General features: G+C 36.0%; 3 protein-coding genes across 5 annotated transcripts in view; all 3 read right to left on the bottom strand.

The window, feature by feature from the left end:
* The window catches only part of LOC143273444 (prolactin-8A9-like), a 24,852-nt gene extending 8,062 nt beyond the window's left edge, over positions 1-16,790 (bottom strand). Inside the window, exons 1-6 of one of the 3 annotated variants that reach the window (XM_076573092.1) lie at positions 16,679-16,790; positions 14,407-14,585; positions 13,621-13,659; positions 12,676-12,783; positions 10,722-10,901; positions 9,428-9,769 (exon numbers count right to left, since the gene is read on the bottom strand). In XM_076573092.1, the coding sequence (XP_076429207.1) occupies positions 9,581-9,769; positions 10,722-10,901; positions 12,676-12,783; positions 13,621-13,659; positions 14,407-14,585; positions 16,679-16,709 (726 nt within the window). In that variant the 5' untranslated portion in view covers positions 16,710-16,790 and the 3' untranslated portion in view covers positions 9,428-9,580. Of the gene's footprint in view, positions 1-9,427; positions 9,770-10,721; positions 10,902-12,675; positions 12,784-13,620; positions 13,660-14,406; positions 14,586-16,678 lie in introns of those variants that run through there. The other 2 variants (XM_076573095.1, XM_076573094.1) reach the window with 2 other exon arrangements.
* Positions 16,791-25,854: 9,064 nt separating this feature from the next.
* Positions 25,855-33,264, bottom strand: LOC143273443 (prolactin-8A9-like). The gene is made up of 6 exons (XM_076573091.1): positions 33,159-33,264; positions 30,892-31,070; positions 30,053-30,091; positions 29,105-29,212; positions 27,151-27,330; positions 25,855-26,198 (listed from the first exon to the last, which is right to left on the bottom strand). Exons 1-6 carry the CDS (start codon positions 33,247-33,249, stop codon positions 26,010-26,012), a joined length of 786 nt encoding a protein of 261 aa, XP_076429206.1. The 5' UTR covers positions 33,250-33,264; the 3' UTR covers positions 25,855-26,009.
* Positions 33,265-45,025: 11,761 nt separating this feature from the next.
* LOC102910928 (prolactin-7B1-like) lies at positions 45,026-69,950 on the bottom strand. Its single transcript, XM_076573622.1, is given in 6 exon segments — positions 45,026-45,029; positions 45,921-46,126; positions 46,655-46,834; positions 49,302-49,409; positions 58,245-58,326; positions 69,847-69,950. Coding segments are annotated over 6 exon segments (684 nt in total).
* Positions 69,951-72,089: the final 2,139 nt, after the last annotated feature.

The raw sequence follows: 72,089 nt of genomic DNA, 5'->3' as shown, positions 1-72,089 counted from the left end.
CTCCTCTTGAGAGTCTTTGACATCTCAAAAAATTGAGTGTGCATTGGCTTGAAATACAAAATATGTTTGATTTCTTTGGAATTGGCCTTAATCATATCAGAAGTTTATTTATTTACCAAAAACATTTGTACCACTATTGCCTTAATGAGTATAGCTTTATATGCTTGCTGCTAGCATTAGTACTTGTACCACTGGTGATAATTCTCCAAAAAACAACTCCATAGTCGCTTCCAGACTCTGACAGCCAGTTGACATAGAGGGATCATCTATCCCAATGCCAACCAAATTTCCTCATATTGTTGAAACAGAGTATTTGCTGCCTAAAGAATTTATGCCAACCAATTAGGTATGGTACACATCCAAAAGGAGATACAGCTGCAACAATGGTGTGAGGGACCTCAGAAGCCCAACTGTCCCATATCTCTTGGGAAGGTAACTCAGCCTGTTCTCGGGTATTTAATTCAACAATCATATGGTGCTCAGGAATCCCTTTCTCTTCATGGATGTACACTCTCATAACAGCTCATTTAAAAAAGCTCATTAAAAACTGTGCTTGTGTCCTATCAGATTCCCTTCCAAATGAGTAAAATGTGTAGAGTTTGGATCTATGTAATGGGAGCTTTACAGAAACTCAACATTTCCATAGAGCTACTATTACCTGTTTCAAGAAACCATGAACTCACTTCCCAATTTTGTGTCTACATGGACACTAATCACATCTTAGCATTGGTGTTACACAGCATAAAGCCTCAAGCATATGTCAGTTGTTTCCTCCAAAGCACCTGACTATGTAGAGTAGCATGGATGGCATCATTACTTCTTTTCCAAGCCTATAATCTACAGGCAGCCCCATGAACTATATAGGGTGCTCCACCTGGGACTCTGACATACGATTAGGAAGAATTGGCATCTGGTTAAGGGCCAAAACAGATCAGAGCACATTCAGACCTGCCAAACCTACTGCCCCTCCAGATGTCTTGTACCTTTTAATAGTCTCTTGCTTGGTCAATGAAGATGTTCGCTGTTTTACATTTTACAACCTGTCCTGCTGCCTGCTCAAAGATTCCCACAGAATAAACAGTTTTCTCGAGGTCTTCAAGTACAAAGTCATCCATGAAAGCAACTGCTAAGAGCAAATTTATACCATCTATTTCTGAGATGCCCCTTGATAAGACAATAATGCAAAACTCCCTTTGAATTTTCCCCTCTCTTCTTTAAAAATAAAAACTACTTGAGTTCTAAAGTCTTTGTCAATTAGTATAAATTTCTTTCAGTGATTTCATACAAAATCAAAATATTTCAGGAACAACAGAAGTTAAGCACCTAATTAGTACATTATACAACTTACTTCATACTCCAAGAATATTGCTATATATGTAAAATTGTTAGAATCAAAAAATAATGTGACTGTTACACAGTCCCTAAAATCTATCAAAAAGCATAAATATGGCAGTTTCATTTTGAATGCCAAGCCATCTTTTTGGACTTTAAAAGTAAACTAACAGAATACAGGTAGTATGTATTTGCATTGTCTGTATGTATTGTGAAATTTTTCAGTAATCAGAAGTGTGTTAGAACACAAGCACGAAATGGCTTTCAATTTCTCTCCAACTGTCTTCAACCATTTTCCTCTGAATTTTTGTCTCTTAAGCATCATCTTAGACAAATTCCAGATGTTTGATTCATGCTGGGTAGAACAGGTTTTTTCCAGGCTTATATCAACCTTAGTTCACACTGACATTTTTTAGTACTTCTCCATCACCCTCAAGTGGTTGAAGGCAGAGGTGAACAGATCCTACAATGTTTCTTCCCCTTCCTGAACTGGATTTTGCATTCCTTTGAATTTTTTGACTTAGAAATTTGAAGACAGAAAAAAAAATATGCCATTAGTGACTTATGACACAATAGCAAAGACTTATTTCTAATTATGGCTCAGAATATATTATTTAGAAGTAGGAAATGCCTCTCTTGGGGTGCACTACTGGTTTCCTAAAACACACACTTAAACAACTCAGTATAATCAGTGTCTTTATGGGTAGAAGAGCTGTACCAAATGCGATGGTCCCTCCTGTCTCTGCTCTTTCTTCCTTCACTATGTGAGAAAACTGCCTTCATTTGTACTTCATGGTTTGGAGTATTTTTGTTCATTTTTGCAGCTAATTTATTCATTTGGTTGACCATGAGACATGATTTTGATGGTATGATAGAATACCTTTGGATGAAAAAGAAACACCAAATATGTTTCAATTAATCTATAATCTATAATGCATGTATATCCCAGATTATCAACAAAAGAAGCTACAATTTTTGTGACTATGTAACATCATAAGATATCAATAAGTAACTTATGCTATTTAAGCACATATTTGACATCACTTACTATCTTATGCTGCATAAATCACTACAAGATGACAATGGAGAAACACATAGTGAGGATAATCATTACATTGTAGAGCATGATGCACATGAATTATGAAACTTTGTATTTCTTCCATGAGACAGTGGTAAAGTAGCCCAATCTCTCCCAAAAATAGTCTATGTCTAAACTCATAAATAAAAACAAAATAATGATCTGGCTTGTTGGGTTGAGGGATTGGGGACTAGTAGAAAAAGAAAAAAACCCAGGAACATATGCAACTATCATCATACCACTCTAAAATCAAAGAAATGTAGATAGTTCAAAGGGCAAAAAAGCAAAGAAATGAAGGATATGGGAAACTCTGGGGCATTGGTGGGCCACTAGTTTGTGAAGGAATAAATCCAAGAGACTTCAGAACATAAGATTAGAACAAAGGACAGATAAATCAAAGAGGAAGTTTTTGCCCAAAGACAGCCCAACCTAGTAGATCTGCTCTTAATGGTTGCTCAAACAAGTAGTTTATACACACACACACACACACACACACACACACACACACACACACACACACAATCACGAGAGAGAGAGAGAGAGAGAGAGAGAGAGAGAGAGAGAGAGAGAGAGAGAGAGAGAGAGAGCTCGTAGTATATTACTGGATTCTAGCATATTGCTGAAGTCTACCAAATACTGAAGCAGAGGTAACACTAATGATCCTTTAACTCTTCCATAAAATTACAAAGTTGGGGAACACTATAAAACTCATTCTACCAAATCAACAAGTCCCTGATATCAAAAACAAAAAGGCTTATAGCCTGAAAATAAAATTCCTTCTGAAGTGAATGAAAGATCACAGTAAAATGATCATTGACTATGATCAAGTGATTGTCATTGTAAATACGCAATGATTGTTCAACAGAAGGGAACAAATAATATAATACAGTTAGCAAATAGATAAAAAGTCACAAATCACATGAACATCTCAAAAGAACATTATGGGCTTCAGGAAATGTTCAACAGATCTTCCTAATAAAAATCCAGGAACCTAGGTTAACAGTGAATATACTTATCATTTAAAAAAGGGATACAGGACAGCCAACAGCAAACATTAAAGTAAATAGGGAGAAAGTGATAACATTTCTTTTAAAACCAGGAAAAAGATAATACTCATTTCCTCACTCTTATTTAAGAAGAGCTCAAAGTTTCTGGTGAAGACAATTTGAGAAAAGTTAAAGTTTTGATATATATATATATATATATATATATATATATATATATGTGTGTGTGTGTGTGTGTGTGTTAGTATGAATATATCATCAAGTAACTGAGAACTAACCAGTACTCAATTAAAATATTTTATTACTTTTTTTGAAAATTTCATATATTTTGTTTTGATTATATTCAACACCATTTCCTCCCAGATACACTGCCATTCCATATATACTCAACTTTGTGTCCTCCTTTAAACAAACAAACAAACAAAAAACCTCAGAGTTCCACTAGTGTTGCCCATGTATTCAGTTTTATGGATCCTACTATTGCACATTAATCCTATCAAGAGCTACACATTGAAAGAATGTGTGCATGCCCACTTCACCTCTCCATACCATGATTTTTGCTTTGAAATTTTATTAGTATTTCTCATTCTGTCACAACCATTTTGAGTTTATTTCTGCAAGTGCACTATTGTGTGCTGTAAATACCATTTTCTTCCAGTAATCCAATGCCTTGGTTTTTTAGAGTCTTTCTACCCCACTTCCAAATTGACCACTGAGCCTTAGGAGATGGAGGTGTTATTACAGATGCACCATTTAGAGCTGAACACCCAAAAGTTACTTAATTTCTATACTTGCATCTGTAGGTCTCTCTGTTGATTGCCGTTTACTGTACACAAAATACTTCTCTAATGAGGGCTGAAATTAGCACAAATCTGAGAATGCAACAAGTTTAATCCTATGTTCCATTATCAAAACAAGACAAGCAAGTTCTTCCCTAGAACTATGTCCTGTCTAGCCACAAGTATGGGGCCTTGATAACTATTAAACTACCAGATACATGTTCTGTTTTGTGGAATAGTCTTTAAATCCAAGAAAAAAGGTGGTCAGTTACTTCATGACATTCATGCTATTCTTGTACCAATGGACAAATCCTCCCAGGCATTTTGTTATTACAGCTCACCAGCTTCATGCCTGACTATGCCTGATAACTGTTTTTCTTCTCTTGTAACATGCATAGCACTTTCCAGCACTATCAACACTAGCCAGTAGTGATGAAGTTTCCAGGCCAATATCATAGCTTGATTTCTCCTCTGTGACTCCAATATATGTTCTTCTCAGAAGTAGAATTTTACCATCAAGTTCTCAAGAATAAACAAGAACACTGGCAATAGCCTTTTCAGTTCACAATCTATGGGACCTCACTGGCTAACAACTCCAAAAGACACAATATGTTTTTGGTACTAGGCTTTTGATTTGTTGCCCTGTGATATCTAGTAAGAACATTGTCATCCCTTTCTAGGGTAACTCCATTCTAACCATTTTTATAAATGTATATATGGAAATTTTATATATATGTATATATATATATATATATATAATATATACACACACACACACATGTGAAAGTTTGCATAGTAGTAGGGTTCAATACGACTTTTTGAAATATCTTTGATGTTATTTGCCCCTCAACATATACCATATTCTATACTGGCCTCCCATCATTCACCCCAATTAAACCTTTCCTGTTCCATTATTCCACTTTAAATCATTATGCCACTGCATTCTATTTTCCTTCATTTCAAAACCCTCCCTACCCATGGCCCCTCACTAATTTCCTGACATATGTGGGTATTAAGAATCTTGCTATTTTGATGTTATTATAATTTAAATTGAAACTGGTTATGACATTCATATAGTATCGATCTGGTCTGTCAGGTTAACTTGGTCATCAAGATCCTGAATAATTCCATACAAATATTAAGATTGTATTTTCCAATAGTAGGGAAAATGTCACTGATATTTTGGAGGATATTATTTCAATCTATATTTTTTGGTAATATGTCCATGCTCACAATATTAATTCTGTCATTTACTCAGTGTATGAGTTCTATACATCTTGGAGGGTCTCCTTCAACATATTCCTTCATATTTGTAAAATTCTTAATATAGAAGAATTTGACCTGTCATGTTTATTTATAAGTATGTTGTTTCATCTTTGGAAGATAGTGTGAGTAGAGTTTTTTTTTCTGACATTTTCTGGTGAAAGTTATTTTTGGCACAAAGAAAACCTACTGAGTTTTTAATCCATGCATCTTTTTACTTTCTGAAACTGTTGTCTGAACTGTAATCATGTTCTGGTGGTATCTTTTGTGTTCTTGAATTATAGAATCATGGAATCTGCAATAGTGGTAACTAGAATGCTTTCTTCCTTTCTTACTCCCCCCTTACTGTAATCTCTTGTTTTACACTCCTAGTAAAGACTTCAAGCAAAACAGTGAATAAGAGTAGAAGCAGCAGGATGGATAACCTTGAAATTAAAAAAAAATCCCATCTAGAATAATGGTGGCTTCACATTTCTTATATTTAGCGTTAATTCTATTGAGTCTATTCATTTTTCCAAGTTTATGAGGGTGTTTATCCTGAAGGGATAGTGACATATAGAAGGGCTTCTGCACCTTTATTAAGATGGTAATGTCATTTCTGTCCCTTCGTCTTTACCTACTATCATACCTAATAGATTTAGATTCTATGCATGATCTTTATATCCCTAGCATGAAAATTCCTTAACCATGGTCAACAATCATTTTACTGTATGTTAAATTATGTGTACACATATTGTATTAAAATTATGTGCCCCTGTGCTCATCAGGAAAATTGGTTTATAATTTTGTGATTTTTTTCAGATATTTTCTGAGGTTGTAATATAATACATAATTTCTCTCCTTTTCTTTTTTCCCTACAGCCCCTCACTTGTATCTACCATTGCATATTTTCAAGTTCATGGCCTCTTTTTCTTTTTTTTGCCTCTAATTGTTTTTAGGATCCTGGCCATGTTGGCTCTAAAAATGTGTTTGGTAGTGTGCCCTTACCTTGTATGTTTTGAGTAGTTTGAAAATTATTGAAGTTAGTCATTATTTTAGGTTGAGCACAATTCATCAGTGTGCCTGTCTTTTCTCTTTGGAAGGCTTTTTATTATTACTTTTGCTTTCAACAATGTTTAGAAATAGATCTACTTGACTGTATTTCGATGTCTATGAAAGTGTAATACAACTCATCCTCTCTTACATTATTTTCCCTCTACACATATATTCATACACTTAATCACTCACTTGTTCATTCACTCATGTATCTAGTCTTGATTCCTGTGTCTCCTTTGTGTGTCTGTCCTTCATAGCAGCATGATTTGCAATAGTAGGAACCTGGAAGCAACACAGATGTCCCCCAATGGAAAAAATGGATAAAGAAAGTGTGGTGCATTTACACAATGGAGTATTACTCAGCTCTTAAAAACAACATAATCAGGAAATCTGAAGACAAATGGATGACACTAGTAAAATAAAAAATCTTGAGTGAGGTAGCTCAGACCCAGAAAGACAAACATGGTATGTTATGGTCATATATTGTGTACTCTAATAAAATTTATGTGAAGATCAGAGGACAGAACAAGCCACTAGATTAAACACAGATGCCAGGTGGTGGTGGCACATACCTTTAATCCTAGAATTTGGGTGGCAGAGATCTGTCTGGATCTCTGAGAGTTCAAAGCCACTCCAGACTCTGTAAGACTGACTTAGTCTAGGAGAGAAACAGAACCAGACACTGGTGGCACACACCTTTAATCTCAGTACTTGGGGAGCACACGCCTTTTATCTCAGTACTTGGGGGCCACACACGCCTTTAACGGCTCCTAGAAAAAGTTATATATAACATGAGGAGACAGGACTAGAAGCCTTCTTGGCTGAGGCAGCTCATTCAGCTAGAGGTCTATCCTCTGAGACTTTTTCAGGCTGAGGAGTTGGTAAGAAGTGGTGACTGTGGCTTGCACTGCTTCTTTGATCTTCAGGCAAATTTTATTAGGCTACACAATATATCAGCACAGTATATACTTACTTATAGGTGGATATTAGTGTAAGATGTAATGCCAAATGGTCTTATTAATAGAAAGCCCGGAGCCAGATATTGAAGTTTAGGCTGAAAGTTCAGAGAAATGGAACAAGCCACAGCCAACTTCACCTCACCAACACCTCAGCCAATCCTCACACTGAAAGCCTCTGAGTCCTCACCCCTGAGGGTCTCAGTTGAACTGCTACTAAAACGCCTCTAGTTCCTGGTCCTCACACCTTCTATATCTTTCTGCTTCCTGCCATCACTTCCCATAATTAAAGTCATGTGTCCTTTCCAAACAGAAACAGAGGAGGAGTAGATGGGGCAGGGTAGAGGGGAGGTGGTCAATGGGAATGGGAAGAATGGAGGGAGGGAAAACAGCAGTTGAGTTGTAAAATAAAGGAATAATTTTTATTTATAAAAAAATTTAAAAAGTTAGACAAGAAATAAACAGATCATATAGAAAAAAACAAAAGGTGTTTGTGGCTCAGGAAAGAACAAAGGAAAGACTACAAGAAAAAAGATGATCAAGGACAGATAATGAAGGAGAAGATACTGTTAGAATAATAAAAACTAAATCTATATTTGAGCATATTCAAAATCAATATCAGGTCTTTACCAAATCCAAAAGTATCAGAATAACCTCCTGTATCTTCTCAGATTATAGTACAATAAAATAAGAATTAATATCAAGAAAACTGCATAATCTATACAAATACATGGAGACTGAAGGATTTACTGTTTAGCATGTCACAGAAGAAATCAGAGAGGAAAAATTAAAAGTTCCTAGAGAAAAAAAATATCAAAGTTGGTGCAGAGACGACTGACCAAACTACTGGAAATGCATGAACTGTGGACCAATGGCTGAGGAGCCCCCTTGGTGTTGGACTAGGCCCTCTAGATAAGTGCGACAGTTGATTGAATTCTTTAAGGGCCCTCCAGACAGTGGGACCAGGACCTGTTCCTAGTGTATGAGCTGGCTTTTTGGAGCCTGGTACCTATAGTGAGACACTTTGGGAAACCTTGGTGCAGGGAGGAGGGGCTTGGACTTGCTTCAACTGAATGTACCAGGCTCTGCTGACTCCCCTTGCCTTGGAGGGAGTGTAAGGGGGGTTTGGATTGAGGGAAGGACTGGGAATGGGAGGAGGGAGGATGAGGGAATCTGTGGTTGATATGTAAAATGAATGGAAAATCTCTAAATAAAAAAAGGAAAAAAATCAAAGCCTTCCTTGTTGTAACATTTAAGGTATAGTTGAAACAGAGTAACAAATGGTGGTTGACAATAGAAAGTGGGAGGAAAGATGACTGATTACTTCATCAGAGTTCCATAGCAGGTATCCCTGGGGTATTTACACCTTAATGTGACAATGATTTTAATACACAAATTATACAAAGAGTGTATCCAGTTCAATTAAAATGATAATAAAGAATGACTTGTTCAACACAGAGAAATAGAAACATGCAGAACATATCTATGACCATGTAATGGAGAAGCAGATGTATAGTGGGGCTTACATCACAGTGAAGAGATATTGAACAACTGGCATTCTCATTCTAAAACAATTTTTAATTTTTAAAAATTGATTGTTTGGAAATTTCACACATTAATTTGGTGTATCTTTATCATATCCACTCCTTGATCCCCTTCCTCCCAAATCCTGTTTAGACTGTGGAGTCACACAAATACTGTATTGTCTTAGCTATGTATTCACTGTGAACATTATTTCCTAAGGACGGTGTTGATTTCATGAAGCACTATAATATTTGCATTTCTTGTTATGATACACAGATTAGTTCATTGAGAGTTTTACACTTAGATTATAATAACTTGACTTCCATTACTTTCCTGTGAAGTAAATTGGGGATTTGATTTTTTGCAAACTTAACAACTATTATTTGTGATGAATTTGATGGGGGCAACCTGACTTTAGTTATATATATTTTATACAATGAACACAAAACAAATAGGTTTTTAGATTTGAACATCTTTAATGAGAACATTTTTATTTTTACAAAGTGGCCCATTATACCTGCACATGCATTCACAGGTATAAAATTAAAAGAATTTTCTCAGCAATAGACTGTCACGAACCATCTCCAAAGCTGACAGGGTGATGAGCTCTTAGCAATCTTTCCCAGTTATTCGACACTTCAATGTTTTGAGATGACTTACAGTGTGGAATATATTATCGCGTAGGCAGAAGCAAAGGTTAAACATCGCCAAAAATTTATCATCATTGTTATTTGATTTGATGAATGGAAGATATTCCCAGGTGGGGAATTTTTCCTTGTTCTTTGCTGTAGGATAGGCCTAAAAATCAAAATGATACTCAGTTACTTGTTGATCATATTAGCAATGTTCCTTTCTCATTGTTTCTTATGTGTTCAATCACAGAAATGCATTCAGAAATTTTGTTTCCATCAAAGGTGTGGATTTTCATTTATGCAGGTCAGGAGACCTTCGGTAGTTAGTTTTTTAAAAACTATGATCAAGACTCATGTGCATCTGCCCTAATATGTAATTGATTGCAGATGAAGTATTCTCCTTTAGAAACAAACAGAGCAAAAGTAGGAAGTTTGTATCAGACTTTGAGACAGAGAATGGGGTGCTGTCAGTTTCTCACTTAGAAAACTTTTACATGTACTCTACATTTCATAGAAGCTGGTATGAACCACTATTCTTTTATGTTTCAATTAAATCTATTCTCCATACAGTTTGTGTATGAAAACTTAACATGTGATGGGGATCAGATAGTGACTTAATATGCAGAGCCAAGGGATGACTGTGAAAGAGCTGAGCTCCTTCACGCCACCTAGGAAAGGTGTCCTCTAAGTGTACATGAGGAAGTGATATGTTTCATTCTGATCCCTGGAGCAGGAGGTGAGGAGAACCATCTTAGGGAACGGTGGACCTGCCAGCAAGCTCTTAGGGCAGTGGTTCTCAACCTTCCTAATGCTGAGACCCTTTAATGCAATTTAAGTCATGGTGATCCACAACCATAAAATTATTTTCGTTGCTACATCAAACTGTATTTTTCTACTGTTATGAATCATAATGTAACAATCTGTATTTTCCAATGGTCATAAGCGACACCTTTGAAAATGTCATTGGATCCCCAAAGGGTTCACAATCTATATGACAAGAACCACTGCGTTAGGAGAAGATGATCCACAAAATGAGGAGTATTTCAGAATACTTTTTAAAAAAAATTACACAACCCACCTCTTTTATGAATGAAAACAATTAATAGGAAATTGCTTACCTCGGTGAGTATCCACCTAAGGTCATCCAGGAGTTCTTTGTTGTTCTTTTCAATCTCATTGGTTTTTGAAAGGAGAGTTTCAGGGACATCTGGCATGGCACTCAATTCAGTCGTTAGATGGAATAGAGGGCTGTTCCAGGCACCCACATAACTGATCAACATTTTTAAATATTTTTTGGTCTAAAAATACAAACACAACAGAACCATTGAATTAAAAATAATTTCAATACAGCAGGTTAGTTGCTTGTGATGTTTATGTGAAAAAGCTGAACTCAAACATGTTTTTGCTATGTATATATCACACATATTGTATAGATGTTACATAGTGTGGCAATGTAAAATTTAAACTATTAGTCTATTATCTACAAAATAAAACAAATTAGGATTCTTATAAATTAGCAATTTTGTGAGGTTATGTCACCATGTTAGCTTTCCCTATGAAATTCTAACATATGCCTTCCCATTGAAATCTTTATTATTTGGTTATTTTGCCTATCAATTGGCACACCAGGACTTGCTGTGGCTCAATAGAGGCCAATAAGATTGTACGCAGGAAAGACAGATGCCATCAGCTAGGCTAGGGACAAGTGGCTCAAATAATTTTCACTCAGGGATTAATACACATCAATAAATCGTGGCATTCATTACTGAACTCATTTATGGTTTCTAGGTGAATTTAAGGCATTAGAACAAGAATAAAATGAAGAGAGCATGGTACTCATTAATGTGCTTTCCCCTTGCCTCTAAGCGAGCAGGATATTTGTTGATATGTGTAGGTGAAACACTATGTAGATATAAACAACATTAGCCTTAATAAGAGAAACAATGGGAATCACAACAGAATTTTGCCCATCCAGTATTTAATGTTCATATCTGATTTAAATTATACCATCTGTTGATATTTGTTATTATCCTCAGTGAAAATGGGAGTATATTGGGGACTGTTAATTATAATAGAAAGATATAAAGGGTATTAAGGAAGGGTGGAGGCAAATGGTAAGGGCAATACATGGAAGAATGATGTCATGTGATTAAGATTGAGATCTGTGGTTGGATGACATGCACACTTGAATTCTTAATTTCTATACAAGTGTAAATACAACTTTTCAAAACCTCCATTTCCTTTTTTACTCAAATAATATCACCTACTGTTAAATTTTTGCACGTTTCAAATATAGCAATGCTAAAAGAGTGCTTTGTGACATGTTTAGCAATATTGTAGCTTTCAAGATACATTTCCTTTATATCTCTCTCCTCATTTTGCCTTGTTGTTGTCATATAATATTCAATTTAAATCATATTCAAATATGCTATTACAGAGAGATGAGGTGATGATTACAATCACAAAATATAACTGCTGTAATATCATTATCATTATGAATTGGAACATTGTTGCATCCTAAGGAAAATAATAATTGTATCTAACAGGACTATTCTGCTCATTTGCCTTGCAGTTAAGGCTTAGAGAATCATAGAGAGAGGAAGAGATAGGTATATATAGAAATAAAACCAAAGCAGATTTGAAAATCAAGAAGAGAAGATGTAGTGCACAGTAATGTAGGATGTCACCATGAAGAATCCATTAGCAATATATAATAAATACAGCTGCATTTTCATAACTTAAGTAGACATGAGTTTATAACCATAAATAGCCAATTTAGCTCAAAGTGTCCTATAAAATAGTGAGTGAAACTTCAGTGACAACATTGCTAAAGTGCCATCCTCTGAATGGACTATTTAAGAATCTGCTGAACTGTTATTAGGTATTTGATTTTATTTATAGTTTATTGACAAATTTTATTTATAGTTTATTGATTTTTTAATATACTTTACTTCCATTGTTTTCTGTATGCATGATTACCACATCTATCATAATGGCTGCAATAACTACGAGAACCACAAATCTAGTGTATGGCTTCTAGTGTTTTGTTAAAACCCCAAGATGGAAACTCACTCTTATATTTATGTGTTCAGTTCCATGAACTGGAAGGTTCATGATATTAGTGTGGCAGTGTGTTACTGCCCTGTAAACGGTAGGATTCCTCCTCATCAATTGTGCAAGCTGCAAATAAAAACAAAAAATTAGAGTTCAGAAATTATATAAATGATTTCATGAGCAGAATATTAATGCATTTAAATGATATGTAATTATTAACAAAGAATACTTCATAAAAACAGAAATTAAAGAATTAAGGAAGTGTCCATCATCTAATTCTGTGTCTTTTGGATCTGCAACATAATTTGACATTTCACTAAGTTTTGAGCCATTTAACTCCTCTTTTGTTCTCCTGTTTTCCCACTCTTCCAAAAAGCAACTATTTGAAAATCAAACAGAGAAAGGAGCAAATGTATCAAGAACCAAGTGCTTTAATTATCATCTTTCTCTAGTATTTCAGCACGATTCATAAACATATTTATTAATCTTCCTATTTTCTGTCAATAAATATTGAAATTTCCTTACCCAGACATAAGCATTTCAAATTTATTCAGTTAACACTGAATACATATAGCTATGTAATAAAAATTTATAATAGTTTTAGAATAAAATTGCGTTCATTGTAACAAAATTTTTCATAAAAAGTAGAGTATTTTGTAGAAAAATAAGCAATGAAGAATCAAAATATACAAAATTATTATTAATGTTTATGTGCCATATTATTCACTGTATGATTAATGAAATATTAAATTTACTTAAATATATAATTTAGGATATATTATTTATTTCTATTAATCAGCTAATTCAAGGAAGGTTAATGGACTCTTGTTAAGGTTAGGATGCAGCAAAACTGTCACTTAAAAACAGGAAATAAAAACTCAGTGTAATGCTTTATCATCTATGTAGAAGTCATTGACATGAGACTCCTTTGGGGAAGCAACTGGAAAGAAGCAGGGTACTCACCATAGTCACAAATGATTCGGAAGAGAATTCATTGGTGAACTGAGTCATGTTAAGAGGAAAAAAATAACATTGGGTCAATAAAAACCCAACATGTTTCAAACAGAGACACATTCTCTTGATATCTATCATATTGAAGGTTTGCCTATATTGTCTTTCTTTGTGTTTTCTGACCTTGAGAAATGACTTATAGCAATCAGCAAGAAAAAAATCAACGCACTTCTAATCTTTCCCTGATACTGAACAAACCCTCACACTGAAAATCTTTTAATCATAATTCCTAGTATTTAGGGGCTTCTTGAAAGACTAGATCTCTCTCTCTCTCTCTCTCTCTCTCTTTCTTCTTCTTCTTCTTCTTCTTCTTCTTCTTCTTCTTCTTCTTCTTCTTCTTCTTCTTCTTCTTCTTCTTCTTCTTCTCATGCATTAGGTTATCCCTGTTCCAAATATATAGTTCACTACAATGCACATCTTCTACAGTGCTAAATGAACATGAACAATGGAAAATTGTGATCCTGGATGCAATATTTGGAAATGAGTGTTCTTACTCTAGCCACATTTTAATGGTTTCTACCATAGTTATTTTTTAAGAAAAAATAAAATTAGAGAAAACATAGAAAAATCATTAGATCCTTTGAAATCTCATGAAACTATCCCATTGATCCCGTCCATGTTTCAGTAGTTGATGCTTCTTTTACCTATGAATGTGTATTTTCTGATATTTGGGTCATGACACTTAGTGTCTCATTTACTAGTGCAATTCAAACATTAGCATGAAGGTTAAATACATACAAACTCTTGATGGATTTTATCAACAAGATTACGGATGATTTGAGCTCGGTTGATGGCACTGTTAAAGGTCTCCACAAGGGGCTCCCAGCAGCCCCCAACTTCGGTGTGACACTCGGGAATTGATGCAGCTTTCTCCCACAGGAGCAGGTTCAACACCAGCAGCAGCATGAGTGTCCCTGCTAAATAAAACAAGAGCCACTTAGGGATGATGCATTAATCTGGGTTTTTCAAGGCTCATCCATTTCAGAAAAGTTTTATTGGGCCAAAGATTTCTTCACTGCATGATATTATATTGAGTATCTGGAATAGCAGATAAAATCACTGTGAGTACTTTGGCAATTGATTGCACTTTTCTGTATAATACTTTGAGAAACAGGTGATTTCCCATTTTTTTTATTGTTTGAGAAATGATTCTGAATTCTACAAATGTCTGGAAGTGAAAGGAACCCTCAACTGGTAGTTTTAAGTCATTCCCTTTCGATAGTTTAGTATCTTTGAGTTTAAGCTCATTTTCAGAAACCAAACTCTTGAAGAATTTGTAATTTTTAAACTTCAGGTCTGATATCAGGATTTTGGATATTGAGGTAACAGTGTTCGCACAGTTTATCTGTTTGCTTTTTCTGTGTGTTAGATCATAAACACAGGAAGATTACTAATCCAAAAGATGAGGCGAATGTTGTCTTAAGTGATATAAGTTTGGAATTGCTAATTTATGATAAAACGTCAATAGAGTAACAATATATCAAAAGCTTCAGATTATTTTCTTTAAAGTTAATCTTCATAATAATTCTCTGAGCAGATAAGTTTGTTGTGATTGTAATCTGAATATATTTATGAAGGAGAAGGCCTATGGGGCTAAATGATTTTCATATTGGCTGATTATTGGCTAACAGGGAAAATGGGACACCAACCATAAGGACTTTACCCTTCACATGTTCATAGAAAGATCACACGTGTTTTCACACTACCCGATTTTCTGACAGAGAACATAGTCACAATTCTGAGACTCAGTTTTATTCGAGATCATTGGCCTTCCTTGGAAATAATAAACTTTGTCACTAAGACATTATAAGAAAGCTCTAGAAGCTTGATTTGATCTGCTTCCTTTGCTCTTTAAAAATACTCACACTTAAAATTTTGACAATGATTACGATTGACTTCCATCTAAAAATTGTTACTCCTTAAGGAGTACAGCACAAGGCCAAAACTTAAGGCTGAAGGAACACAGTAGAGGAAAGAGAAGAATCAACATAAAAGGTAGAGGTCCAGAAGGTTTGTTGAGAGAAAGTGTCCTTTGATTATGTATTACCAAGTGGTCCAGGCTAAAATAATAGACATATGAGCAACACTAAATGGATCCAGCAGGTTGTTTATATATATGTATAAACATAAATATAATAATTAAAGAAAAAAAACAGCCCTGAACTTTAGAGGGACAATGGGAAAAGGTTTCTGAGGATGTGGAGGAGTGAAATAATATAATTTTCATCATGTGTGAAATTCTCAAAAAAATTTAGGAATGTAAAAATGTCTCCTATTGCATTTCAAACAGAATTTTTTTGTTATGATCTCCCTTTTTCTACCAAATGACATCTACAAAATATGACACTTGGTCAGCACTCCTTGCTCTTCTTTGTGTGATGTGATTTTGCTTGTGCTACACTGGAAAAGAGTACAAAACACAAGCTGCCATTTGTCTGTTTCAGGCTTTAGAACTTAAAGATTCTTCAGATTTATTTCGATGTGAAAACTCATATACTATACCTAGGAGCAAAATACTCTCTCTTCTGCCTCAAGATAAGCTGATTTGGACCCACTGACTTTACATCCTTGATAATTTCCAATTTTTCAAACTCTGAAACATTGTCCTTTTGAGCTGTATTATTTGCTCTAGATGTCCTGTGCATTAGGAGTTGTTTAATGGTCCCCATTGTTTCTACTCATTGGATACTAGTAACACTTCACTTCTTCTCTCCCTTCATTACAGATAACACAGGCTATCCCTGAATATTGCAAGCATGTCTCAAGCTAAAGGATGTTGAGAACAACTGATTCAATTGTCTCTTCTTCCCTTGATCAGTTGTTTTCAAGAAAAAAAACAATTTTAAAAGATTGTAGAAAGTCTATGCTGAATTCTTCTCCTGGAAAACTATGAACAAATATCTCTTCATACCAGATAGAACAATACAGATTCCAAAGAAAGAGTTCCAACAAAGCAAACTCAAGGACTGAATATTTTTACTTAGAGACACATAGGGGAGAGCGTACTTACAGCTGTGAAGTTGGCTCAAACGCAGCTCCATTGCTGAGAAGTTTCCAAAGAGGATGAGTGCTGTCTCTGGAGAACTGGCTCACTGGAGTCATACTTTCAGCTAGTTTCTTCCTCCTATATATTCTAGCAGAAGACTCCAAGGCATGCACAGCCACTGGACAGCAAGAAGTCACATGTGGAATCCGTCATTACTGAACTATGTCTGTTTATCTTCAGGGAATGTTAGCAGTTTTATTACCACATACTTATATGTGTCTGGATGGTTCTTTTCTTTTGTTTTGTTTTGTTTTTGTCACTTCTTTTCTATGTGTTGATTCTTGTCAAAATTATTTTAGATATCTCTGAAGTGATCTCAACTCTGTGATGACAGATGGTCATGACAGACCACAAAGAAATTGTTCATGACTACTGCCCCTTCCTTAGAGTTTTATATTCTTTCTATTATCTCTTTCAAATAGATTTTGGACAAGGAGGGATTCTTTATTCAATATTTGACCATCATGCCACAGCATTAGTAAATTATTAGTAGTGTTATTATGAATCTCTGCCAGTAATAACTGACTACTTTCTCTATAAACTACGCTGATAGCTATAGTAATCTTCATGCCTAAATTAGATGCTTAGAATTCATTTTAAAAGAAACCAAATATATTTAACAGAAGAACTCCTTTAACTCCTCTTGAGAGTCTTTGACATCTCAAATAATCGAGTGTGCATTGGCTTGAAACACAAAATATGTTTGATTTCTTTGGAATTGGCCTTAATCATATAAGAAGTTTATTTATTTACCAAAAACATTTGTACCATTATTACCTTAATGAGTATAGCTTTATATGCTTGTTGCTAGCATTAGTACTTGAGCCATAGTACCACTGGTTATAATTCTCCAAAAACAACTCCATAGTCGCTTCCAGACTCTGATAGCCAGTTGACATAGAGGGATCATCTATCCCAATGCCAACCAAATTTCCTCATATTGTTGAAACAGAGTATTTGCTGCCTAAAGAATTTATGCCAACCAATTAGGTATGGTACACATCCAAAAGGAGATACAGCTGCAACAATGGTGTGAGGGACCTCAGAAGCCCAACACTCCCATATCTCTTGGGAAGGTAACTCAGCCTGTTCTCGGGTATTTAATTCAACAATCATATGGTGCTCAGGAATCCCTTTCTCTTCATGGATGTACACTCTCATAACAGCTCATTTAAAAAAGCTCATTAAAAGCTGTGCTTGTGTCCTATCAGATTCCCTTCCAAATGAGTAAAATGTGTAGAGTTTGGATCTATGTAATGGGAGCTTTACAGAGACTCAACATTTCCATAGACCTACTATTACCTGTTTCAAGAAACCATGAACTCACTTCCCAATTTTGTGTCTACATGGACACTAATCACATCTTAGCATTGGTGTTACACAGCATAAAGCCTCAAGCATATGTCAGTTGTTTCCTCCAAAGCACCTGACTATGTAGAGTAGCATGGATGGCATCATTACTTCTTTTCCAAGCCTATAATCTACAGGAAGCCCCATGAACTATATAGGGTGCTCCACCTGGGACTCTGACATACGATTAGGAAGAATTGGCATCTGGTTAAGGGCCAAAACAGATCAGAGCACATTCAGACCTGCCAAACCTACTGCCCCTCCAGATGTCTTGTACCTTTTAATAGTCTCTTGCTTGGTCAATGAAGATGTTCGCTGTTTTACATTTTACAACCCGTCCTGCTGCCTGCTCAAAGATTCCCACAGAATAAACAGTTTTCTCGAGGTCTTCAAGTACAAAGTCATCCATGAAAGCAACTGCTAACAGCAAATTTATACCATCTATTTCTGAGATGCCCCTTGATAAGACAATAATGCAAAACTCCCTTTGAATTTTCCCCTCTCTTCTTTAAAAATAAAAACTACTTGAGTTCTAAAGTCTTTGTCAATTAGTATAAATTTCTTTCAGTGATTTCATACAAAATCAAAATATTTCAGGAACACAGAAGTTAAGCACCTAATTAGTACATTATACAACTTACTTCATACTCCAAGAATATTTCTATATATGTAAAATTGTTAGAATCAAAAAATAATGTGACTGTTACACAGTCCCTAAAATCTATCAAAAAGCATAAATATGGCAGTTTTATTTTGAATGCCAAGCCATCTTTATTGGACTTTTAGAAGTATACTAACAGAATACAGGTAGTATGTATTTGCATTGTCTGTATGTATTGTGAAATTTTTCAGTAATCAGAAGTGTGTTAGAACACAAGCACGAAATGTCTTTCAATTTCTCTCCAACTGTCTTCAACCATGTTCCTCTGAATTTTTGTCTCTTAAGCATCATCTTAGACAAATTCCAGATGTTTGATTCATGCTGGGTAGAACAGGTTTTTTCCAGGCTTATATCAACCTTAGTTCACACTGACATTTTTTAGTACTTCTCCATCACCCTCAAGTGGTTGAAGGCAGAGGTGAACAGATCCTACAATGTTTCTTCCCCTTCCTGAACTGGATTTTGCATTCCTTTGAATTTTTTGACTTATAAATTTGAAGACAGAAAAAAAAATGCCATTAGTGACTTATGTCACAATAGCAAAGACTTATTTCTAATTATGGCTCAGAATATATTATTTAGAAGTAGGAAATGCCTCTCTTGGGGTGCACTACTGGTTTCCTAAAACACACACTTAAACAACTCAGTATAATCAGTGTCTTTATGGGTAGAAGAGCTGTACCAAATGCGATGGTCCCTCCTGTCTCTGCTCTTTCTTTCTTCACTATGTGAGAAAACTGCCTTCATTTGTACTTCATGGTTTGGGGTATTTTTGTTCATTTTTGCAGCTAATTTATTCATTTGGTTGACCATGAGACATGATTTTGATGGTATGATAGAATACCTTTAGATGAAAAAGAAACACCAAATATGTTTCAATTAATCTATAATCTATAATGCATGTATATCCCAGATTATCAACAAAAGAAGCTACAATTTTTGTGACTATGTAACATCATAAGATATCAATAAGTAACTTATGCTATTTAAGCACATATTTGACATCACTTACTATTTTATGCTGCATAAATCACTACAAGATAACAATGGAGAAACACATAGTGAGGATAATCATTACATTGTAGAGCATGATGCACATGAATTATGAAACTTTGTATTTCTTCCATGAGACAGTGGTAAAGTAGCCCAATCTCTCCCAAAAATAGTCTATGTCTAAACTCATAAATAAAAACAAAATGATGATCTGGCTTGTTGGGTTGAGGGATTGGGGACTAGTAGAAAAAGAAAAAACCCAGGAACATATGCAACTATCATCATACCACTCTAAAATCAAAGAAATGTAGATAGTTCAAAGGGCAAAAAAGCAAAGAAATGAAGGATATGGGAAACTCTGGGGCATTGGTGGGCCACTAGTTTGTGAAGGAATAAATCCAAGAGACTTCAGAACATAAGATTAGAACAAAGGACAGATAAATCAAAGAGGAAGTTTTTGCCCAAAGACAGCCCAACCTAGTAGATCTGCTCTTAATGGTTGCTCAAACAAGTAGTTTATACACACACACACACACACACACACACACACACACACACACACACACACACACAATCACAAGAGAGAGAGAGAGAGAGAGTGAGAGAGAGAGAGAGAGAGAGAGAGAGAGAGAGAGAGAGAGAGAGAGAGAGAGAGAGAGAGAGAGAGAGAGCTCATAGTATATTACTGGATTCTAGCATATTGCTGGAGTCTACCAAATACTGAAGCAGAGGTAACACTAATGATCCTTTAACTCTTCCATAAAATTAAAAAGTTGGGGAACACTATAAAACTCATTCTACCAAATCAACAAGTCCCTGATATCAAAAACAAAAAGGCTTACAGCCTGAAAATAAAATTCCTTCTGAAGTGAATGAAAGAACACAGTAAAATGATCATTGACTATGATCAAGTGATTGTCATTGTAAATACGCAATGATTGTTCAACAGAAGGGAACAAATAATATAATACAGTTAGCAAATAGATAAAAAGTCACAAATCACATGAACATCTCAAAAGAACATTATGGGCTTCAGGAAATGTTCAACAGATCTTCCTAATAAAAATCCAGGAACCTAGGTTAACAGTGAATATACTTATCATTTAAAAAAGGGATACAGGACAGCCAACAGCAAACATTAAAGTAAATAGGGAGAAAGTGATAACATTTCTTTTAAAACCAGGAAAAAGATAATACTCATTTCCTCACTCTTATTTAAGAAGAGCTCAAAGTTTCTGGTGAAGACAATTTGAGAAAAGTTAAAGTTTATATATATATATATATATATATATATATATATATATATGTGTGTGTGTGTGTGTGTGTGTGTGTGTGTGTGTGTGTGTTAGTATGAATATATCATCAAGTAACTGAGAACTAACCAGTACTCAATTAAAATATTTTTATTACTTTTTTTGAAAATTTCATATATTTTGTTTTGATTATATTCAACACCATTTCCTCCCAGATACACTGCCATTCCATATATACCCAACTTTGTGTCCTCCTTTAAACAAACAAACAAACAAAAACCTCAGAGTTCCACTAGTGTTGCCCATGTATTCAGTTTTATGGATCCTACTATTGCACATTATTCCTATCAAGAGCTACACATTGAAAGAATGTGTGCATGCCCACTTCACCTCTCCATACCATGATTTTTGTTTTGAAATTTTATTAGTATTTCTCATTCTGTCACAACCATTTTGAGTTTATTTCTGCAAGTGCACTATTGTGTGCTGTAAATACCATTTTTCTTCCAGTAATCCAATGCCTTGGTTTTTTAGAGTCTTTCTACCCCACTTCCAAATTGACCACTGAGCCTTAGGAGATGGAGGTGTTATTACAGATGCACCATTTAGAGTTGAACACCCAAAAGTTACTTACTTTCTATACTTGCATCTGTAGGTCTCTCTGTTGATTGCCATTTACTGTACACAAAATAGACTTCTCTAATGAGGGCTGAAAGTAGCACAAATCTGAGAATGCAACAAGTTTAATCCTATGTTCCATTATCAAAACAACACAAGCAAGTTCTTCCCTAGAACTATGTCCTGTCTAGCCACAAGTATGGGGCCTTGATAACTATTAAACTACCAGATACATGTTCTGTTTTGTGGAATAGTCTTTAAATCCAAGAAAAAAGGTGGTCAGTTACTTCATGACATTCATGCTATTCTTGTACCAATGGACAAATCCTCCCAGGCATTTTGTTATTACAACTCACCAGCTTCATGCCTGACTATGCCTGATAACTGTTTTTCTTCTCTTGTAACATGCATAGCACTTTCCAGCACTATCAACACTAGCCAGTAGTGATGAAGTTTCCAGGCCAATATCATAGCTTGATTTCTCCTCTGTGACTCCACTATATGTTCTTCTCAGAAGTAGAATTTTACCATCAAGTTCTCAAGAATAAACAAGAACACTGGCAATAGCCTTTTCAGTTCACAATCTATGGGACCTCACTGGCTAACAACTCCAAAAGACACAATATATTTTTGGTACTAGGCTTTTGATTTGTTGCCCTGTGATATCTAGTAAGAACATTGTCATCCCTTTCTAGGGTAACTCCATTCTAACCATTTTTATAAATGTATATATGGAAATTTTATATATATGTATGTATGTATATATATATATATATGTATATATATATATACACACACATGTGAAAGTTTGCATAGTAGTAGGGTTCAATACGACATTTTGAAATATCTTTGATGTTATTTGCCCCTCAACATATACCATATTCTATATTGGCCTCCCATCATTCACCCCAATTAAACCTTTCCTGTTCCATTATTCCACTTTAAATCATTATGCCACTGCATTCTATTTTCCTTCATTTCAAAACCCTCCCTACCCATGGCCCCTCACTAATTTCCTGACATATGTGGGTATTAAGAATCTTGCTATTTTGATGTTATTATAATTTAAATTGAAACTGGGTATGACATTCATATAGTATTGATCTGGTCTGTCAGGTTAACTTGGTCATCAAAATCCTGAATATTTCCATACAAATATGAAGATTGTATTTTACAATAGTAGGGAAAATGTCACTGATATTTTGGAGGATATTATTTCAATCTATATTTTTGGTAATATATCCATGCTCACAATATTAATTCTGTCATTTACTCAGTGTATGAGTTCTATACATCTTGGAGGGTCTCCTTCAACATATTCCTTCATATTTGTAAAATTCTTAATATAGAAGAATTTGATCTGTCATGTTTATTTATAAGTATGTTGTTTCATCTTTGGAAGATAGTGTGAGTAGAGTTTTTTTTTCTGACATTTTCTGGTGAAAGTTATTTTTGGCACAAAGAAAACCTACTGAGTTTTTAATCCATGCATCTTTTTACTTTCTGAAACTGTTGTCTGAACTGTAATCATGTTCTGGTGGTATCTTTTGTGTTCTTGAATTATAGAATCATGGAATCTGCAATAGTGGTAACTAGAATGCTTTCTTCCTTTCTTACTCCCCCCTTACTGTAATCTCTTGTTTTACACTCCTAGTAAAGACTTCAAGCAAAACAGTGAATAAGAGTAGAAGCAGCAGGATGGATAACCTTGAAATTAAAAAAAAAAGTCCCATCTAGAATAATGGTGGCTTCACATTTCTTATATTTAGCCTTAATTCTATTGAGTCTATTCATTTTTCCAAGTTTTATGAGGGTGTTTATCCTGAAGGGATAGTGACATATAGAAGGGCTTCTGCACCTTTATTAAGATGGTAATGTCATTTCTGTCCCTTCGTCTTTACCTACTATCATACCTAATAGATTTAGATTCTATGCATGATCTTTATATCCCTAGCATGAAAATTCCTTAACCATGGTCAACAATCATTTTACTGTATGTTAAATTATGTGTACACATATTGTATTAAAATTATGTGCCCCTGTGCTCATCAGGAAAATTGGTTTATAATTTTGTGATTTTTTTCAGATATTTTCTGAGGTTGTAATATAATACATAATTTCTCTCCTTTTCTTTTTTCCCTACAGCCCCTCACTTGTATCTACCATTGCATATTTTCAAGTTCATGGCCTCTTTTTCTTTTTTTTGCCTCTAATTGTTTTTAGGATCCTGGCCATGTTGGCTCTAAAAATGTGTTTGGTAGTGTGCCCTTACCTTGTATGTTTTGAGTAGTTTGAAAATTATTGAAGTTAGTCATTATTTTAGGTTGAGCACAATTCATCAGTGTACCTGTCTTTTCTCTTTGGAAGGCTTTTTATTATTACTTTTGCTTTCAACAATGTTTAGAAATAGATCTACTTGACTGTATTTCGATGTCTATGAAAGTGTAATACAACTCATCCTCTCTTACATTATTTTCCCTCTACACATATATTCATACACTTAATCACTCACTTGTTCATTCACTCATGTATCTAGTCTTGATTCCTGTGTCTCCTTTGTGTGTCTGTCCTTCATAGCAGCATGATTTGCAATAGTAGGAACCTGGAAGCAACACAGATGTCCCCCAATGGAAAAAATGGATAAAGAAAGTGTGGTGCATTTACACAATGGAGTATTACTCAGCTCTTAAAAACAACATAATCAGGAAATCTGAAGACAAATGGATGACACTAGTAAAATAAAAAATCTTGAGTGAGGTAGCTCAGACCCAGAAAGACAAACATGGTATGTTATGGTCATATATTGTGTACTCTAATAAAATTTATGTGAAGATCAGAGGACAGAACAAGCCACTAGATTAAACACAGATGCCAGGTGGTGGTGGCACATACCTTTAATTCTAGAATTTGGGTTGCAGAGATCTGTCTGGATCTCTGAGATTTCAAAGCCACTCCAGACTCTGTAAGACTGACTTAGTCTAGGAGAGAAACAGAACCAGACACTGCTGGCACACACCTTTAATCTCAGTACTTGGGGAGCACATGCCTTTAATCTCAGTACTTGGGGGCCACACACGCCTTTAACGGCTCCTAGAAAAAGTTATATATAACATGAGGAGACAGGAACTAGAAGCCTTCTTGGCTGAGGCAGCTCATTCAGCTAGAGGTCTATCCTCTGAGACTTTTTCAGGCTGAGGAGTTGGTAAGAAGTGGTGACTGTGGCTTGCACTGCTTCTTTGATCTTCAGGTAAATTTTATTAGGGTACACAATATATCAGCACAGTATATACTTACTTATAGGTGGATATTAGTGTAAGATGTAATGCCAAATGGTCTTATTAATAGAAAGCCCGGAGCCAGATATTGAAGTTTAGGCTGAAAGTTCAGAGAAACGGAACAAGCCACAGCCAACTTCACCTCACCAACTCCTCAGCCAATCCTCACACTGAAAGCCTCTGAGTCCTCACCCCTGAGGGTCTCAGTTGAACTGCTACTAAAACGCCTCTAGTTCCTGGTCCTCACACCTTCTATATCTTTCTGCTTCCTGCCATCACTTCCCATAATTAAAGTCATGTGTCCTTTCCAAACAGAAACAGAGGAGGAGTAGATGGGGCAGGGTAGAGGGGAGGTGGTCAATGGGAATGGGAAGAATGGAGGAAGGGGAAACAGCAGTTGAGTTGTAAAATAAAGGAATAATTTTATTTTTATAAAAAAATTTAAAAAGATAGACAAGAAATAAACAGAGAAATAGAAACATGCAGAACATATCTATGACCATGTAATGGAGAAGCAGATGTATAGTGGGGCTTACATCACAGTGAAGAGATATTGAACAACTGGCATTCTCATTCTAAAACAATTTTTAATTTTTAAAAATTGATTGTTTGGAAATTTCACACATTAATTTGGTGTATCTTTATCATATCCACTCCTTGATCCCCTTCCTCCCAAATCCTGTTTAGACTGTGGAGTCACACAAATACTGTATTGTCTTAGCTATGTATTCACTGTGAACATTATTTCCTAAGGACGGTGTTGATTTCATGAAGCACTATAATATTTGCATTTCTTGTTATGATACACAGATTAGTTCATTGAGAGTTTTACACTTAGATTATAATAACTTGACTTCCATTACTTTCCTGTGAAGTAAATTGGGGATTTGATTTTTTGCAAACTTAACAACTATTATTTGTGATGAATTTGATGGGGGCAACCTGACTTTAGTTATATATATTTTATACAATGAACACAAAACACATAGGTTTTTAGATTTGAACATCTTTAATGAGAACATTTTTATTTTTTTACAAAGTGGCCCATTATACCTGCACATGCATTCACAGGTATAAAATTAAAAGAATTTTCTCAGCAATAGACTGTCACGAACCATCTCCAAAGCTGACAGGGTGATGAGCTCTTAGCAATCTTTCCCAGTTATTCGACACTTCAATGTTTTGAGATGACTTACAGTTTGGAATATATTATCGCGTAGGCAGAAGCAAAGGTTAAACATCGCCAAAAATTTATCATCATTGTTATTTGATTTGATGAATGGAAGATATTCCCAGGTGGGGAATTTTTCCTTGTTCTTTGCTGTAGGATAGGCCTAAAAATCAAAATGATACTCAGTTACTTGTTGATCATATTAGCAATGTTCCTTTCTCATTGTTTCTTATGTGTTCAATCACAGAAATGCATTCAGAAATTTTGTTTCCATCAAAGGTGTGGATTTTCATTTATGCAGGTCAGGAGACCTTCAGTAGTTAGTTTTTTAAAAACTATGATCAAGACTCATGTGCATCTGCCCTAATATGTAATTGATTGCAGATGAAGTATTCTCCTTTAGAAGCAAACAGAGCAAAAGTAGGAAGTTTGTATTAGACTTTGAGACAGAGAAGGGGGTGCTGTCAGTTTCTCACTTAGAAAACTTTTACATGTACTCTACATTTCACAGAAGCTGGTATGAACCACTATTCTTTTATGTTTCAATTAAATCTATTCTCCATACAGTTTGTGTATGAAAACTTAACATGTGATGGGGATCAGATAGTGACTTAATATGCAGAGCCAAGGGATGACTGTGAAAGAGCTGAGCTCCTTCACGCCACCTAGGAAAGGTGTCCTCTAAGTGTACATGAGGAAGTGATATGTTTCATTCTGATCCCTGGAGCAGGAGGTGAGGAGAACCATCTTAGGGAACGGTGGACCTGCCAGCAAGCTCTTAGGGCAGTGGTTCTCAACCTTCCTAATGCTGAGACCCTTTAATGCAATTTAAGTCATGGTGATCCACAACCATAAAATTATTTTCGTTGCTACATCAAACTGTATTTTTCTACTGTTATGAATCATAATGTAACAATCTGTATTTTCCAATTGTCATAAGCGACACCTTTGAAAATGTCATTGGATGCCCAAAGGGTTCACGATCTATATGACAAGAACCACTGCCTTAGGAGAAGATGATCTACAAAATGAGGAGTATTTCAGAATACTTTTTTAAAAAAATTACACAACCCATCTCTTTTATGAATGAAAACAATTAATAGGAAATTGCTTACCTTGGTGAGTATCCACCTAAGGTCATCCAGGAGTTCTTTGTTGTTCTTATCAATCTTATTGGCTTTTGAAAGGATAGTTTCAGGGACATCTGGCATGGCACTCAATTCAGTCGTTAGATGGAATAGAGGGCTGTTCCAGGCACCCACATAATTGATCAACATTTTTAAATATTTTTTGGTCTAAAAATACAAACACAACAGAACCATTGAATTAAAAATAATTTCAATACAGCAGGTTAGTTGCTTGTGATGTTTGTGTGAAAAAGCTGAACTCAAACATGTTTTTGCTATGTATATATCACACATATTGTATAGATGTTACATAGTGTGGCAATGTAAAATTTAAACAATTAGTCTATTATCTACAAAATAAAACAAATTAGGATTCTTATAAATTAGCAATTTTGTGAGGTTATGTCACCATGTTAGCTTTTCCTATGAAATTCTAACATATGCCTTCCCATTGAGATCTTTATTATTTGGTTATTTTGCCTATCAATTGGCACACCAGGACTTGCTGTGGCTCAATAGAGGCCAATAAGATTGTACGCAGGAAAGACAGATGCCATCAGCTAGGCTAGGGACAAGTGGCTCAAATAATTTTCACTCAGGGATTAATACACATCAATAAATCGTGACATTCATTACTGAACTCATTTATGGTTTCTAGGTAAATTTAAGACATTAGAACAAGAATAAAATGAAGAGAGCATGGTACTCATTAATGTGCTTTCCCCTTGCCTCTAAGAGAGCAGGATATTTGTTGATATGTGTAGGTGAAACACTATGTAGATATAAACAACATTAGCCTTAATAAGAGAAACAATGGGAATCACAACAGAATTTTGCCCATCCAGTATTTAATGTTCATATCTGATTTAAATTATACCATCTGTTGATATTTGTTATTATCCTCAGTGAAAATGGGAGTATATTGGGGACTGTTAATTATAATAGAAAGATATAAAGGGTATTAAGGAAGGGTGGAGGCAAATGGTAAGGGCAATACATGGAAGAATGATGTCATGTGATTAAGATTGAGATCTGTGGTTGGATGACATGCACACTTGAATTCTTAATTTCTATACAAGTATAAATACAACTTTTCAAAACCTCCATTTCCTTTTTTACTCAAATAATATCACCTACTGTTAAATTTTTGCACGTTTCAAATATAGCAATGGTAAAAGAGTGCTTTGTGACATGTTTAGCAATATTGTAGCTTTCAAGATACATTTTCTTTATATATCTGTCCTCATTTTGCCTTATTGTTGTCATATAATATTCAATTTAAATCATATTCAGATATGCTATTACAGAGAGATGAGGTGATGATTACAATCACAAAATACAACTGCTGTAATATCATTATCATTACGAATTGGAACATTGTTGCATCCTAAGGAAAATAATAATTGTATCTAACAGGACTATTCTGCTCATTTGCCTTGCAGTTAAGGCTTAGAGAATCATAGAGAGAGGAAGAGATAGGTATATATAGAAATAAAACCAAAGCAGATTTGAAAATCAAGAAGAGAAGATGTAGTGCACAGTAATGTAGGATGTCACCATGAAGAATCCATTAGCAATATATAATAAATATAGCTGCATTTTCATAACTTAAGTAGACATGAGTTTATAACCATAAATAGCCAATTTAGCTCAAAGTGTCCTATAAAATAGTGAGTGAAACTTTAGTGGCAACATTGCTAAAATGCCATCCTCTGAATGGACTATTTAAGAATCTGCTGAACTGTTATTAGGTATTTGATTTTATTTATAGTTTATTGACAAATTTTATTTATAGTTTACTGATTTTTTAATATACTTTACTTCCATTGTTTTCTGTATGCATGATTACCACATCTATCATAATGGCTGCAATAACTGCGAGAACCACAAATCTAGTGTATGGCTTCTGGTGTTTTGTTAAAACCCCAAGATGGAAACTCACTCTTATATTTATGTGTTCAGTTCCATGAACTGGAAGGTTCGTGATATTAGTGTGGCAGTGTATTACTGCCCTGTAAACGGTAGGATTCATCCTCTTCAATTGCGCAAGCTGCAAATAAAAACAAAAAATTAGTTAGAGTTCAGAAATTATATAAATGATTTCATGAGCAGAATATTAATGCATTTAAATGATATGTAATTATTAACAAAGAATAATTCATAAAAACAGAAATTAAAGAATTAAGGAAGTGCCCATCATCTAATTCTGTGTCTTTTGGATCCTCAACATAATTTGACATTTCACTAAGTTTTGAGCCATTTAACTCCTCTTTTGTTCTCCTGTTTTCCCACTCTTCCAAAAAGCTACTATTTGGAAATCAAACAGAGAAAGGAGCAAATGTATCAAGAACCAAGTGCTTTAATTATCATCTTTCTCTAGAATTTCAGCACGATTCATAAACATATTTATTAATCTTCCTATTTTCTGTCAATAAATATTGAAATTTCCTTACCCAGACATAAGCATTTCAAATTTATTCAGTTAACACTGAATACATATAGCTATGTAATAAAAATTTATAATAGTTTTAGAATAAAATTGCGTTCATTGTGACAAAATTATTCATAAAAAGTAGAGTATTTTGTAGAAAAATAAGCAATGAAGAATCAAAATATACAAAATTATTATTAATGTTTATGTGCCATATTATTCACTGTATGATTAATGAAATATTCAATTTACTTAAATATATAATTAGGATATCTTATTTATTTCTAATAATCAGCTAATTCAAGGAAGGTTAATGGACTCTTGTTAAGGTTAGGATGCAGCAAAACTGTCACTTAAAAACAGGAAATAAAAACTCAGTGTAATGCTTTATCATCTATGTTGAAGTCATTGACATGAGACTCCTTTGGGGAAGCAACTGGAAAGAAGCAGGGTACTCACCATAGTCACAAATGATCCGGAAGAGAATTCATTGTTGAACTGAGTCATGTTAAGAGGAAAAAAATAACATTGGGTCAATAAAAACCCAACATGTTTCAAACAGAGACACATTCTCTTGATATCTATCATATTGAAGGTTTGCCTATATTGTCTTTCTTTGTGTTTTCTGACCTTGAGAAATGACTTATAGCAATCAGCAAGAAAAAAATCAACGCACTTCTAATCTTTCCCTGATACTGAACAAATCCTTACACTGAAAATCTTTAAATCACAATTCCTAGTATTTAGGGGCTTCTTGAAAGACTAGATTTCTCTCTCTCTCTCTCTCTCTCTCTCTCTCTCTCTCTCTCTTTCTTCTTCTTTCTTCTTTTCTTTTCTTTTCTTCTTCTTCTTCTTCTTCTTCTTCTTCTTCTTCTTCTTCTTCTTCTTCTTCTTCTTCTTCTTCTTCTTCTTCTTCTTCTTCTTCTCATGCATTAGGTTATCCCTGTTCCAAATATATAGTTCACTACAATGCACATCTTCTACAGTGCTAAATGAACATGAACAATGGAAAATTGTGATCCTGGATGCAATATTTGGAAATGAGTGTTCTTACTCTAGCCACATTTTAATGGTTTCTACCATAGTTATTTTTTAAGAAAAAATAAAATTAGAGAAAACATAGAAAAATCATTAGATCCTTTGAAATCTCATGAAACTATCCCATTGACACCATCCATGTTTCAGTAGTTGGTGCTTCCTTTACCTATGAAAGTGTATTTTCTGATAGTTGGGTCATGACACTTAGTGTCTCATTTACTAGTGCAATTCAAACATTAGCATGAAGGTTAAATACATACAAACTCTTGACGGATTTTATCAACAAGATGACGGATTTTTCGAGCTCGGTTGATGGCACTGTTAAACGTTTCCACAAGGGGCTCCCAGCAGCCCCCAACTTCGGTGTGACACTCGGGAATTGATGCAGCTTTCTCCCACAGGAGCAGGTTCAACACCAGCAGCAGCATGAGTGTCCCTGCTAAATAAAACAAGAGCCACTTAGGGATGATGCATTAATCTGGGTTTTTCAAGGCTCAACCATTTCAGAAAAGTTTTATTGGGCCAAAGATTTCTTCACTGCATGATATTATATTGAGTATCTGGAATAGCAGATAAAATCACTGTGAGTACTTTGGCAATTGATTGCACTTTTCTGTATAATACTTTGAGAAACAGGTGATTTCCCATTTTTTTATTGTTTGAGAAATGATTCTGAATTCTACAAATGTCTGGAAGTGAAAGGAACCCTCAACTGGTAGTTTTAAGTCATTCCCTTTAGATAGATTAGTATCTTTGAGTTTAAGCTCATTTTCAGAAGCAAACTCTTGAAGAATTTGTAATTTTTAAACTTCAGGTCTGATATCAGGATTTTGGACATTGAGGTAACAGGGTTAGCACAGTTTATCTGTTTGCTTTTTCTGTGTGTTAGATCATAAACACAGGAAGATTACTAATCCAAAAGATGAGACGAATGTTGTCTTAAGTGATGTAAGTTTGGAATTGCTAATTTATGATAAAACATCAATAGAGTAACAATAAATCAAAAGCTTCAGATTATTTTCTTTAAAGTTAATCTTCATAATAATTCTCTGAGCAGATAAGTTTGTTGTGATTGTAATCTGAATATATTTATGAAGGAGAAGGCCTATGGGGTTAAATGATTTTCATATTGGCTGATTATTGGCTAACAGGGAAAATGGGACACCAACCATAAGGACTTTACCCTTCACATGTTCATAGAAAGATCACACGTGTTTTCACACTACCCGATTTTCTGACAGAGAACATAGTCACAATTCTGAGACTCAGTTTTATTCGAGATCATTGGCCTTCCTTGAAAATAATAAACTTTGTCACTAAGACATTATAAGAAAGCTCTAGAAGCTTGATTTGATCTGCTTCCTTTGCTCTTTAAAAATACTCACACTTAAAATTTTGACAATGATTAGGATTGACTTCCATTTAAAAATTGTTACTCCTTAAGCAGTAAAACACAAGGCCAAAACTTAAGGCTGAAGGAACACAGTAGAGGAAAGAGAAGAATCAACATAAAAGGTAGAGGTCCAGAAGGTTTGTTGAGAGAAAGTGTCCTTTGATTATGTAATACCAAGTGGTCCAGGCTAAAATAATAGACATATGAGCAACACTAAATGGATCCAGCAGGTTGTTTATATATATGTATAAACATAAATATAATAATTAAAGAAAAAAAACAGCCCTGAACTTTAGAGGGACCATGGGAAAAGGTTTCTGAGGATGTGGAGGAGTGAAATAATATAATTTTCATCATGTGTGAAATTCTCAAAAAAATTTAGGATGTAAAAATGTCTCCTATTGTATTTCAAACAGAATATTTTTTGTTATGATCTCCCTTTTTCTACCAAATGACATCTACAAAATATGACACTTGGTCAGCAATCCTTGCTCTTCTTTGTGTGATGTGATTTGGCTTGTGCTACACTGGAAAAGAGTACAAAACACAAGCTGCCATTTGTCTGTTTCAGGCTTTAGAACTTAAAGATTCTTCAGATTTATTCCAATATGAAAACTCATATACTATACCTAGGAGCAAAATACTCTCTCTTCTGCCTCGAGATAAGATGAGTTGGACCCACTAAGTTTACATCCTTGATAATTTCCAATTTTTCAAACTCTGAAACATTGTCCTTTTGAACTGTATTATTTATTCTAGATGTCCTGTGCACTAGGAGTTGTTTAATGTTCCCCATTGTTTCTACTCATTGGATACTAGTAACACTTCACTTCTTCTCTCCCTTCAATACAGATAACACAGGCTATCCCTGAATATTGCAAGCTTGTCTCAAGCAAAAGGATGTTGAGAACAACTGATTCAATTGTCTCTTCTTCCTTTGATCAGGTGTTTTCAAGAAAAACAATTTTAAAAGATTGTAGAAAGTCTATGCTGAATTCTTCTCCTGGAAAACTATGAACAAATATCTCTTCATACCAGATAGAACAATAAAGATTCCAAAGAAATAGTTCGAACAAAGCAAACTCAAGGACTGAATATTTTTACTTAGAGACACATGGGGGAGAGCATACTTACAGCTGTGAAGTTGGCTCAAACGCAGCTCCATTGCTGAGAAGTTTCCAAAGAGGATGAGTGCTGTCTCTGATAACTGGCTCACTGGAGTCATACATTCGGCTAGTTTCTTCCTCCTATATATTCTAGTAGATTGCCCCAAGGCATGCACAGCCACTGGACAGCAAAAAGTCACATGAGGAATCCCTCATTAGTGAACTATGTCTGTCTATCTCCAGAGAACGTTAGCAGTTTTATTACCACATACTTATCTGTGTCTGAATGGTTCTTTTGTCTTGTTTTGTTTAGCTTGTTTTTGTCACTTCTTTTCTACATGTTGATTCTTGTCAAAATTATTTTTGATATCTCTGAAGTGATCTCAACTGTGTGATGACAGATGGTCATGACAGACCACAAAGAAATTGTTCATGACTACTGCCCCTTCCTTAGAGTTTTATATTCTTTCTATTATCTCTTTCAAATAGATTTTGGAGAAAGAGGGATTCTTTATTCAATATTTGACCATCATGCCACAGCATTAGTAAATTATTAGTGGTGTTATTATGAATCTCTGCCAGTAATCACTGACTACTTTCTCTATAAACTACGCTAATAGCTATAGTAATCTTCATGCCTAAATTAGATGCTTAGAATTCATTTTTAAAGAAACCAAATATATTTAACAGAAGAACTCCTTTAACTCCTCTTGAGAGTTTATGACATCTCAATAAACAATTGTGCATTGGCTTGAAATACAAAATATGTTTGATTTCTTTGGAATTGGCCTTAATCATATCAGAAGTTTATTTATTTACCAAAAACATTTGTACCACTATTGCCTTAATGAGTATAGCTTTATATGCTTGCTTCTAGCATTAGTACTTGAGCCATAGTACCACTGGTGATAATTCTCCAAAAAAACAACTCCATAGTCGCTTCCAGACTCTGACAGCCAGTTGACATAGAGGGATCATCTATCCCAATGCCAACCAAATTTCCTCATATTGTTGAAACAGAGTATTTGCTGCCTAAAGAATTTATGCCAGCCAATTAGGTATGGTACACATCCAAAAGGAGATACAGCTGCAACAATGGTGTGAGGGGCCTCAGAAGCCCTACTGTCCCATATCTCTTGGGAAGGTAACTCAGTCTGCTCTTGGGGATTTAATTCAACAATCATATGGTGCTCAGGAATCCCTTTCTCTTCATGGATGTACACTCTCATAACAGCTCATCTAAAAAAGCTCATTAAAAGCTGTGCTTGTGTCCTATCAGATTCCCTTCCAAATGAGTAAAATGTGTAGAGTTTGGATCTATGTAATGGGAGCTTTACAGAGACTCAACATTTCCATAGACCTACTATTACCTGTTTCAAGAAACCATGAACTCACTTCCCAATTTTGTGTCTACATGGACACTAATCACACCTTAGTATTGGTGTTACACAGCATAAAGCCTCAAGCATATATCAGTTGTTTTTTCCAAAGCACCTGACTATGTAGAGTAGTATGGATGGCATCATTACTTCTTTTCCAAGCCTATAATCTACAGGCAGCCCCATGAACTGTTTAGGGTGCTCCACCTGGGACTCTGACATACGATTAGGAAGAGTTGGCATCTGGCTAAGGGCCAAAACAGAGCAGAGCACATTCAGACCTGCCAAACCTAATGCCCCTCCAGATGTTTTCCACCTTTTAAGAGTTTCTTGCTTGGTCCTATGCCCTGGAGCTGTCTGTCTGTCAACAGTATTTTGGGGAAGGGCTCTGATCTGGATGAGTAACCTCCTCCCTACAAACTCCCCCTTTCTCAACCACACAAAGTCAATATAAATTTCAGAGTCTCAAGAAAACATTCTAAACCTCATGAGTAGCTTGTGTGCCTGTGCAATTCACTTCCAGCATTCCTACCTCCATGAGAGAATTGCGTACAGAGTCGTCTCTGGGACAGAGCTAATTTCCTACCCCTACGGCAAGCTGATCATGTTTATGTTCACCAATCTATTTCTTCATTCTTCCAGTGTTGCTTTACTCCATGATGATTTTAGTGAGCCATGAATTCTGGTCTACTTGGCAAATTGATAAGAAACAACGTGTTTTTCCTTTAAGTTTTGTGTGAGATGTTCTCAGATTCTCTGTAATGTCCTTGCTTGAAGGCAGTATTAGTCAACCTGCTGATTTTATGTCATGTGCTGTCCCTCTAAGTCATCTGTTTCTTGCTGCCATGAGTTCAGTGAAAAGTCCTTTCTCAGCTTCAACCCCATGGAGGACTATTACTCGGTTTACAGCCATTCATTTGCTCATAACCACCGCATCTTTCATGTGGTCAGCATTTCCACTGCAAATCCAAGATTGGTCACAGTGCAATTTTGCCACATTTGGCTTCCCTTGAGTCCTGTTGTCAGCTTTTTGTCCTTTCTTGTCTCAATTACATTAGCACTTTATAAATGATATTTAAATCATGTTCCAGGTACTTATATCCTACCCCTTCTACTGAAAGTGTCATCTTATGCTCAATCATGATTTGAGAAGAGATAATATACAAACTCTTAGGTCACAGTTTTGGAAACCAGATTTTCATCTCTTCTCACAAAGTGAATATAGTTTTCAAAGATGCAGAATGAGATCTAAAACTGCCTGATACAAGTCAAGGGGCTTATTATTGCCATGCCTAAACACATGTCTTCTACTTGATTCTTAATCTGTCAAAATGAAGATTTTTTTTGTCAGTTACCTGACTATAATGCTCAGTGGAAAGTTTTATTCTTTTCTCATCTATTTTGACTTTTAGAATCCTATTGAATGTTTGGATTCTTGTTGCTTTCCCTGGATTTGGGAATTTTCTTATACACTTTCCTATTCTAGCTTTTGTAAAGTTTACAGCAGTCACTATCACAAACATCTGTGCATGTTTTCTCTCTCTCTCTCCCTCCCTCTCTCTCTCTCTCTCTCAAATATATATATATATATATATATATTTGTGTGTGTGTATATGTGTATATATATGTATGTATAGTGTACATATATTCATACAAACATACATACATACACAAATATACACATTTACACTCAAAGAGAAGTATTAATCATCTCTAAATATAGCCCATGTTCACACTGAAAAGAGAAAATTACTCTAAGATTAAACAAAGAAAACCTTGCAGACAATCACAAATAACTCTCATATCCACATTTACAGGTCAGCAAGGCTGCTATTAATGCTACTCTACTAATATGGATTTTCTTGTCTCTATATTGGCACTTTTGCAGTTGTTGGGTACATATCAATAAAGAAAGAAGACCCTACTTCAAGAACCTTAGATGCTTTTTAGGAAAGAAAAGACAACAAATATAAAAGTAGTGCACTGAGGTATGTACACAGGCTATTTGTCATCTAGAAAATATAAATAGCAACACAGTAGAAGAAGTTTTGGAGGTACAAATGATGAGAAAGAAACATGCCATGAGTGGGAATGCATTCAGAAACACAAGTACTCCTGATCCTCAGATGTTCGCCTAGAAGTGAGCTAGGAAAAAACTTTCTTCCTTAAACAGCTTTTGTCAGAATATTTTATCACTGAAACATGACAAGTGAGTCAGTGTTTGTCTCTCTGTAAATGTGTGTGTATTTGTGTCTATGTGTTTCTGAATGTGTATGTATGTATATATGTGTATATGCTGTGTGTACCTAGATGTGCAATTGTACAAGTATCTATACATGTATATAAAAGCCTATACTATACTTCCTCAATCACTCTGTACCCTGTTTTTAATATAGGTTAGCTCACTGAACATAGAGTTCATTGATTAAATAGATTGGTCAATTACAAGCCCGAGGAATCCCTGTATCTCCACCTTCCCAGAAGTGGATTGCAGTCATAGGCAACTTGATCCTGCTATTTCATATGGATTCTGTGTTATTGGGTCAGGTCCTAGAGCAAGTATACAATCTCTACAAACAAAACACCCTCCAATGATGTGGGTCTTAAGTTTTGAAAACTTGTGATAGACAAAATGAACTTCTAACAGGTCTGAAATATTTATTTGTTTTAATATAAACTTTTCAAGCTTTATTTGCCATAGTAAAATTGACAGACATAGGTAGTTCTTAGCCTTAGATTGCAGAACTGTTTTTTAAGTCTGTTAAGTTGAATAAGCTTCTCAACACAGTTCTCAGACAGATCTCACTGCAGATGTCACTCAGATTAGGCTCCCTTTGAATATCTAGTGGTGATGTAAACTCTACTGGGAACATGCTTGTGAAATATATACTACTTTTCCTTTTACTTGTGAATTATTAATTTTTACTCCTGTAGTAATTGCTTAAGAAAAAAGTTGAAGAAATGAAATATGGTAAAGAAACAGAGTTTTGAAGTGTATCAATATTTTAAGAACTACATGAAGATATTTTGTATCTTGAAAATAGATTTAGATAATTTCACCACTTTGGAAATCAATATGGTGCTTTCTTAGAAAATTGAGAATCAATCTCCCCCAAGATCCAGCTATACCACTCTTGGGCATATACCCAAGAAATGCTCAATCATAACACAAGAGTACTTGCTCAGCTATGTTCATATCAGCATTGTTTGCAATAGTCAAACCTGGAAACAACCTAGATGCCCTTCAACTGAAGAATGGATAAATAAATTGTGGCACATATACACAATGGAATACTACTCAGCAGAGAAAAACAATGACATCATGAGGTTTGCAGGCAAATGGATGGATCTAGAAAAAAATCATCCTGAGTGAGGTAACCCAGACTCAGAAAGACAAATATGGTATGTACTCACTCATAGGAAGATGCTAGATGTGGAACAAGGATGACTGGACTGCTACTCATATCACCAGTGAGGCTACCTGGAAAACAGGACCCCAAGAAAGACACGGGGATCGCCCAATGACGGAGAAATGGCTGAGATTTACATGAACAACCTGGACATGAGTGGGAGTAATGAAGGGCGAGGATCAAGGGAAAGAGAGACTGTGGAGCAGGAGATCCCAGCTGGATCAAGAACAGAGAGGGAGAACAGGAATAGGAGACCATGATAAATGAAGACCACATGAGAAAAGGAAGAAACAAAGAGGTAGAGAGGCCCACAGAAATCCATAAAGATACCCCCACGATAGACTGCTGGCAATGGTTGAGAGACAGCCGGAACTGACCTACTCTGGTGATGGGATGGCCAAACACCCTAATAATCATGCCAGAAACCTCATCCAACAACTGAGGGATCTGGATGCAGAGATCCACGGCTAGCCCCTGGGTGGAGCTCCAAGAGTCTAATTAATGAGAAAGAGAAGGGTTTATATGAGCGATAATTGTTGAATCCAAGGTTGGATAAAGCACAGGGACAAATAGCCAAACAAATGGGAACACATGAACTATGAACCAAAGGCTGAGGGGCCCCCAACTGGATCAAGCCCTCTGAATAGGTGAGACAGTTGATTGGCTTGATCTGTTTGGGAGGCATCTAGGCAATGGTACTGGTTCCTGTGCTTACTGCATGAGTTGGCTGTTTGAAACCTGGGTCTTATGCAGGGATGCTTGGCTCAGTCTGGGAGGAGGAGACTGGACCTGCCTGGACTGAGTCTACCAGGTTGATCTCAGTCCTTGGGGGAGGCTTTGCCCTGGAGGAGGTGGGAATGGAGGGTGGGCTGGGTGGAATGGGAGGGGGCAGGAGTGGGGAGACAAAGGGAATCCGTGGCTGATATGTAGAACTGAATAGTATTGTAAAATAAAATAAAAGGAAAAAAAAAACCTTAATACAAAAAAAATGAAAATAGTTTTAGAGAAGATAACATTGTATTTTACCTTAAAATGTAAATGGTTTAATTATATTAATTGTGAAATGTGACATAAATGTGGACAGGAGGAAAACCCAGGAGTCCTTGACCTTATACAAAGATCTATAGGCTATTAGGGAATCTTGAGAAAGGAGAAATACTTTTCTCAATGGAAGAGCACATAAATTGAATACCCAACACCAAATGAAACATTCATATAAGTGGTATTATACAGATTGAACAGTTTGTATTTATTTACTTAGGAATATGTATGTATATTCATATACATATGCATATACATATATAACAACAATTGATGAAAAAGAGGCCATGAATTTGAAATAGAGCAAAGAGGGATATATGAGATGTAATGGAGAGGGGAAAGGGATGAGGAAATGATGTAATCATATAATCTCAAACAAAATAAATGAATTAAAATTATATGAAATTTTTTTTTGTTTTCAAATGTTTTGCTTTTTTGAAAATGTCCATTTCAAGGTTGGTGTATCCTTGATGATTTGGACCACAAATAATAGAAATCTGGGGTCTTAACAATGGTTCCCAATGTTTCCTTTTCTTTTCCTGTCTCTATTATACAAATAAGTTGTAATTATGACAGATGATTTTCATACAGAAGAGGCTATTTTTCTGCTTATAGGGTATTCTTGAAAATTGCTAAGGAAATAAATTCTGCTACTGAGCTTTCCTTACCAGTATATTAGAATGTATGCAGTCAGCAATAATTAAATATGAATACCATTTTAGTGATAGATGTGTATAATTATCTGGTATTCACTTATCATTTGATAATAACATATGAAGAGATGATCCAATCAGTGATGAATTCTGAAAATATTTTGTTGGTAAGTTTTCATTGTTATGACAAAATACACAAGGAATACATCTTAAATGGTGTAAAGGTTTATTTTAGTTCATAGTTTCCAAGGGTTTAGTTAATTGTCACTTAGTACTGTGACAGTACTGTATATTATGGGCAGATGTAGCCTATTTAAATATTCATGTTCATGAAGGAGGGAAAGAGAGAGGGGGAGAGAAAGATTTCTTTATCGTTTTCAAAGTATATACTCAGTGATACACCTTCTACCAGGTTCTATTTCCTAAATTTTAAAATTTTTACCAGTGCTCTGTAGTTCCACAGGGTGAAGATTCAAGCTTCAAAACAGAAGCTTTTGTAAACTACTGCAGATACAAAGTGTTACACAATGTATTGTAAACTTTTAGAAAGCTGGACACGAGTTCAAAGAGAATAGGCAGTCCTTGTGTGGTATTCAGGTCCAGTGAGGAATAGGGAAGACAGTGACTTCTGTCTTGTTATTGTTTAATGATGGTAACTGTTCTCTTCTGGTACAGTACATACTTAAAAGCACCATTTGATTAGACTCAGCTTAATGATGTTTTTACGTTACAATATGTTGGTAAATGTGGTTTAGTCAGTGATATATAGGAAAATAAAGTTCATGAGCAATTGGCCATAAAGTTAACTGGCCTCATCTCAGTCTCTTGGATTTTACCCTCATTTTCCATCTATTCTCATTCTCTGAAGATCCCTTGTTGTTTCTGTGTGCTACCTTCCTCTGTTGAGCCCTGAGTTGCTGATGGCTGCTTTGATTTCTTCTGCATTGGAGAGTCCTTGAGGAGTTTCTTTTAGATTGTCTGCAGTGAACATAGACTCACTTGCCCCTTTTCTTCTATCAATTATGCATTCCAGTAGCACAGCCCATTATCATCTATATTCTAGTTACATCATCAAATTCTAGCTATCTCTATTTCTTGTAGTACTATGTGCTGCTGTCCCATTACTCATACAATGATTTCAGACTCAACACTGATAGATATCACTCTCTATGATGGAAAGGCTTTTAGCATCATGGGTTACCATTTCTTACTCCATAGTAATATCTACAGAAAAATCTTAAACATTGATTGTTTACTAATGTCTTATTATAAAACTCATCTCCTTTTACTAAAAGTCAGTATATGCAAATGATATAGGAATACTGAAAATTAACTGATGAATATATTTTTTTTCCTTTTTTGATCAATCAGCATTTCATCAAACCATCAAAGCCACGAGGCCTTGAAAGAAAAGATTTAATCATTCGGTAATTTCTTTGCTGTTTGTTTTTGTTCATATTTCCTTTATTTATCAGTATCCACCACTCTGACATTAGTGCAGTGATCTGCATATTTGTCTAACCCTTCCCCCCAAGTTCAGCTCAAACTACTGGCAGCCAGATTTTTTAAAACTTTCTTTTGGTATTTGTAGTGACCATAACACTAGGTTTCAAAACATCAGATGAATATTTGTGGTGCTAATTTCTTTCTGTTTTGATATCATGGCTCTTATTCCTACAATAAAATGATTGTTTCCTCTAATGTCACTTTATGTTGAAATCCATAGATACAAGCACACATAACCTCATTAGAGAGGACTGACTCCTATGTTCGTCTTAAATATTTATTCTTCTTTTTTCTGTGTAACATTTATAGCTATAATAACTTTTCTCTGAAAAGTTTCATTTCAGTTATAAGCTACTTTTGCACAGAGGTCTTTCTCCATCATATACAAATGAATAATTGGCAGTATAAAGACCGTGCTTTATGTAATACTGTGAAATTTACATTCCTTAGAATTGTCAGTCATTGCCCAGTTTCCTCCCTGTTTAGTTATCATCATACATTCATAAACTGACTATTGAGATATCAAAACTAACATATATAAAGTATCCTTGTGTGGCGATGTAGTGTGTCCCCCAATAAAATTTATCTGAGGATTAGAGGAAAAAGCCAGCCACTATAGTAAACATAGAAGTCAGGTAATGGTAGCATATGCCTCTAATCCTATCATTTGGGAGGCAGGGATCTGTGATCTCTGTGAGTTCAAATCCACACTAGGAATAGAGCCAATCTTGGTGACACATGCCTTTAATCCCAGCACTAGCCTCCAGAGGTCTGGAGGTCTGTACAGACAGATAGGAAGTGACAGAGCTGAGCAGAAAGAGGAAGTGATGTAGTTGGGTGGAGAGAGGAAATGAGATAGCAGAACAGAAAGGCATAAAGGCATGGGTATACAGGAAGTAGGTCTCTTTGGAGACTGAGGTGTTGGTGAGGTTAGCTTGCAGCTTTTCCTATTCCTCTGATCTCTCAATTTTTCACCCCTATATCTGGCTCCAGGTTTTTATTTAATAATAAAACTGTCATGTTTTGAATAATGAGCCAGTGTTATAGAAATGACATGTTTACTGGGATTTGTTTTAAAATATTCAATATATATTATCCATTAAAATATACAATGTGAAGTTTATGTATGGAGTTTTCTAATGAGATCTTGTCTCAAACAATGAAGCAAATTATATTCAACTATATATATATAAAAAAGACCATTTAGAAATTCATCTACATCCCTGGATCTCATGATATATATCCACGTTTTGAAGAAAAAAGTTTGAAATATGTCAGAGCAATAATAATTTTGAATGTATTCAAGAGAAAATAGAAGAACTGATATATTTTGAAGCATGGTGTTCAGTTGTTTTTGAGAAAAAAATAGTGATCATCACCATTAGGGAGAAGGCAGATTCAGTGTAAATAAACCTGGCTGTGAGGCAAACAATAAGTTTACCTGAACTATTGTCTTATAATCACCAGGAAATTTCATTACACAGCAAGACTTATTCTTGAATTTTGTCACGGAGAGTGGTCTAGTTTTGATTGTCACCTAGAGCTCTAACAATTCAATGAATGAAGGAAAAGGTACTTTTGATGCAATGAAACTTTAAAGAAAGTAGGTAAGATGAGAAAAGGCACGTGGAAGGAGAAGGTGGAATAAAAGTTTTATATGTGGTTCTAAAATTTAAGGTACTTCTAGGTGATCATAAAGTTTAGTATCCTAACACTACAGATTCATTGATAGTAACAAAATATACCTATATCATCATAGTATCAAAGCACACCATGCCTTTTGAAGGTTTTCCTTTATTTAGGTTTTCTTTTCTTTACTCCTTCCCCCAACATTCAATTTTGTCAATTTCATCCATTGTTTTCATTTATATTTATTAGAATTCTGTCTGGATGGTCTCTCGGTATCTGGAAATCCTTGTAAATCTCTGATCCTTGGAAACAGAACCCGGCAATCCACTTCCTCTAGGAGCATCTGACAGTGTGATGGGTCCATATCTTAGGTGCTTAGACACATATGACAAACTGAGCTCCCATCAATTAATCATAACTATGAAGACTGAAGAAGTCAAATATCAGGTGTTTTGACTAATTGTATTGGATGACTATTAGGATTAGTGTGCTACTCAGGAACAACTGAGTGAATGAATCTAAAGGTGTTATTCCTAGACAAAAGTACATATGGGATTCAAAAGAAAGGAAGAATAGCATCTTATTCTTCAGGTGATGAGTTGCTAAGCTAGCTTGTATCCATATGAACAGGAGGAGAACAACGTTGGTAGAGACCCCAATGGGGAGTCAGCAGTGATATAATGCTATTGCTTCTTGACTATTCTAGTAATCCTGATGCAGAAAATTGCTACATCCACTCATCAGAAAGATCACTTTGACCACTATTCTCTAGTACTATGAATTTATCATAAAGGAAGGAATGCCAAAGGACATAAAGGACAATGCTAATGTCAGAACTGTAGGTAGGAAAATTCAGCAAGGTCATTAATACACTGTATCTTGTGGTAATCTCCCAGTAGGTGTCCTTGGAAAGCACCAAAGTGACCCATGGGAGAGTCAGTTGCCACTGAGAGGAAATCAAATTGTGATCTTATCTAAAATAGGTCTTTCATATCGCTATGTAAGTTGGAGATAAGAGAAATTTTCATTTCCCTTAATCCTCCACCCTATTCTATACAAATCAAAGGACTGTATATGGAGCAGGAGGAAGGAAAGGGAAATTGTTGGACTGACCTTCTCTGAGTTTAATGGTGTGTGACTTGATTCACAAGAGTACAATGTTAATGTCTTAAGTAATTGGAATTTGAGCTGACACTAAACCAAAGAAGGCTTGTTAGACTCAGGAGTAAAGAACACATGAAATATGTCTCAGAAGATGCTGAGGAGAAGTAAGAAATGTGGAGGTTTTGTTGTTGTTTTGGTTTTTTGTTTGTTTGTTTGGTTGGTTGGTTCCCAGTTTGACAGTACATCATGAGGCAGATATTTCATTGAAATTGAAATCAAGAAGAAAGATGAGTGCTCATCTCTTAGGGCACATTCGATTTTCCTATCTTACAAAAATCACTTATCAGTTACTTTTCTCCACCTAACAATGGAGCCTTGTTAGATTTCCCTGATTCTATGTCAGAAAATTGCAGTAAAATTTTTTCCTTTTGGTTTCATGGCCTCATTAGCCATTGGTAGTTGTCTAGTTCAAGGTGTTAGCCCACCAGGAGGTAATGCCCTGATGGGTGAATCTCCATTAAACAAGGCCCCTAGACCTCACACCCCAGGATGTCTTTTGCTTTTGCTGCGCCTTTACTTTTGTTGCTGCTATGGCCTGCCAACAAAAGAGTTGGCTATGAAAAAATACTTTCTGCTTGTTCATGTTCTGTTAATATGTAGCAAGTTACTTAAATATAAATGTATATGGCTTATTGGAGTGACTTTGTTTTTAATCATGTAAGGGAGATTTAAAAAAAAATGGGTTTTTACCTGCACTCTGTAGGAATTTAGCAGAATCCCTGTATGGCGTAGATGTTAGAATGCACAGCTATTTTTTAGAAGTACCTTGACCTTGAAGAATTCCTGTGTAAGACAGTGATTGTTTTGCTGAAGGGGCTTTGCAGTCATCCCATGACTTTGGTCACAAGACACCTCAGGTACACCTGAGGCTCTTGTATTACTGTGTATGGCACACAATGCATAATAAAGAACAAGACTCATGAAAGCATGTGATGCTCTCCTTCAGTAAGACATGTAAATTAAGATTAGAGACCTTGGTATGAGGAAATACTTTGTGTAACAATCAATAAATACACCTTGGTATGGCTGTTCAGGGTTCAAGCCATCAGAAGGGGTTAGACCTTCCTGCTGCCACATGGGTCTTAAAATTTCATCTTAGAGTACCTTTTTTCTTCAACTAACAATGGAAGAACACAGAAAGAACACAAAAGAATAGAGAATAAAGAAAGAAATCATCAAGAGAGAGTTTGAGTGTCTTTTTCCCTAACCCCCTCAGATTAAAAAAAAAAAGCCTAATACATGATGATGCTGTGGATTTCCATTTGAGCCCCATGCTGCTGAAGGCTCTCCCCCCCCCCCCCCCCGGCACTGATACCTCTTAATGCCATGTTACTAATATCAATACAAACTCAAATTCTATTACATATACAATTTCATGGTAGAGACTTGGAATTCATGAACTTACCACGCTATTTTTGGTATGTAAAAGAGATAGGTGGTGGGAGAGGGTGGGGATGAACTGTTATCAGTAAAACACTGGATACTGACTTTGTACAGTCAATCTTCCATGTGTTGCTAGTGTTTGGAAATTTGATTTACACAGGGGCTGCCTGCTTTCCCTTGTCAAGATGGATCCTGACTATATACCAAATAATGTTTAGGGACTATGAAAATCACTAAGATTATTACCTCTGAGATGATTTTAGGAAAAAAAATATTGCTGTCAAATAAAATCTGTCTTGCTTTTTTATATGATTTGCTAAGTCATCAATGTAAATTTTTGAGGATTGACTGAGTGAAAGTAGGAAGAAGCCAATTTCATCATTTCCCAATGAAACATCTATTTTTTTTCTGTTAGGAGGGGGTCCATGCTACTGATGTGTTTAGTACTAAATGAATGAAAGATATTAATAATTGTCGCATTATACATTGACATATTTAAAGCACTATTTTGTTTTTGTGGAGGCATGTTACACTCAAGCACACATGCAAAAATCATTAAAAATGGATCATTATAGAGTATCAGTCCTCTAAGTTGTAGCAGATGTCTCAATGAATATGAACATACCTCGGGAGTCTGAGATAAATATTAACCTTATCTGTGCCAACACAAAGGCAGTAGGATAATTTATAAAGAGCAAAAAAAAAAACAAAAAAAAAAAACCAAACAAACAAACAAACAAAAAAAAAACGTGATTTTTCCTCCACTGATTGTAAGGATGCAAGCTCTGACCAGACAGGGTACTCTTAATTTCCTTCCATTCCAGGATGAACCTAATGACAAAATTAATAGTCACATTATTACTGTTTGTGTTGGGTTGTCCTTTTCCCTTTTAAGTATTGTCATCAACACAAATCCAGAGTCAGAAGTGTGAATTTTCATGTGTCAAAGCCTGGATACCATGCATCCTTCTGGTCATCTGAAAACTAGAAGTAAGACTCAAGTATATATTTTCTCAGATAAAACTGATTCTAGACAATGCATATTCTTTTGTGAAAAGCTATATAGAGGACCAAAAAATTTACACTTATGTTTGTGCAAGGCACAACTGAAGGACTGGTTGTATCATCTTTCTCACTTTAGATGCACAGAGGCCAGGAATGGTAGATAGTTGAGAACAACTCACTTTGCCAGGAAAGGTACTGCCCTGGTGACTGTGAGGAAGAGCTCTATCAACTAGTGGCCAGGGAATAGAAAGACTTTGTGCATAAACTGTGTTCTTGCAGAGTGGAGTGTTTCAAATGTTATTGTTCTCCACGTACGTCACATCATTCAAGGAGAAAAGTAAGAAGACTGCTCACCCTGCTGACTATCCTCATGATGCTCTCCTGAAGCTCTTTGTGTTTTACCTCAATATCTTCAACTCTTGATAGAATATCATCACGGGCTCCTGGCATAGCACTGAGTTCCTCCAGTAAGTGGTGTAGAGGGTTGTTCCAGGCATGCAATATGCTGAGTATCAGTTTCAGAAAGTCTTCAAGCTATGCAACAGTAAGTAAGCAATCATATTGACATAAATGAAGTTGATCGTGATGCATTGCATTTTATTTTAATCAGAAAATCATAACTAAAATGTACGTTTGTAATTTTATGGATATATAGAATACATTTTATAGATGAAAATTATGTAGAACTGTCAATTTCAACAAATTCATCTATATTTTGCTAAATAATATATTATCTTAAATAGTAACTTTTTCTAATAAAATATCATGTTGTTTTTATTTTATTTTCCTACTGAAATTGTACCATTTGAACCCCCTTTAGGTCTTGCCTATAGTATTGTGTCCAGAAGAAACCAAAGCTTTGTTGGGATTTGGTAGGTGCCCAAAAGACCTGACTCAGAAAGATAACTGTCACTAATGTCAGTGGCATATGGCTCAAATCATTTTCAGTCAGATTTGTCATAATAAGGAGATGGTTCACAATTACACTCATCTAAGATGGCGAGGTTTTAGGGGATATAAAAACAAAGATTTAATAAAGAAATCATGTTGTTCATGAATATGCTTTCTACAGTCTACTTCACTCTCTGTCCTTGCCTCTAGCAGAGCAGTCTGTCAGCATCAGCAGATGAAGATCAATGGCACAGTGTTGCCTTCATTACTAGCATCAGTGGAAATCTCAATGGAGTTTGATTTCCCAGTGTGTGCCCTCTGCCAGGATTATACATGAAGCCCAAATGTGATTTCAAATACTTGTTGTGTTGATATCTGTAAGCAATTCTATGGTAATAAATATAAAGTCTAGAAAGGTATGACACAAACTTTGTGAAGGAAAACATATAAAGACATGAAAGAAAAGACCATACCAAATGGTGACAGATCCTGGGAGCAGTGAATGCTTGACTTAGAGGAACTACAGACTCCCAATGTTTTTTTTTTTTTTTTTTACTTATTAATCACCTTTTTTTTAAATTTATTTTACAATACTATTCAGTTCTACATAATAGCCACAGATTCCCTTGTTCTCTCCCTTCCTGCTCCCCTCCTTTTCCCCCCAGCCCACCCCTGATTCCTACCTCCTCCAGATCAATGCCTCCCCCAAGGACTGGGATCTACCTGATAGACTCAGTCCAGGCAGGTCCAGTCCCCTCCTCCCAGACTGAGCCAAGCGTCCCTGCATAAGTCCCAGGTTTCAAACAGCTAACTCATGCAACGAGCCCAGGACCTGGTACCACTGCCTAGATGCCTCCCAAACAGATCAAGCCAATCGACTGTCTCACCTATTCAGAGGGCCTGATCCAGTTGGGGAAACCCCAGCCTTTGGTTCATAGTTCATGTGTTTCCATTCATTTGGTTATTTGTCCCTGTGCTTTATCCAACCTTGGTTTCAACAATTCTCGCTCATATAAACCTTCCTCTTATTCACTAATTAGACTCCCAGCGCTCCACCAGGAGCCTAGCCATGGATGTCTGCATCCAGATTCCTCGGTCCTTGGATGGGGTTTATGGCACAACTATTAGGGTGTTTGGCCATCCCATCACCAGAGTAGGTCAGTTCCTGCTGTCTCTCGGCCATTGCCAGCACAGACTCCCAATGTTACTGGGCATGCTGGTGGTTAAAATTCTGTGTTAACCTCCCAAATCTTCACTTTTTATTTCTCAGCTAGTGTGATAATATTCCATTTGTAAGGACACTGGAGTGAAGTCAATATAGTAATTTATGAAGTGTCTACCAATGCCAGTGAAGAACGGCATTAAAATATTACTCCTTCACTTCTCATTATTACTTCCATATAATGTTCAAACCAAATCAGTTCATGATAAGTTATGATAAAGGTCATACAGGAATGATCATATCAATTAGAAGTTATAGCTGCCATAATAAGATGATCTTTCCAACATTTTTGAGGACATAGTTTCATTTGGAGAAACATTAAATAGTACTTGTGTGATCCTCATGTTTGAGTCCTTTCAGTAATGCCATAGGAAAAGTCCATAAAACAGAGAGTAATAACACATCCGTAAGATGCAAACATGGAATCAGGAGATTCTTGAGAATTAAGAGGTGCTGATTTAATGGTCGTAGTATAAAAGATTGCCAATAAGGTACCATTAGTAATACGCAATAAATATAACTACAATTTCATTCTTATGGATATACATTTTCATTCTTATGGATATACATGTATATTTAAACACGGATGCCCAATTCAGGTCAGTCTCCTACAGAATAGTAAATAAAATTGGTAGCCAGATATTGCTAAGCTAGGGTTATATAAACGGATAATTTATAACTTAGCCACAAAATTGTTTTATTATTAAAACTTTATTTACTTGTAATTCATCAACGATGTAATATGATTTTGTATCATTGCTTACTCTTTCAGCATTTTCTTGTAGGGGTGATTATAACACATATATAGTGCTCATAATGACCTACAGAACAGCTGATCCAATATACTACTTGAGCTCCTTAGGATAAAACCATGGACTGAGGATTCACTGAGAGCTTTTTGGCTTCCTCTTTTGTTTCTGGGGTGTTGAGTGAAAAAGTATGGCAGCTGTTCAATGTCTTGAGCATGAGCTCTTGGTCTCTGAGTAATTCTAGTGTCTGTAAATGTTAAAATAGAAACTGAGTTAGTTGTAGTTCAGTCAATGATCTATGATCAGAATATAAATGCATTTAATAAATGTGTAATTTTAAATGTGAGTGTTAAATAAACCTGAAATTAAGGAAGAAAATGGCTATTTTACCTACTCTTTTCTCTTTAGATACAAAATTTCAGTTTCTTTTCATCTAAGTGTCTAGCCTCTGAATCACTTCCTTTCTCATGGTTCCTGTGTATCCCCATGCTTCTCAATATTTATGTTTAGAAGTGAGGTCCTTCAAATAACAAAATAATTAATATTTTAAAGCTCATTTTACTCTGGGATTTGAATTAAAACTCATTACTCTCCTGTTTTTTTGTTGCTCAAAACAGATGTTTTCTTTAACAAGATATTGTTAAATTAGACAATTCTTTCTATTGATGCTGAATATATTCAATTATATCTTGCAAAGTTAATCATAAGTACTGAGTGGAATTGTGTTACTGTTGATATAATTAGTTATCAGGTCTAGTATTTTTAAAAATGACTAAACAAGAATAAATTAAAATACAAAAATATGATTTAGTATGTATATATCAACCAATATATAAGTATTAAAACATTTACTTAACTATATTATTTTCAATATGTTATTTAAAATAATAATCAGATATTTTGTGAAAGTTTAATGGATCACTAGGAAGTATAGGCAGTTAATGGCTGTAATATCTAGAAACACAAACTGAAAGAAAAACATGTGAGTAAAAATAAAGTGTGAGTAACTTTTATTACAAATGCTGAGATATATTTTCTGCTTGCCATTTGTTGAATTGAGGTCTAATTTATTTTCTCTTCATTGAACTAAATAACTAAATGTCCTTGTATACATAAAATATAACCATCAAGCAGAGATAAACTACTTACTTCTTTTTCCCCTTTTATTACTAACTTTTTTCATACAACATAATTTGATCGTATTCTTTACCCACTCTCAAATAGTTATAAATCCTCACTACCTCCATACTCACTTAGCTCTGGTTTGCTCTTTTATTTTATTTTTTGTCTCTTTGAAACAAAAGCAAAAGGAAAACAAACAAAAGTAAGATGAAAAATATCAAAACAGAATTCCTCCCAAACTCCCCAGACTCAACGACACAGAGTCAGTTTTGTGTTGGTTTGAGGCCTCTCCTGCAGTGTGGTTGATTTACCCCATTACACTCCATCAGGGAAATCAGATTCTTTATTTCCCATCAGGCACCAATTGCAAATAGTTTTTTGGTTAGGAGGGGGACTTTGTGGCCCTCTCCTGAAGACTAAGTGATTATTGAAAAGGAAAAAGAAAGATCATGAGTTAGAGGTGTAGGGCCACTCTAAGAAACAGTTTCTGCTAGGTACAGCAAGGAAATACACATAGTAACTCACAAAAACTATGCCTACTTCTAAACCAGTTCTCCTGTTGAATAAACTCTATTAAAAGAAATTTATATATATATATATATATATATATATATATATATATATATATATATATTCTCCTAGCATTAGGGGTCTTCTAAAAAAGCTAATCTATCAATACCTGATATGGTTTCAGTTTATGCTAGCTCTTTCAATCCATGGAATGTAATATATAACAATGAAATTCTCATCCCATGGAATATTTGCAGTGTACTCAATAAAAATGGCAGAGGATACTACCTCCCTACAAGCACAATCAGAACAGCAGAGTTCTTCACCTTGGAGACTTTCATTTTCCATGAATATTTTGGTTTCAGATATTATTTTATAAAATTATGTGTATTTCATATATAATTTCAAACATAATTCAATATATAAATTCAATAGTTATCTATCTCTCTATAGATACATGCATATGTATATATGTATAAGTGTACTATCCAATTTCACCTGAAGCATTTCCATAATCTAATATAAAGTGACGTAGAAAAATGTTTTTGTTCTCTATTTCATAAAATACGTTTCATAAAATTCTGTTTTGCTGTGCTTGTCACCTACAGAACTTTAATACCACCAACTGTTAATAAATACATTGGTGTCATTCAAATAACTTCATAACTCCCAATTGATTAGTCAAGAAATGTAAGAAATGCATCTGCTATCATCATTCTAGGCCTCAGCAGTGAAAGTTTTAAAGGTTAATTCAAGAGGTCAAACTATTGTTTAAAATGCAAGAAACAAGAAAACCTTTCCTTCTTTCTGAGTTGTGACTATTTGAACACACTGACTCTTGTGTTCCCAATAAATTACCATTTCTGAATCTCAGCCAAATCAACCTTTGAACTATAGTTTTTTTTTTCTTCTCCAGAAACTGTCATGGCAATTGAAAGTTTTTAAGCATCATCCATGCGTTCTAACCATTAAGATGCCTTTCTCTAACCATTAGAATGCTTTAGAGTATATGGGTATTTATGTGTGCATTCACATGAGTACAAGTATGTATATAAGGCAGAGAACAACTTCAGGGGTTATTTTTAAACACTAGCCACACTTTTATTTTATAATTGCTGAGATGAAATCTCACTCTCCTGGAACTCCCTAAGTAGACTATGCTGGCTGGTTAGCCAGACTTGAGACCGATCTGCCTCTGCTATCCTAGCACAGAAGTACATCTGGCTTTACCCATCTCATCCCATTTCCTCTATCACTTCAAGTAAGATAAGGAAAACAAATTAATTATTGCCCTTGACATAAAGAAAAGGTTCCCATGTTGTGAACCTCTGTAAACAGTGAAGATTCCTCCTAGACTGTAAAATTTCTCCTAAACTTGGTCCTGTGTTACTTGAACAAATATGCATGTCTGTTAACACAAGATGACTGAGACAGGACTCTACCAAGAGGATTCCATCTCATAACCTCAGAGAACTCACAGACTAATCAGATATACTCAGAGCATGAGTGAGAGCTTACTTACAGAAGCATGGTTGACTCAATGACAGCTGCATCTCAGAGAAGTTCTACCACAGTATGTGGGCCACTGGAGAAGGCTGCTGCACTGGAGTTCTAATCTCTGTTTGCTTTCTACCTCCTATATACTCTAGCAGATTGCTGCAAGGCCACCTACAGCTGTAACAGGAAGGAAATAAGTTTTTAATGCTGGGTATGTTTCCAATGACTCTCCTGCTTCTGGAAATGTTAGTAGTGTTATCACCGTCATCACAGAATTGTTGTTTCTGTGTGTGTCTGCTGTTTGTAGCTAGTGTCCAACTCAATGTAGAGCTCTCCAAAGCCAAGTTGACTACATGATCATTAGTGACATATCAGTCCAGGTATAATTTTTTGTATGCTATCACATCTTCTCCTTCCTCATACACTTGCATTCTTTCAGTAAAAGTTTATAAATTTCAAGCCTCTTTGAGAGGGTGATATATGTATGTGCTTTTTTTTACTCAATATTGAGCCAGTATGTCACAGCACCCATCATTTTTTTTTTTGTAGCAGTGTAACTAGCCATTACTTCTGTAATCAGTACTGCTGTGTCACAGTGGTTTTGGTGGACATGCATTTCTGTGCTCTCCCCTGGCATTAGCATGTAATTGAATTCTCTCCCTGGTGTCAGTTCTGCCCAGGCAGATCCCTTAGTGCCTTTGGAACTGAGAAACAAGTAGCATGGAGGAAGATTCCAGTTCAACCCCAGTCTGATTTTTCCACATCATGAAATAAGACCATGAAATGTCTTTCAGCAACTGGGTCCAACCAGTTCCTTCCCACAAGTGACTACCTGTAGTGTCAACAGCCTAAATGGTGTAAAAAGATCTAGAAACCTTGCTTGTCCACTAAGTCCTAGTGAGGGAACATATGGCAGGCAGTGGCATTTCATTCAATAAACTTATAACTGTTAGAAATGCTTTTCCCCATGCCTGTGTAAAACATCTTACTCATTCTTGTCACAGCTGTCTTTAGCTGGGAAGCTGTCAGTTTTCTCCGAATACATTGCTAAGTTATTAAGACCCTTAGAAGTTAGCTTTAGATAATGGCAGCTTTAGAGAGGGTCAGCGTGCTATTTTATTGCCTACTTCATTAAAGTGTAGAACTGCATCTGAAATTTTCATCTACGTGGATGCTAAATAAAATCCTAACTGTTCAGTACATCATGAACATGTCTCATTCTCATTTCAATGTTTTCCTTTAGAGCAGTGATTCTCAATCTTCCTAATGCTATGACATTTTAATACAGTTCCCCATGCTGTGGTGACCACCTCAACCATAACATTATTTTCATTGATACTTCATAACTATAATTGTGCTACTATTATGAATCTTAATGTGAATATCTATATTTTCCAATGGTCTTAGGCAAACCAGTGAAAGGATCATTCAATACCTCCAAAAAGGGTCATGACCCATAGGTTGAGAACCACGGTTCTAAAACAAAATCTCAGTTATAATAGATGGTTATTAATATCTACTTTTCATAACATATAATCTATTTTTTCACTAGCTGTTTACTTTAGCTGATGCTTTGCCATGGCTTTACCAACCTTGCTACATGTTGGTCAACTATGCCACAGTGAGTTATCTACTTTTGGCTTTTGGTTAGTGCTTTGTAAAGGAGCAGGGTAACTTTAATGAATGCTTTCTGAAAGGGCCTGGAGTTGGGTGAGCAACTTCTTCCCCACTGATATATTTCTGGGAAAGCAAATGATTGCCTAATATTTCAGTCCTCAGGGAAAAGTTTACAAAAGGTTATACAGCAGATGTTCCACTGAACACCCTGATGTAGCATTCCTCTGCTTAGGACAGAACTGAACACAATGTACTCTTTGAGGAGGGGATCATTGTCCACACTTAAGTTCAAGCTTATTCATATTTATGTCTCTGTAATTATCCATCAACAGTTGTCTGTAGTCTAAACAATTTAGGTATCAAGATGTAGTCATGAATTAAGGTATACTTAGAGCAATTTATGTTTTTCCTGAATCTACCCCTTTAAAATTTTTATTAGCATATACCAATGATGATAATAATAAGTTTCATTTCAACATTTTGTATTTTGATCACAATGACTCTGTTAATCTCTTTTGTCCCCCTCCCAATACTAGTGATCTCCTGCTTCTTTGTTAATATCCCTCTTTTACTTAAAAAATATTTTATTTGTTATTTGAGAAGTTTGTACGTGTTTTGATTAATTCCTCTATCTCCCCAATTCTTCCGAGATCTACCCTCCATCATGCTCATCCAACCTTGCCCCATTTGTTTCCTTTTGTGGCTGTTGTTAAATGTATCAAGACCAGTTTGTGTTGCAAAATATTCTTGGTTGTATGGATTTTTATTGGAGTGTGATCATCTTCCTATGATCTGAACTTTTAAAGAAAATTGACTCTGTCACTCTGTCTCTCTCTGTCTCTATGTCTCTGTCTCTGTCTATCTCTGTCTCTCTGTCTTTCTCTTTGTCTTTGCCCCTCTGTCTGTCCCTGTCTCTGTTTCTGTCTCCCTGTCTGTCATCTCTCAGCAGCTATCAGTGAAAATGGTCTTTGGATAGGGGTGCAACTTCCTGTCAAAGTCTCCTTTCCAGATTAGGGTTTTGTCTGGCTTGGGCAAATACAAGTCTTATGCATACTGTCACAAATATTACTTTCATTATATACATTCCTGTCCTGTGGCTCTTACATTCTTTCCACAACCACTTCATTAGTGATCCTTGAGTCTAGGAAGAAAAGGGGTATATATGTCCAATTCGTGCTAAGCGTTCTGCAGTCTCTTATATTGTTTAACTTTGTCAATTGTAGGTCTATTTATTAATCAATATCTGCTACAAAATGAAGTTTCTCAGATGATAGCTGAGCAATGTACTTATCTAGGAATATAATGTAAGTTACTAGGTGTCTTTTTTTAATACTTTGTCCATTTAGGAGAAAAATAAGAATAGGTACTCAATGAACTATCTAGCTATATATTCCTAGTCCAATAATGGTGCCAGGTACAGGCTTCCTCTTGAAGAGAGGACTTTAAAGCTACCCAGAAAGTAGCTGATTACTCCCATGATGTTCTTGCCACTATTATACCATTGGTAATGTCTTAGCTAGTCATTGTTGCTTGCATGTTTCACGACTGGGTCAAATTGATGGCTATTTTTCTTCTTTGGCACTGCTCATGGCATGATCTAGCACTATGGAGTGTATAAATTAGTAGTAAATAAATCAGTAGTAATAAAGCTTTCAGGTCTGTTCCACTTTAATTTCTCCATGTTACATGACTTAAGTATCAGTGTCTTCATGAATATAGTCTTGCCATTATCAAGAATATTGCCAATAGCCTTTTAGTGTTGTATATCTATGGTACTTCACTAAACAACAACTACTAAAGTATTACCATTTCTGTCACTGGACTTTTTACTTCATAGCCTATGGTATCAGGAAAGACATATCGCCCCTTCACATGCAAACTCCATTATAACTCAGGGCCATGTGGCGTCATCTTGAGTATCTTAATGGTGTTGTTAGGTTGTCTTACTCATAATGTCTAGTGATAGAGACACACTAGAAGAATTCATGGTTCATGTGACTATAGCAACTCATCTTCAAACACAAATAAAGCTTTGCTATGTACACCCTCACATTAGAAGGCACCCTCAATTTCAGAAGTAAATATCTTATCCTTGGATGAAACTTTGGTAAGAAATCTCCATTAAGCAGCACATATTACTGAATTGCCAACATTGACTCTTCTTTACACACCAGGATGAGCTTCATGCAATGGCAACAGAAAACTCAACCTCCCCCTAGAATCTTTAACAATGTCAGACTCACACTCCTCTATCCATTTCATAAGACAATTATTGGATGCACAAATTTAGTTTAATATACAGTCAGTTACTGGATTTTTCTTCTTCTCCCATTACCTCCCCTCCCCCTCCCCTCTTGCTTGTCTACTCTCCCCTCCTCTTCAATTTTCCTGTTTTCCTTTGCATTTTTTGTCTATTTCATGGACTTTTTCTCTCTCTACCTCTCTCTTCTTCCTCCTTTTCTTGTTGTCCCTTTGTATTGTTTCTGCCCTTAGTTACTTAGTTGTTCAAAGTCTTTATCCCAGAGAGAGCTAATGGAAATTAAGATTTAAAAATCTTGGTGAAGATTTTGAAGCTCTTCCATCTCTTATAGTTCTGTAACCTAAAAGAAAGCATGATACATTTAGGCACACGAGACTATGAAGAAAAATTTTCCCTAATTAATAATGGAATCATGCCTATTTCCATTCTTTTCCTATCCATGCATGTATATCTTTTTATTGATTTTAAAATTATTTCATTTGATAATATGCTTCATTACAATATTTCTGTAAATATTTATTTTTAAATAAAGAACTTATTCACTCTCCTACTGTGCACTCCAGTTCCATCTCTCTGTTTTTCACGCCCTCTTTCCTTTTTCATATGGTTCTACTTCTTCTTTATTTCTTAAGAACATAACTGGAATTTTGCAGAGAATAGCACTGAATATTCAAGTTAGGTTCTTTTTTTTTTTTGCCCTGTAGCCATTTTCACAAGACCAATCTGTCAATCATGATAAAATTTCTTCTTTAGTTTTGTCTCCAGTGCTTTAAAACTTTTATGGTACAGTTCTAGATCTTTCACTTTCTTTGTTAGGCTTACTTCCAGGTATAATTTAGATGGTGCTCCACTGTTGTTCTGGTCCTTGGATAATAAAAATATTAATATCTTCACATGATTAATCAAATCTCTTGGTTTCCTTTTGCATCTTTCCTGGGAAGAATGATACCAAACAAGTCTAAGATTTCTTGTGTAAAGATATGAGTAGGGTTTGTCTCAACTAAAGGAATATGTGTAGTCAAAGGAAAAAACTCTGAGCAGACAGAAGGAAGTTGACACTCTAGAACTATTCTTGGTCTGTAAAGCCTTGGGGTGCTTAAAAAATTCTGTAACACATGAATATTTATCCCTCTCTAAATAGCTGGGTATTTTTGTTGCTCTGATATTTGAGTACTTATTGTTTCTTCATATTCATCTATACAAACGAGGATGCAAAATGATACCCACAGTGAGTTTAGTTCATTGTTTACATAATTAGTTTGCTTTCAGAGTGTCTTGGGATTTACATTCTTCCAGAAAGAATTCTAATGGGAAATTTCAATTAGAAAGTGTATTATTTGACAAATCGACAATCAGATAATAAAAAGTCTAATGGTGATTAGTCACTGATCTCATTAACTCTTATGCATGTATATATATATATATATATATATGTATCTATATATATGTGTATCTATATGTATATGTATATATATAATTTTATTCTTAGCTGCTTCTGAAATTATAAAAGCTTAGATTTAAATTACACATAAAATGTTATTTTGTTTGATGACTATGTAAAAGTTCATATATTTACTTATGTATATAGAGCATATGAAATACTAAACTTTAAAAATGAGTGTCCTTACCAAAATAGCTATTTCTATTTTCAATGTATCTTGTCCTTCATTCACTTAAACTTTCTATGAATTATAAGATATAATGCAATAATAGCAATAGGTATGTTACAATTTAAATTTCATAATGCTAAGTACTGGTAAGATTTGGTGAGTAAAGTGAGACTTAGTTTCTAAAATCTGGAAACAGCTTTAAACATTATATTCAATATGTATTAAATTTTCAGGAGTTTGCTGAACAATTATTCATTAAAAATTTCAGTTTAACTGGAAAGTTTGCATAGTTGTAGCCTTCTTGTTCATATCAACTTGAAGTACATGCCTAGTCTTAGCTTGTGCTAGAAAGAGACATTTTGAAATCATGTAGGAAAGACTTAAATCCTGAAGAACAGAGCAAAAGCTTGATCTATGATCCATGTGAACATGCATCATCTCAAGTAACACAGGAAATGAGCTTTACCTTGGAGTTCACACTTCTCCAGAAGTTTTTCATCAGCTTCACAGTGTTCTTGTGTCCTGTTTGTGTCAGGTACCTCTCCCAGCTAGAATTTACATTTAGTTCAGTTGCATGTGCTTAACATGTTTGCTCATGAGTGTGAACCCAACACTTGCCAAAGTGAATGAGTAAGTAGACAAGGAAATATATATAAGCTAAGTGGCCAGTAACAGCTTTCTGGAGTGACATATAAATTTGGGCAATCAGTAGTTACTATTGACCTTTGAAAATATATTAATATATTAATCTGACTGGGTTAAGATATTTTTTATTCTCAGCATGACCATGAACTGTATTTGAAAATAACTGTTAAACCAGTTGTGTTAACCAGAATTGAGATTTATGAAGAGTCCTAGAAGTTTTGCTTCATTTAATTTGATCTTTATGATTTTTATTTTTCTTTATGTCATTAAGTGAAGTGAGTGGTTCTTAGTAGTAATTTTAGAAAACCATTTTAAACACTGGAGTAGATAAGCTTCTCAATGGAATACTGACATGGCTGTCTTGGCTGAAGTACCTCCAGTTTGACTTACTCATCTTTCTTTATGGTGTGTAGGCACACAGTGGTATATAGTAAAATAAGTTATCACAGCAGTCTGTGGTGAAGTGATTTCCATGTTTTTTATGGTTGGATTTTTTGTCTTATCTTTCATGCATATTGGTCATTATTGTGGTAAAGGATTTTCATATAGAAGGAATATATCTGACTGCCTGCTGGATGGGTAAGGTGCTAGGGTAGAAGCATTATGCTGATAATACACCTTTTACAAGATATTAGAATGGTTCCTTGGCCATCAATCAAAGGAGGGATATTTTTAAAGTAGCTTTAGAACATAATTATTTTCATTAGTGGTTAGTTGACCATCTCTTGCGATTAAGACATGGATAGAAAATAACAGGTAGATTTGAGGGAAAAACAAACAAAGCATTATTAGTCAGCTTCCCAGTGCTGTGACACAATACACAAGGAGATCACATTAAGAGGTGAAATTATAGAATTGATTAACAGTTTAAAGTGGTTTTAGGTCATGATACCTTTAAGGTGTTGCATTGGTCCTATGACAGTATAGGACCAGTATAGTTGTGACCATGAGGGAGAGTGTGTGTGGTGGAGAGAGGGTGAATTAGCATTCTAGTGTCTCAAGAATTCCAGGCACACCCTAGTAACATGGATGCCAGCCACCATGTCTTCCTTGTAGAGTTATAGAGTTTTTACCAACTAATCACAGTGTCAAAAACTTTCAAAATATAATCATCTGGCAATATTCCAGTTCTAAACAAGAACAATGAGGAATGCTTAGGAAAATGGAGAAAACTTTAAAGGGATCAGGGTTTAATGTCTACTTGTAGCTGGCATAGGCATAGTCTGATTCATGTTCATTCTTTCAGTCTTAATTATAGTGTGTTGTTGCACATATCATATTCTACTTTCTGATCCATTATGAATCTCTGTGAACAGGAAGGGAATGGAAGAGGTTGAGATTCCAGGAAGGGTTCAGTAGTGATTGAGTGCTATTCATTTTACTGCTTAAATAGTTCCAATTCAGGTTGAGATCTTGTCAATAATATGTGTTCAAGTTCACTAAGAAAATCAGTAATGGGACTTTATTTCCCATTTCTACTAATCTACTATATTATTTTAAGAACATTAAATGAATGTACGTTCAGTGGCAGAAAGGTGAAAAGAAATGTTTTAGGGACTGATCGTCGCTCTCTTCTTTGACATGTGACTTGAGCCATAAGAATACAAGAGGGATGCATTATGTAATTTGAATGAGATTAATATGAAACTAGACCAAATAAGTCCTGTTAGAAAAGAGTGAGAGAACACATGGGTGATGCCCAAGATGAATTTTTTCTTCTTCTTTTTTGTTTCTCTTTTTTTTTATTAAGGAACTTTTTTATTCATTTTATATACCAATCACAGAACTCCCTCTCCTACTTCCTCCTGGGCCTACTGCTGCCCACAAATCCTACCTCCCATTCTCTCTTCCAACAAGGCAAGGTCTATCATGGGAGTCTGCAAAGCCTGCTTTGCTATATTCAGAAGAGGCAAGTCCAAGCCCCCCACCCCCACATCAAAGCTGTGAATGGCATCCCACCATAGGTAGTGGGCTCCAAAAAGCCAGGTCATACACCTGGGATGGATCCTGATCCTACTGCCAGTGGGCCCCTTAAGCACATCAATCTATACAATAGTCTCATTTGTGCAGAAGGCCTAGTCCAGTCCTGTGGAGGTTCCACAGCTGTTGTTGGCCTAAAGTTCATGAGTTCCCACTGATTTGGTTTGGTTGTCTCTGTGGGCTTCCCCACCATGATCTTGATGCCTCTTGCTCATAGAATCCTGGAGCTTAGCCTGGTCTTTGGCTGTGGATCTCTGCATCTGCTTCCATCTGTTACTGAACGAAGGCTCTATGATAAAATTAAGGTATTCACTGATCTGATTACTGGGGTAAGCCAGTTCAGGCACTCTCTCTACTATAGATAGTAGTCTAAGCTAGGGTCATCCTTGTGTATTCTTGGGAACCTCCCCAGCACCGGCCTCTTCCCATCCTCCACCAAGGTATCTCCCTCACTGTTCCTCAACTCAGTCCCTGCTCTAGATCAACCATCCAGTTCCCTCATATTTTTATCCTCCATCTCCCATACTCCATTTCTTCTCCTCATCCCCAGTTTACTCATGGAGCTCTACTCTATTTCCCCTTGCCAGGGTGATCCATGCATTCCTCTTAGGGTCCTCTTTGTTAGCTAGCTTCTCTGGAGCTCTGAGTTTAGTCTGGTTATCCTTTGCTTTACATCTAGTATACACTTAAGAGTGAGTACATACCATGTTTGTCCTTCTGAGTCTGGGTTACCTCACTCAGGATGTTATTTACTACTTCTATCCATTTGGCTGCAAATTTCATGATATCATTGCTTTTTTACTGCAGAGTAGTACTACATTGTGTATGTGTACTACGTTTTCTTTAGCCATTCTTCAGTTGAGGGGCATCTAGGTTGTTAACAGGTTCTGGCTATTATGAATAATGCTACTATGAACATAGTTGAGCATGTGACCTTGTGGTATGATTGAACATTCCTTGGGTATATGACCAAGAGTGGTATAGCTGGGTCTTGAGGAAGATTGATTCCAAATTTTCTGAGAAACCATCATACTGATTTCCAAAGTGACTGTACAAGTTTGCACTCCCACCAACAGTGGACAAGTGTTCCGCTTGCTCTGCATCCTCTCCAATATTAGCTGTTATCAGTGTTTTTGATCTTAGCCATCTTAGTTGTAAGATGGTATCTCAGAGTTGTTTTGATTTGCATTTCCTTGATGACTAAGGATGTTGAACAATTCTTTAAATGTCTTTCGGCCATTTGAGATTCTTCTATTGAGAATTCTCTGTTAAGCTCTGTAGCCCATTTTTTTAATTGGGTTGTTCAGTATTTTGGTATAGAGTTTCTTGAATTCCTTATATATTTTGGAGATCAGCCCTCTTGGATGTTGGGTTGGCGAAGATTTTTTCCCATTCTGTAGGCTGTCATTTTGTCTTATTTACCGTGTCCTTTGCCTTACAGAAGCTTCCCACATTCAGGAGGTCCCATTTATTAGTTGTTGTTCTCAGTGTCTGTGCTACTGGTGTTATATTTAGGAAGTGGTCTCCTGTGCCAATGCATTCAAAATTACTTCCTACTTTCTCTTCCATCAGGTTCAGAGTAACTGGATTTATGTTGAGGTCTGTGATCCACTTGGACTTGTGTTTTGTACATAGTGATAGATATGGATCTATTTGCAGTCTTCTACATGTTGATATCCAGTTATGCCAGCACCATTTGTTAAAGATGACTTCTTTTGTTCATTGTACAATTTTGGCTTCCTTGTCAAAAATCAGGTGTTCATAGATGTGTGGATTATTGTCAGTGTCTTCAATTCAATTTCATTGGTTTACATGTTGGTTTTGATGCCAATATCAAGCTGTTTTTATTACTATAGTTCTATAGTAGAGCTTGAGATCAGGGCTGGTAATACCTCCACAGGTTACTTCATTGTACAGTATTGATTTAGGTATCCTGGGTTTTTGTTTTTCCATATGAAGTTGAGTGTTTATTGTTCTTTACAGGCCAAGATGAATTTCAGCAGAAAATTTAAGGGAACATGGACAGGAGATAGCTGTGGGTTTATAACCTCCCAGTTTCTGCATTGTTTAAAAGTTTAATGGCTTTTGGGCATAGTGCAATTTCATAGTATTTGTACTGTTTATCATTTTACAATGAAAGTTGTCCTATATAGAGTGTGTGCTTTTCTTAAAGAATATGGGGTTTTACTTATTCTGAGTAGGATAGAGCCATTGATCAATCACATTCTCACCCTGCTTTAATAAGGCGACCCATACTGACTTGTTGTGATTTTAATTAAACTGTAAGTTGCCTTTTTTGCAATCATGCTTCTATGTATGATTACTGTTGTGGAATATTTGTACACTGCATGAAGATATATTGTTGTGATTGGTGTAATGAAAAGCTGAATGGTCAAAGCTAGGAAAGAGAGAAAGGCTGGACTTCTGGTCAAAGGAGAGGAACTACGGATGAATCTAGGTCTGTGAGGGAAATGACAATGAGACATGGAGCGAGTTAGACATATATGATGAAAGAAAGGTAAAAAGCTGTGAGGCAAAACATAGATGAATAGGAACAAATTAACTTAAGTTATAAGAACTATTCAGAAACAAGCCTAAGATATAGGTTGAGCTTTTATAATTAATAAGAAGTCTCCATGTCATTACTTGGGAGCTGTCTGGTGGACAGAGAAAGACTTGTTACCTATGTGTCTATGCTAGTGATATATTACCTACATCTCTTTGTTAGTCATGTATTTGTATTTCAGGGAAAATGCAATGTCAACAAACTTGGCTTTTAGATATTAACATGTCTAAAGGCTCCGTTATTATTTTTAATGAAGGATCTCTCACAGACAAATATACATTCAAAGTTAAATATATAAAAATTGGTTAAAGCAAGACAGATTAACCCAAAACACCTCAAAATTAGATTGAAGGGCTGGAAGATTAACAATCTATTTTATAGACAAGTTGGCACATCAGGAGCCTAAGATTAAAGTCAACCTTACGTGAATCCTTTGTCAGGCACCGAAATAAGTTATACAAAGCAAAAAAGCGAGTGTCTTCATCAGGTGACTGAAAGGATGCCAGTCCATTCCAGTATGGGTACACATAACTTTCTGGGAATCCAGGATGAATCTAATCACCAAAAGGCATTCATTTATTATTCACTATTGTTTGCTTGCTGATATTCATTTTTAAATGTTGAGTGAACTCTTGGGATGAAGTTAGAATTGTAAAATCTCAGGCAAAGGCATGAATTTTAATGTATCTGTCCCAGAGTAGTGTGGATGTGTTATACATGAAATTGTATAAGAGAGATTCTTGGATACATTTCCTGTATAGAGTATACACCAGAATAAGGATATTCCCACATACAAGGCAGACAGATAAATAGGGGGATGTTACTTGCTTATAGACATGGACTTTACCATGGGACAATGCCAGTTCTTTCATGAGGAAATTTAAATATGCCTTCAGCAATGGCCCAGACTATGCTTACCTGATTGTGAAGGGAACCATTGCCCTTCAGTACTTTTCAACTAAATCTATTGTCAACATAATACATGGAATGGAAATCTCAGACTTGGTGAGGACTGCACATGATGTTTTCAGGTGCAGATAGTCTAGGGGTGGTTGTGATGGGAGATTTGGTTATGGCAGGAGTCTTTCCCCCTGCCAAGGAAAGGTAGCTGCTTAAAGGACTATGAAGAGCATCTACTTTGTATTGAGACTCCTGATATGTAAAGCATTCTATAGATGGATAGCACTGCCAGGAAAGCTTTAGAAAAGAGGCTGTGTATTATACTGGATGATTACGTTTTGCTATTTAAAATAAGGTATTTATGGATTTGTTTCTTACTACAGTGGTCACATCTATGATGAATTAGAAAAGCAAAGGAACATAAGAAGACTACATATATTGTTCACTATCCTCTTAAAAGCCTCTGTAAATTCTTTGATTTTTGCTTCAATGTTGTTGGCTCTTGATATGATATCGTTAGGGGCTTCTTCCATTCACTTGCTATGTAATGCAGAGGGCTTTTCCAAGATCCCAACATACCGATTGTCTCTTTCAGAAGGAATATACCCAAAATATTCATAATTAAACAACTGTATTAAATTGGTGAAATATAGAATAGTTAGCCCATGTGGTATATGCTCCAAGAAACTGGACTAAAATATCTATTCATTATATTTATGTAGATGTCAGTTGTTACGGAAATTTCAAAGTTTAGTCATTTGTCTACAGTTTGATTGAATAACACTAAATATGTCTTATTTGACTAGCTACCTTTTCTTATGAGAAATATGTTTTATAGTATTTCCTTTTCCCTTTGAAATTCTACCATCTTTCCTTCCTGTATAAGCAATAGTCTTTGATGGTTTTTTGTTTGTTTGTTTGTTTCTCAGCAAGTAAGCAAGCCTTCCCAGGAACTGAGTAAGTGGTCATAAAACCTGATTCATATATGATTGCTACCAGCAGTGCATTTCAGTGGCAAGTGGTCCAAATGCTTTTCCTATGGGAATGCTTTTATAGTAAAACATCATATTCTTCATTGATGTATTCATTTATGATTTTTTCATTTATCTTAACACAGTGGAACAAAAATTCAATGAAGAGTACTAGGCCTTTATATGTGTGTTTTGCTCATGCTATGTGAATCATATCTCTTGCCTCTATGAGCAGCCTATGTGTGACCATGTACAGTGGAGAACAGTGGAACAGCATTGCCTTTAATAAGTGGATTGATGAAAAGCACAAGAAGATGTGATTCCCCAGTGTGTGCTCACTGCCAAGGACATATAAGAAACTCATCTCTGAATAAAATGCTGCTATGCTGCTGTCTGATGCTTATCCTCTTGGTAATGAAAACAAAGACTAGATTGGATTCCATTGATCCACTAGTTTTCAACATTTTCACATTGTGATATGGAATACACTACAGATGTGTTTGATTAAAGCAAGGAATCCGAAAGGAGGAAATATAATGATTATAAATTGAAAGTGATTTAATACATGAATCTTGTCATTACAACTGATATGTAGCTGTATCCTGACAACTGTAGTGTCTTACAGGAACTTCTTGTTCAGCTGACCTTTAGTTAAAGCTTAGGAGAAAACCAATAATTTATTGAGGGATGGACATGCAGGTTAGACAAAACCAGGACAATCTTGAAAGTCAAGAGGAGTTGTTTTTGTGATTAGTAATATGCAAAGCAGCAAACACAGGAGCATTTCATATATATACACATATATATATTTAATGAAACTGTATTTACATTTCCTATACATAAATACAAATATATTTAAGCATGTGTGCAATTCATTTTAAAGTATCCTATAAAATAACAACTATAATCCTAGCTATAGGCATTGGTCAAACAGTTCCCCTGCATGCACAACTTATGGTTCTATTAAATATTACTTAATCTTTGGTTTTACTTATAATATATCAACTGTACAATGTGACTTTTCTTTGAATAATCCTTCCTCTTTCATTCTTCTGAATGTATGATTGTCATAACAATTTTCTTACCCATAACCACCTTCACTGTAGCCAAGTGAGTGACCTGCTTAGTTCTTCAGCATAAAGCACAAGCTGTACTCACCAGGATCTGTGGGGCTCCTTTCTTAGGTATCAAACGAGCAAAGGTAGATGTGTGGCAGCCAGTAAGGTCTCTTTCATGGAACTACCGGCCTGCTGTATATTGCACATCCTCTAACTGGAAAAAATTTTAATTCGGACATGAGTAAGTTAATCCATAACCAGAATATTGATACATTTGTTATATATATATATATATATATTTGTTTTATATTATATTGTTGTGGGGTGGTCCTTCTGTATGCTGAAATGTGTGTTTCTCTGATTGGCTGATAAATAAAATGCTGATTGGCCAATAGCCAGGCTGGAAGTATAGGTAAGATATGCAGAAAAGGAGAATTCTGGGAAGAGAAAGGCTGAGTCAGAAGATGCCAGCTCACTGTCCAGGGAGCAGCCTGCAATGGCACACAGGTAAAGACAGGTAAAGAACATGTGGCGACATATAGATCAACAGAAATGGGCTGAGTTTAAGTGTAAGAGCTAGTCAGTGGTAGGCCTGAGCTAATGGCAGAGCAGTTTTAATTAATATAAGCCTCTGTGTGTTTACTTGAGTCTGAGAAGCTGCGGACTGGACAAGACATGAAAAAACTTTCAGCTATATTACACACACACACACACACACACACACACACACACACACACACATGTATACAGCCTTTGTGTGTGGGGTTGGGGCAGGGAGGTAAGAGATTATGCTTAGGTTTTGGTTCCTTCTTTCTTTCTTTCTTTCTTTCTTTCTTTCTTTCTTTCTTTCTTTCTTTCTTTCTTTCTTTCTTTCTTTCTTTCTCTCTCTCTCTCTCTCTCTCTCTCTCTCTCTCTCTCTCTCTCTTTCTTTCTTTCTTTTGATTTTTCAAGTCATGGTTTCTTCACATAGTTTTGGAGCCTGTCCTGGATCTTGCTCTGTAGACCAGACTGGCCTCGAACTCACAGAGATCTGCCTGGCTCTACCTCCCAAATGCTGGGATTAAAGGCATGCACCACCATAGCCTGGCATTGGTCCCTGCTTTCTATCTTCTTTGAGACACCATCTCTTTTTCTCTGCTGTATCATGTTGGGGACTATTGGGGTCCAGCCCCTAATAGTCTCCTTTCCAGGGTCCGCGGAAGGATCTATCAACCAGCTGATAATTAATCTTTGATGAAATGAAATGAATCTATGTACACGAAACTCCTTAGTCCATATACTTTATTATTCTGTGACAGTTATAAGCTTATATTCTGTTCTCATATTTAGGTCATCTTTAGCCTGATTTCTCTCTACACTTGTCTGCGATCCCCTCTATGTTCTATCTTAATTCCTTCATCTAGTTCTGTCCCTTCTAGGTTCTCATCTATCTAGTTCTTTCCCCTATCAGCTCCTCTCCCGTCTCCTTCTCTCTCATCTGGCTCTTCCTCATCTTGTTCTTCCCCATCTGGCTCTTCCTCATCTTCCATCTCGTTCCTCTAGTCCTCTCTTTTAGCTCTTCAATCTAGTTCTTCCCCATCTCAGTTCGTTCCTCTCAAGTTCTTACCCATCTAGTTCTTCCATTCTCTTCTCTCTTCTCTGTTCTGTCCTCTGCTTTACAGTTATATATCTCCCCAAAATCACAATCCTCCCCTCCACCTAGGACACTCAGCCTGAACTTCCTCAGGCAGTGATTGTCCACTATCAGGATCAAATGGAGGGTTGATAAGAATTACAAAGAAGGGCACTAGTTGTTAATTACCATTTGTGACCCAAAGGGGAAGTGACTAATGAATTAACTAAAGGCTAAATATGGGTAATATCTAAGAAGAGGGATCTTACGTGCACAACTATAATCTTAAATGTGTTTGGTAAAGGATGTTAAAAATCTATAAGTTGCTAGGTCAATGGGAGAAAATAAAACTGTCTTCTTTTTTCCTGTGGCTCCTATCTGTCCAAGCTGTCTGCCGTTTTTTCTGCAGGGTGGGGCAAAGTGTGCTCAGTCTCTAGGCAACCTGTGTACAGCTAGATGCCTCTGGTGATAGTTAAAGGGAGATCTGGAACTGGAGGTAAGGTTTGGGAAAGGAGGAAGTTAAGCTTAATTAGCACATCCACCAGGCCTTCTCAAACAGATAGCCTGGATGCTTAAGTCTGTTCTTAGAGAGTACAGAGGTATCTCTGATAAGGTACTTTCCTCCATCCGGTGATGGACCTGGCCGGATGCTACCAATAACGATAATTACAGGGAGGCTTGAACTGGGAGTTCTGGCTGAGCATAGCTGTTAGCACATAAGGTTATCTAAAAATTCCTAGAAGTGGTCAGGTAAGTAGTTAGAGGTCTATAAAGTTAGTAAGGCTGTAAGAAAGGAGGGGTCTGAGCTAAATTGTGTAAAGCTATTACTTAATGTGTACCTGACCTAGGCAGTGTCCCCTTGTGGAATTTACCTTAAGTCAGGAGACTCGCCTGTGGGTTGTTATCACTGTTAATCCTCGGAAATTGGGTGACCACCTGGGCGATGTCTCCTTTAGTCCTTGAAAGTGGCTAGGGGAGATATCTGATTCCAGAGAAAGCCTTTCCTGAGGCTGTTCTCCAAATACCTAGAATGTGTATGTCCAGCGAGTGATCAGTCCACACTGTTAGCCTTTCTTAGGGAAAAGTCAATTGGGGAAACTATGAAGGCACACATGATTTTCATAACAGAATACAGCTGATATATAACAAGCCAAGTAACACCAAAAACTCCTTGGGATTTGGCTTCCTCTGGAGGAATTCCCCGATTCCTCCAGGTAGTGACTTTGCCATAACCAGCTGAGTTCTTATGATATATTCCTGCGGCTCGCAGCAGTATCACACAGTAAGCTAGCTGAACTGGCACTGCCATGGATCAACCTGTTACAATATCCCACCTCACTGTGGTGGTGCTGGCCTTACAGACTTACGTTATCAATTCTAGCTTTCTGTGGGTTATAACACACATCTTAGAAGGGCTTATAATAAAAATCCCAGAGCCAGATAATGGGGTGAATGCTGAAAGATCAGAGAAGCAGAAGCCACAGTCAACCTCAATCTGACAACTCCTCAGCCAGTCGTGTTTCTAGGAATCCTCAGAATGAAAGCCTCTGAGTCCTCACCAATGAGGGTCTCAGTTAAACTGTGTAAAAGCTTCTAGTTCCTGGTCCTCACACCTTATATACCTTTCTGCTTCCTGCCATCACTTCCTGGGATTAAAGGTGTGTCCTTCCCAAGCAAAGACATGAGATCTCAAGTGCTGGGTTTAAAGGTGTGTGCCACTACATCTGGCTCTGTTCCTAGTGTAGCCTTGAACTCACATGTAGCATGAATCTTAAAAGGTCTTATTAATAAAACAAACCTGGAGCCAGGTATTGGGGTGAATGCTGGAAGATCAGAGAAACAGAACAAGCCACAGTTTCCTCACCTCATTAATTCGTCAGCTGACCCTGTTTCCTCAGACTGGAAGGAAACTGGGCACAGTCTATCTTCTTCTTACTTGCATTCCCTAGCCCAAGGCCTCCTTCTTCTTTGTCATCTTACTGTTACTACCTCCAGATTTCTCCTCACCATCTTCCCCTTTCTCATCTTACAAGAGGCCCCCTTTTTTATTAAGAAAAAAAATTACTCATTTTACATACCGAAGATCTCCCTCTTCCCTCCTCCGGCCCTCAGCCTCTCCCTCACAACCCAACCCCTATTCCCTCCTATAAGAAGGTAAGGCCTCCCATGGGGAGGTATATTTAGTAGAGGCAGGTCCAAGCCCCTCCGCCTGCTACAAGGCTGTGCAAGGTGTCCCATCATAGAAGTGGGTTCCAAGAAGCCTGCTCATGCAGCAGGGATGGATTAAATAAGAGGCCACTTTTTTTCTCTTCTAGTCTGAAATTTTCTGAGCCTACATTCTTTTCCTTTGGGTTTTCTCAGCCAGCTCTTCACCATCCTTTTCCTCTTCCTTCACTAGCTCATTGACATCATTTTCATTGTACTCTCCACTCAACGGCATATTTTCCTACCCTTCTTCTAATATGGAGAAGTCTTGGGTGTTGAATTCCTCCACCCAGCTGAGGCTCAGGGCCTGAAACCCAGAGAACCACAGCCCCTTCCTACAAACAGCTAAGTCTGTGGAGAGAACTTAAAGCAGCTAGAATGGCCTTCTGAGAGAGCCTTTGAAAATCATTCACCACAGCCTTGAGGCAGGGGGAAAGGCTTGAACACACCTCTATTGAATGCACCAGGCTCTGCTGACTCACTATGGGAGGCCTTACCTTCTTGTAGAAGGGAATGGGGGGTTGGGGAGGAGAGGCTGGAGGGGCAGGACGGGGAGGAACAGGGGGATCTGTGATTCGTATGTAAAATGAATAAAAAAATTTCTTAATAAAAATATCACCGCTGACACTTTAAGGTTGTGAATTTACACTAATATTCAATGGTTTGTGTGCATAAAAATTCATATCTATATGCATAAATATATATTTTTCTGGGTATACACACACACACACACACACACACACATATATATATATAAATGTATGTAGGTATATGTGCAATATCTATTTTCAGCTGAGTAATTCTAATAATCTAAATGAAGTTAAACAGGCAAATATTCTGTTCTCCATTTCATAAAATCCATGGCTGTCCTGAATTCTCTTTCTTCCCAGTGTCATCTATGGGGCTTTAGCACCAGCAACAATTAACCTGGTAGTGTCATTCAGTTTACCCCAGACTGACAAAGAGTGCAAGACAGGTATCTGCTATAATTATCAATTTGAGTCTTCAGTACTGTATGTTAGAAGGTTGATTCAAGTGGGCAAACTCATGATTAAGATGCAGAAAACAAGAAAAACTTCCTTTTTCTTTCTAGAGTCATGACAACTTGAACACATCGACTCTAGTATTCCCAGTACATTCCTTTTCTTATTATCCAGAACATCAATTATACTGTATTTTTTCTTCCTCTAGGAACTGCCCTAGCACTTGAGATTTTTAAACACCACATGGTGTTTAATACTATTAGATGCTAAGATAATGTCCCTTCACTTGTGTGTGTGTGTGTGTGTGTGTGTGATATTTTTTATTTTTTGAAATTGAATATCTAATTGGCTTGAATTTGCTAAATAGACTGGGATAGCCAGTTTGCCAAAATCAAGGAGCTGTTTTTACCTCCAGAACTAGAATTATAAGCTTCAACTACATCATGGGACTTTCACTGTCTTTTTGCTTCCTTTAGTTCAAGTATCATGCTGAATCATCTTAGAAATTGCTCCTTGTCTCAAGGAGAGAAAATTCCCATGTTTAAAAACTGTTCTAAATGGTCTACTTTGCTCCTAAACAGTTCTTTCTAGATTGTAATTTTCCCCTAAGCCTTTTGTTGTTTTACTTTTCAATTAAATATGTCTGTTAAAAGCAGGTACACAAGATAGGATTCTAAGGAAATAATACCATCTAATAAGCCTTGGGGACTGATGGATTGATCAGATTTACTTAGAATAGCATTAGTGAGAGCTTAATTACAGAAGCAAGGTCGATTCAAAGACGCTCACATCTCAGAAAGCTTCCATGATGGTAGGTGGGTCTCTGAAGAATGCTGCTGCACTGGAGTTCTGGTCTCAGTTTACTTTCTACCTTCTATATACTCTGGCAGATTTCCCCAAGGCCACTAAATACTAGAGCAGGAAGGAAATAATGTTTAAAGCCCTAGGTAGGGTTACACTTACTCTCCTGCTTCAGGGAATGTTAGCAGTGTCACCAGAATTATCACAGACCTGCTGTATCTGTTTCTGCCATTTATAGGGTATGGCTACAGGGTATGAACTTACTTCAAGACCTACAAAACAGAAGTCTTCTTTACTCAATGACCAGTGGTGCTGATCACGTCAGGCCAGGTGTAAATTGCTGTCCTTCTCTACATCTCTTCTTTCCTCAGACTCCTGCATTCATTCTGTAACATTTTACATTTTCTGACTCTGAAGAAGTTGAGATATGTATATGGATTATACTGAATTTGGGGCCACTATGGAACAATATCTGTCATTTATTATCTATAGTTTAATTGGGCATTATGCTTTTGTCTGTAATCAACAACTACTATAAAATTTGTCTCTGGGCAAACTGGACCTAAACAGAAATCTTTAGAAGGCAGTTT

Source organism: Peromyscus maniculatus, chromosome 5 (genome assembly GCF_049852395.1).
Source record: "Peromyscus maniculatus bairdii isolate BWxNUB_F1_BW_parent chromosome 5, HU_Pman_BW_mat_3.1, whole genome shotgun sequence".
Lineage (NCBI taxonomy): Eukaryota > Metazoa > Chordata > Mammalia > Rodentia > Cricetidae > Peromyscus > Peromyscus maniculatus.
This window is presented reverse-complemented; position numbering and strand designations above follow the sequence as displayed.

Bases quoted from the DNA above. Each gene is read 5' to 3' on its own strand.
- LOC143273443 (XM_076573091.1), bottom strand. From the start codon at position 33,249: ATGACTCCAGTGAGCCAGTTATCAGAGACAGCACTCATCCTCTTTGGA. The intron at 30,092-30,891 runs GTATGTATTTAA...AACATGACTCAG, and splicing joins ATAAAATCCGTCAAGAGTTT to TTCAACAATGAATTCTCTTC. The intron at 26,199-27,150 runs GTAAGCAATTTC...TTTGATTTTTAG, and splicing joins TTAGGTGGATACTCACCAAG to GCCTATCCTACAGCAAAGAA.